This window comes from Nicotiana tabacum, chromosome 14 (assembly GCF_000715075.1).
Source record: "Nicotiana tabacum cultivar K326 chromosome 14, ASM71507v2, whole genome shotgun sequence".
NCBI classification, from domain to species: Eukaryota; Viridiplantae; Streptophyta; class Magnoliopsida; order Solanales; family Solanaceae; genus Nicotiana; species Nicotiana tabacum.
The window spans coordinates 28,033,701-28,105,568 of NC_134093.1; the positions used below are offsets into that span (position 1 = coordinate 28,033,701).

General features: G+C 36.3%; 4 protein-coding genes, 1 long non-coding RNA gene and 1 other non-coding gene across 8 annotated transcripts; 1 reads left to right on the top strand and 5 right to left on the bottom strand.

The window, feature by feature from the left end:
• Window positions 1–5,899: 5,899 nt before the first annotated feature.
• On the top strand, window positions 5,900–8,789 carry LOC107790410 (F-box protein CPR1). The gene is made up of 2 exons (XR_012698594.1): window positions 5,900–7,080; window positions 8,455–8,789. It is a non-coding gene; the product is annotated as an F-box protein CPR1 (transcript).
• An 848-nt stretch (window positions 8,790–9,637) lies between these two features.
• Window positions 9,638–11,462, bottom strand: LOC107790409 (uncharacterized). Of its 2 annotated transcripts, XM_016612333.2 has the most exons (3): window positions 11,306–11,462; window positions 11,148–11,232; window positions 9,638–11,038 (listed from the first exon to the last, which is right to left on the bottom strand). In XM_016612333.2, exons 1-3 carry the CDS (start codon window positions 11,321–11,323, stop codon window positions 10,098–10,100), a joined length of 1,044 nt encoding a protein of 347 aa, XP_016467819.1. In that variant the 5' UTR covers window positions 11,324–11,462; the 3' UTR covers window positions 9,638–10,097. The 2 variants fall into 2 exon arrangements, with proteins under 2 accessions (XP_016467819.1, XP_016467822.1); XM_016612336.2 differs by having other exon boundaries at window positions 11,144–11,412.
• Window positions 11,463–18,557: 7,095 nt separating this feature from the next.
• On the bottom strand, window positions 18,558–22,581 carry LOC107790411 (putative protein phosphatase 2C 34). The gene is made up of 6 exons (XM_016612339.2): window positions 22,390–22,581; window positions 20,852–21,111; window positions 20,466–20,762; window positions 19,854–19,971; window positions 19,525–19,757; window positions 18,558–19,005 (listed from the first exon to the last, which is right to left on the bottom strand). The coding sequence occupies exons 2-6, from the start codon at window positions 21,089–21,091 to the stop codon at window positions 18,778–18,780; spliced, it is 1,116 nt and encodes a 371-aa protein (XP_016467825.2). The 5' UTR covers window positions 21,092–21,111; window positions 22,390–22,581; the 3' UTR covers window positions 18,558–18,777.
• Window positions 22,582–27,281: 4,700 nt separating this feature from the next.
• LOC107790412 (uncharacterized) lies at window positions 27,282–30,517 on the bottom strand. The gene is made up of 2 exons (XR_012698595.1): window positions 29,286–30,517; window positions 27,282–27,580 (listed from the first exon to the last, which is right to left on the bottom strand). It is a non-coding gene; the product is annotated as an uncharacterized LOC107790412 (long non-coding RNA).
• A 1,068-nt stretch (window positions 30,518–31,585) lies between these two features.
• Window positions 31,586–34,289, bottom strand: LOC107790408 (CST complex subunit TEN1-like). Its single transcript, XM_016612332.2, has 4 exons — window positions 34,134–34,289; window positions 33,328–33,468; window positions 32,505–32,655; window positions 31,586–31,904 (listed from the first exon to the last, which is right to left on the bottom strand). Exons 2-4 carry the CDS (start codon window positions 33,423–33,425, stop codon window positions 31,794–31,796), a joined length of 360 nt encoding a protein of 119 aa, XP_016467818.1. The 5' UTR covers window positions 33,426–33,468; window positions 34,134–34,289; the 3' UTR covers window positions 31,586–31,793.
• A 2,464-nt stretch (window positions 34,290–36,753) lies between these two features.
• LOC107790413 (phospholipase D zeta 1) lies at window positions 36,754–53,230 on the bottom strand. Of its 2 annotated transcripts, none has more exons than XM_016612342.2 (20): window positions 52,783–53,230; window positions 51,877–51,978; window positions 51,619–51,734; window positions 51,374–51,531; window positions 49,735–49,905; window positions 48,522–48,695; window positions 48,083–48,325; window positions 47,847–47,963; window positions 47,077–47,216; window positions 46,824–46,973; window positions 45,000–45,156; window positions 44,399–44,920; window positions 42,057–42,167; window positions 40,669–40,815; window positions 40,394–40,591; window positions 38,818–38,919; window positions 38,167–38,298; window positions 38,020–38,085; window positions 37,766–37,827; window positions 36,754–37,679 (listed from the first exon to the last, which is right to left on the bottom strand). In XM_016612342.2, the coding sequence occupies exons 3-20, from the start codon at window positions 51,677–51,679 to the stop codon at window positions 37,430–37,432; spliced, it is 2,961 nt and encodes a 986-aa protein (XP_016467828.1). In that variant the 5' UTR covers window positions 51,680–51,734; window positions 51,877–51,978; window positions 52,783–53,230; the 3' UTR covers window positions 36,754–37,429. The 2 variants fall into 2 exon arrangements, with proteins under 2 accessions (XP_016467828.1, XP_016467827.1); XM_016612341.2 differs by having other exon boundaries at window positions 51,374–51,515; window positions 52,783–53,196.
• Window positions 53,231–71,868: the final 18,638 nt, after the last annotated feature.

Sequence of the window (71,868 nt, forward strand, 5' to 3'; positions counted from 1 at the left end):
ATTTCAAGCCTAATTCCTCTACGGACCTCCAAAAAAATTTTCGGACACGCTCCTAAGCCCAAAATTATCATACAGAGCTATTAGAATCATAAAATTTCAGATTCGATGTCGTTTACACCTAAGTCCACATCCGGGCAACTTTTCTATCTTAAAATTTTTAATTATGAGACTAAGTGTCTCATTTCACTCCGAATTCTTTCCGAACCCGAACCAACTAACCCGATAAGTCATAAATTAATTGTAAGGCATAAATTAAGCAGTAAATAGGGGAACGAGGTTATAATATTCAAAACGACCGGTCGGGTCGTTACAATATCTTATGTTACATATATTTGTTTATATTTTGTGCTATGAATTGTTTTATATATTAACCGCGCGAAGCGCGGATAAATTAGCTAGTAATGTAAGTAAATTATGTCACTTAAATCCTGTTCGTATGGCTGTTTTAATCGCCATAATTTTAAATTAAAAAAATTGTATATTACGGCAGTTATGACATTCGTCGGCATTCAAACATGATATATATATATATATATATATATATATATATATATATATAAAGTTGGGAATGGGAAAGATGATGTGGCATCTTGCTATGACCAGCATTGGTGTTTATCTTTTTTGTTAGATTTTTAGCCTTTTATTTTATTTTGATCTTAAAAATTTGTTGAAAAATAAAGTCACTCCCGTTAAAAAGTTTACTGTATGATTCATTGCTCAATTAAATGAGAAAGACGCTAAAGAAAGTGTAGTCTTTCCGTTTTCAGAACCTTTAATTGTCCAATAATGGTTCATTTTCCATAGCTCCGCCCTTTCATTTACCCCTGTACTAAATGAACAAACGGGGTGGTCCTCTTGAATTTCGGCTTTAAATATCGTCAATCCAGACCACTTCTTACTCGAGCATGATGAGTCTGATGGCAAAGAACAATCATTTCGGGTTTCATCTCTACACCTATTTGCATTTAATGGGGGTCTTCATTTTAAATTGAAGAGCTATCATCCTAATGTTTTCGGTCCAAATAAAATTTGTCTGCCATTGTAACTAAATTCTCAGAGTTCCCCTGCCGCCATTTTTGTTCTGCCACTTCTTTAAAGTAAGAAAAGAAAATTTGAAGAGGAACAGAGAGAGAAAGAGAGAGGAGAGAGAGAGGAGAGAGAGCATTAGCAAGAACAATGAGTGCAACTCACAACTTTTTAGTTGCGCCAAATAATTGAGAATGAGATCGTCAGAGTACAAAGTGTAGAGGACCAAGTCTATTTTGAATCAATTTGATATGTATTGTCTTTAGACAAGATTCAAGAGTCCATCCATTTTTTCCTTTTAAATTTTGCATCGCACTTCATTTCCATACCTATTTTCCCCGATAAAAATTTTGTACTTTTTTTTCGTTAAGTTGTATATATTTTTTTATGTTTAGTGAATTTAGTTTGTTAACTTCACCTATAATACAATTTTGGAAGATGTATTAGGGTGATAGTGATAATTTTCAAAAGATAAACCCAACGTTTATGAGTTTATTATTATTATTATTATTATTATTATTATTATTATTATTATTAGTAGTAGTATTATTATTATTATCGTCCAATTATAATTTATTGTCTCGTATTGAGAAAAGTATGTTTGGGAGTGAGGTATATTTGTTGTTGCTCTTGCATTGAGCAAGACATATTTGCTAGAAGGAACTTCCTATTATTTAGCATTGCCATCTCGGATTCTTTTTTTTGGTTTATGTTTCATGGAAATGAGCTTGTGCCTTCAAATAAAGCTTCAACAGATGGGCAATGAAACCTCAAGATTATTATAAAAAGACGATTATGGGTAGAGGCGGACCCAGAATTTGAGCATGACGGGGGCATCACATATGTACTAATCACTAGCGATAAAATTCGGCTTGCAGCTTTTTGAAAACTTAATGATTATAATGACTTATCATCCACGTATAAACAAAAGAAGTTCTAAAGAAAAGAAAGCACCAAACAAAGAGAGATTTCTTCGCAAAATGGGTGCTATGGGAAGGGAAAATGTTTGATTAAGCATGTTTCGCATTTAAAAAATTCTATTTTTAAAAAAAATAAAATAAAGGGGCAGTGATCAAAAGGGCGTTCAAACTTTAAAGAAATCAAGATTAAGGGTATGTTAATAGTAAAAAAAAATTAAAGAAGAGTCTTAAACTCTTAGTTTCCACTGCCGAGTCAGAGTCAAAGTGATTGATGAAGAAGGTTGTGGCTTAAGAATTTGTATTTTTCTATTTCTGGAGTGATAAGTTGTAATTTGAAACTTTTAATTTTAAAGGATAAATTTTTAATTAAGTTGACTATTATGTATTAGAAGTTAGAACTAAACTATAATTGAATTCAAAAGAAAAAAACTAAAGAAAAAAATAAAATAATTTGTTATTAAGTATGTTGTATTCAATTAACTAAAAAATATAAAGATGGGATTCGAACCCGGATCATCCAGCAAACAAAGGAATTGAAGCACCCAACATAACTACTTCTTCCGTCCGCCTTTTAGTTTATGGGGGCACAACTAAAATATTTAAGGGGTCCTATATATATGTACAGATATATATAACGTATATATAGAAGGTTTTGTCCGAGACTAACGGGGTCCCGTGACCCCTCTACATGCAACGTAGGTCCGCCTCTGATTATGGGAGTTATCTTGGTCTTTTTTTTGTTTATTCTTCCCATATTTTTTATAGATTAGTTTTTGTATACATACGCATAAATTTGTATTTCCCTCTATTTCAATTATATTTAAAAATATATCATTTCTATATCTTTTATATGACCGCGCGAACTAGTTTGGTATATTACAGAAAGAAAAAACAATCATATACATACTTTACTTGAAAATAACGACGGCAAAATCATTGTATATTTGTATTAAACTTGTTGCGAACTAGACTACGATGGGATCTGAGAAACGCCGTTGAAGCATATTACAGCAGTTCAAAACCGTCGGTTAAAGCAAAAAAATATAGATAACTCGACAAATATACTTCACTCTCGAAGTTTATACCTTTAACTGCACAGTTGTGGGGTGGTTTGGGCAGTTTTAGTAACTTTTTTTTTTTTTTTGTAATAAACTGTGAACATATTACTATTAACTAGAGGTGTACATAGGTCGGGTCACTCGGATTGATTCGAATTTTTTAATTATCAAACCAAATCAATGGTGTCGGGTTTTTTAAATTCGATCAGGCGAGGCAGAAATTATTTAGTTCGGATTTTTCTGTTAAAAAAGAAGATAGGATTCTGTGCTACAATGGCCGGGACAAAGGGTCGGAACAAGTTGATAGGACCCCCTTTTTTACGTCCCCATGTTCCCCCGTGTGGCGACATGGGGGCGAAAAAAGGAAAGAGAGGGATGGGGTTTCTCTCGCTTTTGGCATAGCGGGCCCCCAGTGGGAGGCTCGCACGACGGGCTATTAGCTCAGTGGACCAAACCAACAAAGTCGGATTTTTCTCGGGTTTTTCGATTTTTTTCGGATTTTCCCCTGGTAAAGTTTATAGCACAAAATATGTAACTTGTGCTCCAAATATTTCTTTAATTCTAGTAAGATATAACTATATAATGTACAAGAAAATAACATAATAATATGAGATAAGTTGCATTATACTAAAATAAATAACAAAGATAATAAATTACATAAAGCAAATATTGCTAATTAATAAGCCATAATGAAAATTAACATAATCTAAAAATACTATATAGGTCATTCTAAAATAAGTATAGCTAATAAGTATTATTAATTACACAACTAAGCACTAAAGAAAAAGATAAACTAAGTTATGTATTTTTATTATAAACCAATGTAAAACTAAAAAGTCCAACACTATTGTCATTCCTAGTGTCGAATTGAATTTCTTTTATTAGCATTAGTATCGATTTGAACTTTGTTTGAGTTACTACATTTATGGGTTATAAAATTTATTTACCATTCAAAAATATTAAGTCCAAACTTGAAATAATATGTTAAAAGATAAACCTATGAAAAAATTTAAGACATATTTATAAATTACGTACATTACAATAAATGTTTATATGTATAAAATATTTTTAAAAATTGTATAAATATATTATCGGGTTGGTTTTGTTTCGTTTTGACTTTTTTTAGTTAAAATCAAACCAAACCAATTATGGTCGGGTTTTGTTTTCCAATATCAAATTAACTCAAACCAACCCATAATCGGATTCCCCGATTTAACTCGGATTATCGATTTGATGCGATTTGTCAGTTTTCTTTGTACACTTCTATTAATAACACCAAAAATAATACACTTAAAAGAGCACTTAAAACATGTAAGCACCTTCTAGGAAGGGTGTTAACATCTTTCATCAAGCTTCCAACAGATCATACAAGTTACTATAAAATTTCTGAATAAAAAAACTACTCCTTCGAGCTTTCTTTGAACATTTCAAGTGTTCTATCCTTTCCTTGATTTCTTGTTGAATCTGTGCTACGACTAACTCTTTATTTACAGTTTCTCCCTTAAATTGCTTCCACTTCCTTGCTTTTCATGTGTGCTATATTATTGCTACCCATATTGCAGTATGTATTATTTTGATACCATTCTGCCATTGTTATCTTGATAGAGTTCAATTTCCTCCAATACCAGCTGCAGTTTTGGTAATCTTGTGTACATATAAATATCAATTGTTTTTTGGTTAAGCAACAAAACTAAACAAGTCTAAAGATTACCTACTATAGTTAATTAAATGGCTTCACAAGGATCTCAAAAATGGCACTTACCATATCACTATTTGCAGACTACAACCGGTAATCATGGAGAAATTAAGCTAGCGTTTGGCCATAGATTCCCAAATTTATTCTGAAAAATCTGATTTGGGTGAAATTTGGTTTGAAGATGAAAACGTGTTTCGACATCTGTTTTGGGTGAAGTTTGGTTTGGAAAAACATGAAACATGACTTATACCCACAAGTTCTAAAAATTATCACAAATAGCCAACAATACCATTATCAATAACATTCATTATATTATCGCAAACCATAATCATGAATATAAATAAATTTGATACAAAATTATCATTTTTATAATGAACTACATGATACACTATCAGATGACCGAGAAGACGAAGCAACATCGTTACAAAATAATAAATGGTGGGCTCTTTTATAAAATTCAAAAGTTTAGGACAATTTTTAAAAAATATAATAGTGATATTTTGGCCCAATAGTTTGGAATTTGGGATTTGGGACTTGGGATTTGGCCAAAATATAGGCAAAATCTATGACCAAACATGAGTTTGCCAAATAAAACTCAAGTTTATTTTGACAAAATCTATGGCCAAACGGGTCCTTAACAATTCGGAAGATTACATCGTTATGGATTCTTTGGCAGATTTTAGAAGTGAAAAATGTTTAGATTATTCAATAGAACGATGAAAAGGATATTTGATTAACTACGACATATCATTTTTTTTGTTGTCACTTTTCTTAAATTCTTTTGCCTTCAAGAAAGTATCGAAAGTTAACTTATGATAAAACTTTATATTATCTTTACTATTGAATACACATTGATATTACTTTTTTATGAAAGGTTGCTTCCACTGAGTTAGTTATAATAATGAAGCTATGTTTTGTTACTAAATTATATTAAAACTATATTAGCTATAATCAAATTCTATAAAAAAAATCGTGTAAAACTTTTGCAGAGGTTCTAACGGTAAATACTTTTACTCTTACTCGATGTTTACTTAAATCAAGCAATTTAATCTTATCCGTTATAAATTAAAGTGTGAAAATAAATTATTTAAGCACGATTAAGTGACAAATATGTGTCTAGAAGATACATATTTTGCATTGATAGATTTAGTAAATGTTGGAATGAATAAAGTTTTTACCCATTATTCTACACCCCCAAATAGTCACTTAAGTATAAATGTATTAGACATTAGGAAATATTTTCAGAAACTATTTGAGTACGCAAAAGTGGGTCACTTATTAGGAAATTTTTCAGAAAACAGCTCCAACAGCTCAAATTGTGCAGTCCTTATGGAATCTGAGGGAGAAGAAGCCTCCCATCTTCGGCCAAAGCGGAGCAAACACACTAATCCTGCTCAATTTTCTTCCATTTCAATGGAATCTGAGGGAGATAAATCAAGCTTTAAAATCCCTACTTTGCCACCAGAGCTCATCACTGAAATACTCTTAAAGCTACCAGTGAAATGCATCTTGCAAATGAGGTGTGTTTCAAAGTCTTGGCTTGATTTAATCTCTAGCCCTGAATTTGTCAACACCCATCTCTCTCTATTTGCTAATAACAAGGAATACACCCACCATAGGCTTATGTTGAGTTCTGATCAAGCTAAGTACAGTATTAAGCAATGTTACCTTAGTTCTTTAATTTATGAATTTGTTACTAGGGTATGTGACTTGGATAATCCTATGAAAAAACCTCGTAAAACTGTTGAGATTGTGGGTTCTGTCAATGGTTTGATATGTCTTATCATTGGGCAACAAGACTTGTTTCTCTGGAATCCATCAATTAGGAAATTCAAGAAATTGCCTGATTCTAGAGCTACATTGATGTGTGGTTACTATTTAATGTTTGGTTTTGGATATGACGAGCTTCATGATGATTATAAGGTTGTGGCTATTTTTCGTAATATGTTTGTTGATAGTTTATATTGTACTGAGGTCAATATCTATAGTCTAAAGAGTGATTCTTGGACAAGTATCCATGTTTCTAGGAGTCGGGTGCTACCCATTAGGTGTGGTAAGTTTGTGAATGGCAAGCTTCATTGGATTACTTAGACTGCTCATGGTAGGGACATCATTTTTATTGATTTGGCTGATGGGAAATGGGGAAAAGTTGAGCAACCCTGCTGTGGAGAAGGAAAACTTAATTTTAGGCAGTCGCTGGGAGTTTTGGGAGGTGATCTTTCTTTGTTTTGTTATTATCAGAGAATGACAACTCACGTAGATTTGTGGATTATGAAGAAGTATGGGGTTAAAGAATCTTGGACAAAGATGTTTAACATCAATCATCCTGCTGATCTTGTGCAGTTTCTGTTTTATCCTCCTTTTTGTATGTCAAATGAAGGTGACTTTGTGTTTCAGTTTGGATCAACTTCATGGTTTAATGGTTCTTGTATCATTAATTTTTCCAATGCAACAAACACATCTCTATTTGATATGTTATCCTTTTAGCTTTTTTCATTTTTATTATTCTTTTTTTGCTGAAAGTAGCATAACAAATTAAAATCCTACCGGAAAAAAATATTTTAAAGTGTTCTTTTTCCTTTATTCTCAAAAAGGAAAAAAATTCATTTTCAAGCTAGCCCCATTTAGGATATAACTAACATGGACGTATATAGGAAATTCGACAGTGCAACTCGTTTAGATTTAGGGTTAAATTTTATTTTTTACTATTTCCTTTGAGTAACTTCTTAAATTTGGCCCACGGGCCAACCTCGGCCCGGCCTCGATCTAGCCTATAGGGCCGGCTGACTGATTCTAAATGGGTTAAAAAATTCTTAACCCAACCCTGCTCAAGAATGGGTTGGGTTGAGGTTGACGACACTATTGTTTGATCTGGTGGGCTTCTTCAATAATCTTCTTTAGGTGAAAACTTAATAGGAAAAGGAGGAAACACATGAATTATGGAACAACGGTTAAGGTCTTGTGTATAGTATCTAGTTGTGGTACTTTCCTTGCTGCTAGTAGCTAACCATATATTTTCTTTAGGACTATCTTCATTCTTCTCATTGTTATATTGAATTGGTCAATGATATATTGAATCATCTTTCACTTTGGATGTAGTTTGGCAGTAAGGTTGAGATAAGCAATAGTACATTGTAACGATAGAGCATTTTAGGAAACGAATTTAGTTGTTTTCATCACGAGAGTAGGGTGGAGAACCAAAGGACAAGGGAACATAGGAGAAAAAGATATTGGGGTGAGCTTCATTTAAGGGGGCCTGGTCTATCCTAAAATAAAGAAAATACAAACTTTTGTCATCTTTGTTATTCGAGCAACAACTTTTCCTCAAACAGTTACTTCTTTTATTATGTGTAGATGTATGCATTTGAGCTTTCAAAAAAAGATCTAACTAAATTTTAGAACCTATCTATTGACAGAAGTAGTATTCATCCAGGTTCAGAAGAAAATTTCCCTTTCTTCACACGAATTTTGAAATTTTGCAATCCATTTTCATCATTCTTCTATGTGGCTATAACTTGTCTAGGCAAATTTATATCCTCAGTCAAGAATGAATTCAACTTCTTGTGCTCCCCCGAATTTGCAAGTTGGTCAGTCACAAAGTTACCCTCCCTGTAACAATGATTAAAAGACAAAATTGCCTTGCATGCTCATTTGGGCCTTGATGTTTTCTTGTATCTGCCATGAAGTTTTAGTTTCCTTCCTGATCATTTGTTTGATCAGAAGTGTATCTGATTCCACTGTTACCCTGTGATAGATATGATGAAGACACCATTGTAGTCCACGTGCAGACGTTAGGAACAACTAATCTATCTCCTGCTGACTGTATGGAGCGCAATGATGAAGTATGGTTTTCCCTGTTTTTACTGTTCATTTTAAATGTACTAATGTTATTTCCATGTGCATATAGCAAGACTTAGCCTCTCTGTCCCATCGGGTTAGGGGTAGGGGTAAGGTCTGCGTACACACTACCCTCCCCAGACCCCACTTGTGGAATTTTACTGGTTTGTTGTTGTTGTTGTTGTTGTTGTTGTATATAGCAAGACTTATCTACATTCAGTAATTGCATATTACATTTGTTGGTATTTTGAAGTCAAGTTCATTGTGGCAAACAGGTTGAACATGCTTCTCCTTCACTTAAATGCCTGTTATACGTATTATCAGGTTGATCTAAACCAGAAATTGACTGCCCTCGGCTACTTATGCTTGTGATCTCTTAGTCTTGGTTTGCTCTAGTTGAAAGATATCTTATCAACGAAAAGGAAAGACAAAGCGCAAAAAGTTATCCAAAGGAAAAGTAAAAAAGGCTCATATAGTAATACATTTGTTACTGTTACCGTGTTCAAAAAAAGTAATACATTTGTTAGTAACTTTCTGATCTTGGTTGGAGAAAATTTCTGTGAAACAAACTCCCTTTTGCTCGAAACAACAATTTAATAGCTATTCAATGTTCATCCTTTTTCAGTAAAAGTTAAAGTTGAAATTGAACAAAATGAGTCATTATCCAAATTATGCTGTGTAATGTTTGAATCTTGACATGTAAGATTTTGATCGGTGTTCGAAGAATCTATAATCTCATCAGTGCAATTGAATCTATGTGGTCATCATTGGTGCAAGCGGTGTTGTCAGTTGTCACATTTATGTGTTATTTGAATGTTCGTTAATTTGAGATATCTTGTGAGGAATTCTAGCTACTTTATTTCTATCAGAATTAGTGAGTAAATGGTAAAAGTCCTGCTTTTCTGGCTAGTTTTCTAGTACATCTTTCCTTGCGTCTGGCTGTAATTTTGGATCGTCATGGGTAAGCTTTAGATGTTTTGGATGATCAACTTATCCTTTTCTGAGAATTGTTATCTGGCAATTGCTATCTGCATTTCCTTGCATAAAGATATAAGTTCAGCAAGAAATGTAATCCCAGATTTTGCAAAGCCGATAATAGGTTGAGCCATTCAAATGGAATTAATTTACAAAACTTGTTCTTGCACAGATTACAAAAGAGATTACCAAATTCCTTTCTCCATCTCATTGTCAAGTTCAACTTTCTGTATTTTGGCAGAAAAGAATGAAACTTTCAAGCATTAAAGGATGGCTAAATTTTTAAATGTAAAGCTGAGGAATAAATTCCAAGAATAAAGGAGATTTATTAGTATTCTTCTTCAGGAAATGAATGCCAGGTGGTCAGAATTAGCCTCGTAGAGGTGGAATGGAGGATATATTCCCTTTTGCTTTTGAAGTCAAGAATCTCATTTCTCTCAACATTTGCACATGTTTGCTTTATTTTTGTTTGTTGAGGAGTTACTTTACGAATCATCTGGACTTAGTTAGGCATCTTTCTCTCTTACAGGTGAAACAAAAAATAAAATTACTTGCTTCCCTTGCAAACCATTTCGGTCACCCTCCTTAAGCTATTGTGCATGCATTTGGATTTTCATCACTGAAAACTGAGCTGATTGTTCCGTTGCCATTGTTTCCATAGTGATAGTCCTCAGAGTAATGCTCTGGCCTAGTATATTGTGTGTATCTTGGTGGTGACCTGATGTGCTCATATCCAGTCACATAGGGTGATGGTTGGTAGCTATTGTAGCTGTGAGTCACATAAACCGGTGGTTGACCTGGTGGTGGCGCCTCAGGTCTGAATTCTGGACCGATAGGACGAGCATGATTATTTCTGTAGCCAGGATTTCCTGGAGGAGGCTCATGGATCATGCTCCGACCGTAGTTAGGTGGCTCATAGCTCATGCTCTGGCCATAGTTGTATCTGTTGTAACCATGGTCCCTGGTTGGCTCTTGGCTCATACTCGGGCCGTAGTTGTATCTGTTGTAACGAGGGTCCCGGGGTGGCTCATGGATCATGGTCTGACCATAGTTGTATCTGTATCCATGATCCCGAGGTGGCTCGTGACTGCTCATACCCTGGCGAAAGTTGTGTCTGTAACTGTAGTCTGGTGGATAGTGGTATATTACATGAACTTCTTCAACGTCTCTTGATTTGGAGATTTGGTCCGGTTTGCTGTTGGTATTGTCAGCACCTTCATCATGTGTTTGTTTCTCCTCTGCTGGTTGATTTTCTTGTGTTGGTGGTTCTTTTGGCGGTTCTTTGGGCGGCTCTTCAGCTGGTTGATTTTCTTGTGTTGGAGGATTGCTAGACTCAGGGGGCGGTGCTTCACTCTCGGCTGGTGCAGGTTCCTCTGGCTCTGTTGGAGTTTCTGCTTGTTCTATATGGGAACAAACAATAGCACTCTTTCTTGTCTTCCTTAGTGCTTTTACTATTTTTTCAGGATCTGCTGATCCTATTATAGTAATCTTTTGCTGAGGAAAATCTATATAAAGATCATAAATACCTGTCGAAACACCGAACATACATAGAACATTATAAGATCTTATAGGAGAGATCAAGAAAGAATTAGTACTTAAGAGAAAGAATTAGTACTTCAAGCATCACTTACTCACCATGGATGCCATGTAAAGCTTTCTTGATTTTTTGCACACATCCATTACAGTCCATTCTCACCTGTATCTCTGTGACCCTAGGTTTCTGCATAAAAAGATGTGAGTGTAAACTACATGAATGTGATTCTTGATTTGTTCAAAGAGAGAGCAAAACTTACCTCCATCTGTTGAGCCATTTTTGGGTAGAGAGAAATGAGAGGAACAAAAAGAGATGCTTGTATGGAGAGATTAAATTTTTGAGAATGGAGGGAATCAATTTATGGCATCATTGTGTACATGGACATGGAATATTTAAAAGCCAATGAAGTTGTGGGACAGGTAAAGAATCTCCTTTTTAAGGGAGAGTTTTTGCTTCTTGGTGAACTTTAACAAGTCAATATCATCTAGCTAATAGGAAGAAAAAAAATGAAACCCACCTTGAATTTTGCTTATTTTTGAGCCAAAGGGAATTTTTTGCTTTTAAGTACTAAATAGATGGCTATCTACAATTGCCAATTTTTTTTTCCAAGTGCAGGGATGATTATCTAAAGCCGACCATGGAAAGTAGGATTAAAAAGTGAGAAAGATATATCATCGCATAGAGTTGGGGCGTATGCAGTATTTTTGGTAAGCGGTGTGAACAATCAAAGAAAATGAACAAATGAATAAAACACTATAATGACAAGCAATGCCATTTTTTTATATTTATACTCAATATTTTTATTTTGTATATTATCTATATATATACTTTTTTTTTTAAAAAAAATCGACGAAGCGCGGTGTCACGTGACACCGCACGGGTTAAATATTTGATGGTCAACAAATGAAAGTAACTTTAGAGGTGAAAGAGGGATATCCACACTTGAGTAATCCTTTTGTTACAAGTAAAGAAAACCCTCCAAAAATAATAGCAGTCCCAAAAAATGTCTTTTCTGTTTGTATTGAGTTGCTTATTTTTGTTCCTGAAAGCATAATCCATCGTCATATTGTGTAAACTGATTGAGACAAACCTCAAAAGATGCTTCAAAAACTTATGCTCGCCAACAAATGGTTGATAAAATCTGATTTTCACACTGCTAATTTCTTCAAAATTCTTTGAAATTACACTCAAATTTCAATTAAAAAAAGGATTTCACCTAGCAAGCACGAGGAAGGTGTAGTAATCGATGATGTTTCAGGGAGTTAAAAAGAATTGGCATAGATACGGAGATTCCACGCCTATAATTGACACAAAACATCACTAATTTATTATGGTTAAGTGATAAATTAAGGCGATAATATACATTACTCAACCATTATTGAGTGATAGAACTGTATATAAGAGACGCATTTTCTCTATTCATTGGTGTGATTAAGTTTTATTACAATGTTAATTGCTAGGTACAAATCAAGAATTTGCAATGGTAGATATTTTTCCATCGTTTGCTTGAGTCCTCTGGGAAAGAATCTTATTGCCAATTTAGATGCATCTTTGATTAGCTATAAATGATAAAGTTTGTTAGAATCACAGATCAGCTTTGCTCTTTACAATTTTCGTCTTCTCTGTTCCTTGTACCGCCCTAATTCCTCTACTTTTTTCCAGCTTTACGTGTATTCCTTTTTCTTTTTTCTTAATGAATAATTGACCATAATTTACAAAATGATTTAGAAGTAAAATTCCGAAAGTGTATAACTTATCTTAGTTTGATTACATTTACATGGATAACACACAATTATAAGCAATTGTTTATAATTATCTTAATTTGATTACATTTACTGATAGTGTTAATAAAAGTTTACATCATTAGTGTATTTTAACGTGCTATAGCAAAAAATATTCTATAATTGTAGCAGCCTAGCAGGTTATCTACGTTATTTTATTAATAATCAAATTAAGGTTACTAGACCATTATTCTCTCTGTTCCAATTTATGTGGCGACGCTCCAATTTCGAGAATCATACTTATTAATTTTGACCGTAAATTAAAACATAGAATCTTTAAGTTTTTTCAAACAAATTTATATATCTAGAAATTATGAAAGTACTATAAGTCATAGTAATAATTAACAATTCAAAATATCTCAAAGGTATATAAAAAAATTATGGTTAAAAAATAACTAGTTTGACTCTCGAAATCCAAACTCCGCCACATATTATTTCTCACAGCCAGAGTCGGATCCAGCGTGAGAGTTATGGGTTCAATTGAACCCATAACTTTTGACGCGGAGTAAAAATTTATGTGTAAAAATTCATTCAAATTACAAAAATAATAGGTTTGAACCTATAACTTTAAATATATAATGGGTTCAATGTTAAAAATGTTAAAAATTGAACCCATAAAATTTAAATCCTGGATCCGCCTGTCCTCACAGCCTCTTTAAGAACAACAACAATTAGTATAATAGTAATGAGTGATGATATTATTGTGGTGGGAGTTTAAAGGTCCATACCAGAAACAAAAAAGAAAAATATCGTACAAGGGACAGAAAGGTTCTTTTCAAACTGCCTAAAATGTTAATAAGCAAGAAGAAAGTGGACATTGACGGTGGATTGAAATATATAAAGAAGGGAAGATCTTAGTCACCATTTTTCTTTTCCATTTTAAAGTTTGCATACATATTATTGAGAAGATATTGTTCTACTTTGCTGGAAAACATAAATAAACATATTCTTTAACTTTGAATTTTGATTGACAAAAGTACTGGAACATAACTTTTGAAGCTAATTTTCAACATTCTCTATTTCATTGCCTGATTGAAATATAGCAAACATGAGCCTATGTATGTTTGAACTTATGTACAAACCATTACAAGAAAAAAATAGAAAAAAGCAGCAACTGCAAGAACAGGCAAAGCCAGAATTTATAGTTTATGGATTCTGAATTTGTCAACCTGAACCTACATTTAATGGATTTCCTAACACAAATACAGAGTTTAAGTACCAGCTACTGGGTTCGTCCGAACCCGTAGCTAATGATCTGGCTCCGCCCTTGACTGCAAGTTAGCTAGTAGTTTATGTAAGCTTCTTCTCAAACTTTAAACAATCTTCTTGTTTAGAAGGAGGAATGATGTGAAAGAAGAGGCAAATTGCTGAGATATCATCCTTGGGAATGCCCCTTCTTTTGTTAGAAAAAATAATTTTAATATCTCAAAAAGAAATATACAAATTGATGTATTGGTCCATTTTTTTAATATTATCTTAATGAATCTTTATTAGACCAACCAATTGAATATATTTTAATATCTATAACTGAAAATTTGAATAAATTTGAATATAATATTTTTACTAACCTTGAATGATTATCATTATGGCTATTAAAATCAGTTTGATTTTTATATGATAATGAATTTGCTATTTGAAACGTTTTTGGCTTTATTGCTTTAAAGTTATGTAACGTCTCTTATTGGAAATGTTTATTAACTTTGATAACATTACTTTAATATGCTACGTTACATTCTTGAAAATCAGATGTCCAATTTGGAATATATATAAGTATATGTTTGTATTCATTTTAAAAAGTGAACAAAGTAAAAACTTTCTACTATTGTGGTGGGTTGTTTTTGTTAATTTTTGTTGTTTTTGCTCCTAATTTATACTAGAAAAGCTTGTTGAATTCTGAGGAATACGCCTAATTTATTTATCCCGGTGTGAGCGAAATATCCTTAAAGACTGTATCCTTGACACGCCTCAAGCTAAACCTTTTATTCTCCATAATCATCCAATAATTTTTCCAACATCTTTTGCATTTCCATGCACAAATTGCACTTTCCACTAACCTCTTAGCTGCTTCTTCCCTTTGTGGTATTGAAGAAACTATCTCCGCTGCTTCTTGGTTTGAGAGGACATCCCAAACCTAATCAATATGAACAATGAGTTATTGTCAATTCCAATACTTATAAATACTCACTCCATTCATTTTATATAACCGCGTTGAAGAAAGACTGACTCGTGGCACATACCAAAAGTACCCTTAGAACATGTGGTTTTAAACATGCCTGACATTTTTATGGCTAAAAAAGCATGTCATTAAGGTTAAAAAGGAGCTTTCAAGTTAAAGAATTCCAAAACTTTGAAATGTGTCATTTTTATGAAATCGACTAAAGAGCAAAGAGTATCAGATAAATTGAGACAGAGGGAATACATAATTAAGTGTTGCTCCCAAGGCCCTGGATTCGAGGCAATCAATTTGCATGAATCCAGAAGCGGGGTTGAGGAAAATTATTCAAAAGGTCATTAAAATGATAACAACTTCTTGTTGTCCACTCCCTCTACTCGACAACTCCCTCTACTCAAGAAGTTAAAGACAGTGTCTTCTCTATTGATCCTGACAGTGCACCTGGTCCTGATGGCCTTCGTGGAAGATTCTATCAAACTGCTTGGTCTGTGGTTGGAAATGATGTTCATAGAGCCGTTGTAGCTTTCTTCCATGGGGTTGTCTTACCTAGATTCTTCTCTCATACTTGCCTGGTGAAGCTTCCAAAAATTGATTCTCCCTAAAACTTCTTAGATATTAGACCAATTAGTATATGCAATGTTACTAGAAAAATCATTGCCAAGGTAATCAATGCTAGACTTAGTTCCCTCTTGCCTAAAAGCATCTCTAATAACCAAAGTGGCTTTGTGAAAGGTGGAGCCATCACTGAAAATATTCTACTGGCTCAGGAAATTATTTATGATATTAAGAAGCCTATGAAAGGTGGCAATGTTGTTATTAAACTTGACATGGCTAAAGCATATGATAGAGTTTCCTGGCCATATCTATGCTTCATGTTAAGACATATGGGTTTTGCTGAGGAATGGATTAATCTTATCTACAGATTCATTTCTAATAATTGGTACTCTCTGATTGTCAATGGTAGTAGGCATGGCTTCTTTAAATCCAGTAGAGGACTTAGACAAGGTGACCCTCTTTCTCCCTCCATTTTTGCCCTCAGTGCTGAATTGCTTTCTCATGCACTTCAGAACAATAGGAGATTTCATGGTTTCTACATGAAGAGACAAGGCCCTCAAGTCAACCATCTGGCCTTTGCTGATGATACTATCCTCTTTACTAGTGGAGAAAAGTACTCCCTCCAGCTTATTCTTAATACTCTCAATACGTATGAATTTGTTTCTGGCCAATTGATGAACAAGAACAAAAGTTGTTACTCTATGACTTAGAATACCCCTTAGAGCAATATCGGAAGGTGGAAAGGATTCTTGGTATGAGATTTGATAAACTTCCCATGAGGTATCTAGGTTGTCCTATCTACTATGAAAGAAAGAAGATTTCTATATTTGTTGATATGGTTACCAAAACTATCAACAAAATTAGAGGTTGGCATCTAAATTTTTTGTCTAGTGGGGGCAGGGTTGTCCTCATTAGACATGTTCTACTAGCCATCAATATTCATACGTTAGTAGTTGTTCATCCTCCTGTGATGGATGTAGTCATTTCAAGTTTTAATCTGGCAATACATGAAAAACTTGATATGGAAAATCATTGAAGGATTTAAATTGTTTTGAAAAATATTAAGGTTTCTAAGAAATTTATTAAATAAAGTTTCAAAAGTTCTTATACGGATTGAAACAATCAGGGCGCATGTGGTATAATCGCCTTAGTGAGTACCTGTTAAAAGAAGGGTACAATAATGATTCAATTTGTCCCTGTGTCTTTATAAAAAGATGTGAATCTGAATTTGTTAGAATCGCCGTGTATGTTGATTTAAATATCATTGGAACTCCTGGGGAGCTTCCTAAAGCAGTAGACTGTTTAAAGAAAGAATTTGAAATAAAAGATCTTGGAAAGACAAAATTTTGTCTTGGTCTACAAATTGAGTATATGAAAGATGGAATTTTTGTCCATCTATCAGCATACACTGAAAAGATTTTAAAGCGATTCTATATAGATAAAGCACATCCATTGAGTACCCTGATGGTTGTGAGATCACGCGATATAAATAAAGATCAATTTCGACCTCATGAAAATAATGAAGAGCTTCTTGGTCTTGAAGTACCTTATCTTAGTGCAATTGGTGCACTAATGTATCTTGCTAATACTACAAGGCCTGACATAACTTTTTCAGTTAATGTCTTAGCAAGATAGATCTCTGCTCCTACAAGGAGACATTGAAATGGAATCAAATACATATTGCGGTATCTAAAAGGGACTATCGGTATGGGCTTATTTTATGGCAATGATTGCAATCCCGATCTTGTTGGTTATGCCGATGCTGGGTATTTATCTGACCCACACAAGGCTCGATCTCAAACAGGCTATGTGTTTACATGTGGAGGCACTGTCATATATTGGAGATCGACTAAGCTATTAATCGTGGCTACTTCATCTAATCATGCTGAGATAATTGCTATTCATGAAGTAAGACGAGAATGTGTATGGTTGAGGTCTATAATACATCTTATTAGAGATAAATGTGGTTTGAAGTGTGACAAACTACCCACAATTTTGTATGAAGACAATGCAACATGCATAGCCCAATTGAAGGGAGGATTCATAAAAAGAGATAGGACAAAGCACATTTCACCAAAGTTATTTTTCACACATGATCTTCAAAAGAATGGTGATATCAATGTGCAACAGATTCGTTCAAGTGATAATATGGCTGATTTGTTCACCAAATCTCTACCGACGTCAACCTTCAAGAAACTAGTGTACAAGATTGGGATGCGAAGGCTCAAGGATGTGAATTGATGCTCTCATCAGGGGGAGTTAATACGCGTTGTACTCTTTTTTCCTTACAAGGTTTTGTCCCACTGGGTTTTCCTTGCAAGGTTTTTAACGAGGCAACCAAAAGGCGTATTTATAAACATGTGTACTCTTTTTCCTTCACTAGGATTTTTTTTAGAGGGTTTTTCCTAATAAGGTTTTAACGAGGCACATTATCTATGGACATCCAAGGGGAGTGTTATAAGAAAAATTAAATTATGGTGTATGTCTACTCTTCCTCCATGATCTTCATCTCAAATGCTTAATGACATATTTTTCTTCACTTTTCATGCCTATATAAAGGTCTTATAATAGATAGGAAAATACACACAATTGAAAAAAAAAAATATCTTCCTTCTCTCTATCTCCATTTCTTGTTCATGTTTTACTAAATTGCTTTTATTTTATAACATTATTGTTGTGGAATTTTAAAGGTCCATGCCCAAAAAAACAAAAACGTAGGTGGGACAGAAAGGTTCTTTTCAAACTGCTTCACAGTTGAAAAAGCAAGAAGAAAGTGGACGTTGACGGTGGATTGAAATATATAAAGAACTGAAGTTCTTAGTCACGATTTCTCTTTTTTCATTTTAAAGTTTGAATACATAATATTGAGAAGATATTGTTCTACTCTGCTGGAAAACAGAAATAAACATATTCTTTAACTTTAAATTTTGATTGACAAAAGTACTAGAACATAACTTTTGAAGTTAATTTTCAAGATTTTTTATTTCACTGCCTGAATGGAATATAGCAAACATGAGCTTATGTATGTATGAACTTATGTACAAACCAGTACAGGAAAAGAAAATAGAAAAATGCAGCAACTTCAAGCAGAAGCCGAGCCAAAATTTAAAGTTTACGGATTCTAAATTTGTCAAACTGAACCTACATTAAATGGATTTCCAGCAACATCGAACCCATAGCTAATGATCTGGCTCCGCCCCTGACTGCAAGTCAGCTGGTAGTTTATTTAAGCTTCTTCTCGAACTTTTCTTTTAAACAATCTTCTTGTTTGGAAGGAGGAATGCTGTGAAAGTAGAGGCAAATTGCTGAGATATCATCCATGGGAATGCCCCTTCTTTTGCGTTTCCATGCACAAATTGCACTCTCCACCAACCTCTTAGCTGCTTCTTCCCTTTCTGGTGTTGAAGAAACTATTTCCACTGCTTCTTGGTTTGAGAGGACATCCCAAACCTAATCAATATGAACAATGAGTTATTGTCAATTTCATTACTTATAAATACTCACTCCATTCATTTTATATATCGGCGTTGAAGAAAAACACATGCCTGACATTTTTATGGCTAAAAAAGCAGGTTAAAAAGGAACTTTCAAGTTAAAGAATTCCAAACCTTAGAAATGTGTCATTTAATGGAATCGACTAAAGAGGAAAGAGCATCAGATAAATTGAGACAGAGGGAATACAAATTAAGTGTTGCTCCCAAGGCCCTGGATTCGAGGCAATCAATTTGCATGAATCCAGGAGCGGGGTTGGGGGAAATTAGCACCTCGGAGCATCACTTTAATTTGATAAAAGGTCTACAAGTATCTCATGTAAGATGCAATTTGAACATCTTGGTAAAGATCTAGTTAATTCATTATGTGACTTACATGTTAAGTTTAGTTATTTCATAGTTAAACCAGTCATTATGCAGTAATTCCAGGACTAAGGAACAGGTTCATTGGCACCATTATAAGGAGAGTAATACATACCCCATCTGTTGCCAAAATGGCAAACTGATCTCTTTGGGTTATGCTTCTGGATGTCAATTCAGGTTCAGAAATAAGGCCAAAGTCCTTTAAGTAGTAATCACCAAAGGCTCTTGAAATTGCTAATCCAGGTCCTTCTATTGTTCCTCTGTTGGGCATCCAGACTCTGTACACCCCTGGTTCATCGTCGCATGATAAAACCCTGCCTCTTGACTGCATTATTCGCTCGCTTTCCCCTGTAATCATTAAAGACGTTTTAGTCTTTTGGAAAATGCTTAAATTACATATGGTAATGAAAACACAATATTATGTGAACATGGAAAAGAGCTTACGAGGTAAGTTGGGTTTGAGGTCAACGGTTAGCTGAACTGGTCCCAATCTACCATCATCATCTGTTGTTGCCAATACAGCTCGAGAATCTCCAACGTTTGCTACTACCAGTAGATCACCCTGAAGTAGGTCACATATAGAAGTTTTCAGACAGGAGACAAGTAGTTGGCAGCTAAATATACTATTATAAAACTGAAGAAAGAAAAAAAGGAAAACTAGATCCAATTTTCTTCACCAGAATCAATTTACTGAAGGAAAAGGGGAACATCTTCAAGCATTACAAGTTTCAAACTTATATTGTGAGAATGTAAACATGGATTGGGATTATCAAGTCAATAGGGCAACTCGGTGCACAACGCATCCCGCGTTCACGCAGGGTCCGGGGAAGGGCCGCACCCCAAAGGGTGTGATGTAGACAGTCTACCCTAATGCAAGCATTAGTGGTTGCTTCCACGGCTCGAACTCATGACTTATAGGTCACACGGGGACAACTTTACCATTGCTCCGAGGCTCCGGGATTATCAAATCAATACATAAAGTAAACATTTTTAGTAAATTATAGCCACTGTTACAGGCACCATATATTTGACCTATCTTGGAAGCAAACTACTTGCCTGTCTAACGAGTGTTAGAGCTGTTGTACCACTGTAGAAAGAGTCAGCATAGTGCTCGAGTTCTTGATCGATGGTGGAACAAGTCTCAAAGTAAGATTGCTTCCAAATGTCAAACTGGAAACAGCTTCTATCTATTCCAATTCCATCACCATCTATGTAGTTGACAACTCTTTTCTGCCAATTATGAAGTAAAGCTGGTGGCATCAATTTTCTGACTCTTTTAGCAACAAGATGACCCCAAGGACCATGCCCATCAAACACTCCACAGAAGATCATGTCATCTTGGCATCCAAAATCCTAAAATACATAACATATAAACCTCATAATATTCTTGTTTTTATATCCATATGTTGAGAAGTTACAACGAATATTGCTAAAGATCATACCTCCCATACTATAAATCTATCTTGATTGATACCCTTCTTCCCTCCTTTGGAGAAAAAAGAAACCGAATTCTTAGAGCCACATGCTACACAGCCAGATGAAGTTAACATCAGCTCATTCTTTTTGGCTTCCTTAGCCAGTGTATTCGCAACTTCCCTTCCGAAATCATGTCCACTCTTCCTTCCATTTTTGATTGCTAGACTTTTCTTGAAACCATTAAAAATAGAAGAGAACTGCACCATTTCTTTGTTCTTGACTAGTCCTGCAGATAAAATCAAATATACAGTTATGAAGACATTGGATTTCCTGTGACTCCAATGAAGAAAATAACCAAACAAATAAGTAAGAGAACACCTTAACATGTTATAGAAAATGAAGTTTTGGTCGTCGAATTAGAACTTAAAACAAATTTTAATCCATTGTATTTCTTGTGTTCAACTTATTTATCCTTCATTCTATAAGACACAAGTGATTTATCCCCTATGAAAAAAGTGTCAACCAAATTGTGCAAACTTTTTCCACCCTCTAGACCAAGGGGCGGATCTATAGTATTAGGTATGAGTTCACGTAATCCAGTACTTCTGTATTTATATTAAGAAATTCATTAAATGTATAAGCATATTTAGCTTGAAACCCACATGCTCAAATCCTGGATTAAACCGCTTCCATTACTTCGTCCCAGAAACCCCCCCCCCCCCCAACACACACACACACACAAAACAATCTCTTTATGCAAGAACAAGATGTATCTATTAATTGTCCTTCTAAGGCATACTTGCTATATTTTGGCTAAAAAGAGAGAGAGATACTAGTTCAAGATTGAAGAGAATACTTCTAAATTATAAGGAGAACTTAAAATTCTATCAAATATTTCAAACTGCTCAACAACAAAAACATATGGAGTACTACACTAGAGTAATAAATAATCTCCAACCCAAACTTCCATTAGTTCATTTCCTCTCTGTCTCGACAGTTTAAAAAGAAAAAAACGAATTACTCGATCAAGACTTAGGAGCAAACACAACAAAGGAGTAAGTTACTACGTACTATCTTGTTTCTTTTGGCAGCACTTATCAAAGTAATAAATGTGATTAGCTTTAAAACACCTTTAAAACTTTAGCTTTAGAGGCCATAATTTTCCTTAAAATACAATATCTAGTATTCCACTGAAATAAACCCAAATATAACAGGACGAACATATAGAATTCATATATAAAGCCAACCCAATTAGTTCGATCAAGACTAAAAAGCCAAGTTCACGTATACTCTTTATAGCTAAACGTGTCATACTGTCATAATGAATAACAAACATCAATAACCAAATTTTCTAAACAAAATCCAAAAATGTTAGTCTTTTCGTTGTGACATAGTCAGTTCGGAATACGAAGGTCAAACTAACTAATTTTTAATTTGAATTTGGACCTATGCAAAGTTGTTAAAATAAAATTTACACGTTTGCATAAACACAATATATCAAAGAATAACTTTTTTGATTCTCCAAATAGTAATTGTATCCTGTAAAGTGGAACAGAGGGAGTACCTTTCTTTGGCCAAGCAATTATTTTCTCTTCTTGGTCGGTATATGTATTCAGATTACGAAATCCTGGCAAGCCTTAGGAAGCACACAGGTCTCCGGCAGAGCTCCGGCGAAACTCCGGCGACAAAAACTGATCGGCGATGAAGAAGAAGACGGAGAAGCTTTAAGCAACTTCTGCTCCATTCTTGACTCTTCATTTATCAAGAGTTGCAGTCTCATATATATATATATATGGCGCCTTCGATGCATGCCAATTTTTTTTTAATCGAAGCACTAAATTACTAAAACACCCTTTGCAAAATCACTAAACTAAGATCGTGGAAGGGGTATTTACGTCATTTTATCACTTTGACCTTTGAATTTTTCCTTTTTCTTGTTTATTTATATCGTTGGGGTCAGTAAATTTTGCAGGAGCATATAGTTTAAGATATCAAATTAATACTGGCCATGCATTGTTATTACTTGTTTAACAACTAACCAAAAATAATAATATTAAATTAATGAATATAAAATTTGACAATGGCGTACAATGAAATTGATTAATTAATAGGCTTGGTAATTAGATATAGTATCTTTATGGTTCTAAATAGATGAAAATTTAGTACGTTATTGCATAGTAGTTGATCAGAATAATTTATTCCTTAGAATAATAAACATTATCGTTCTACTTAAAAGAAATGAAAATGTTCTTATTAAATAAACGTAGGTACTATTTGACATTCTCCATATAATTGGTTCGGCGGTTCATTAACGTTAAACTATGTTCATTGTTGATGATTATCTCATTTATGTCTTTGTTTCTTTGTCGTACTATACTAGAATGACAAATTAAAAAACAGGTGGCGTTTGGTTTAAAAATAAGTGAATTTTTATTGGACTTCCTTTTTTTTTTTTGGAAATTTTTTTTTCCGTAGTGTGCCTTTATTTTCTAACCCTACCTAAATTCTCAAGCTCGTCTTTTATCAAGTTGCTTATCTGAAATTTAGTTCAACATAAAAATCTCATAATTAAAAGGAGTAAATGAATAAAAAAATCGAGTCAACCTCCAAAATTGACTACTCGTTGCAAATATACTTTTGTTGGGAGGGAGAGTAAGGAGAGCAGAGCCAACGTGGACTCATTTGAACCTATAACTTTTAATCTATATCTGAATTTATTTATGTAAAACCTACTGGAATTGTTGAAAAAATTGAATTATAAACACATAACTTAAACAAGATGGTGAGTTTAGTTGTTGGAACCTGAGTTATGAATCCATAAAATTAATCAGTCCGGGCAGTACGGTGTACAAGGTATTTCGTGTTCACGGAGGGTTCGGGGAAGGGGCGCACCCCAAGGGATGTAATGTAAACAGTCTAACCTGATGCAAGTATTAACACGGTGCTTCCACGCACGGCTCGAACCTGTGACTTATAGGTCACACAAAGACAACTTTACCGTTGTTTGAAGGCTCCTTCCAGAGAGATCAATCAGCAACTTGGAAAAATGCATATGCCATGTTTAACAAGTGGAATTGAGTGAGGATACAACAGTCTTGAGGTTGAGGGACCAAAAGTAGTAGTAATTGCTACATTATAAAGATAGAAATGGACAGCAAAACATGAAAAGATGTATCAATTGGGGAAGCCAAGAGCCAGTTGAGCATGTTGTATATCACAATCTAATCAGAATAGGGCAGTAATGTCATGTAATTGCACCTTTATTATTTAGAAGATACCCTACAATACAAGGCATTTATTTGGAATTATGTCCCTCTCAAATATGATGTCACAAGGTGCATTTATTTCATGTACCATACCATAAGAATGTTCTTAAAACAATGATATAATGTTAAGAGTTGTCATGTTCTTAGAGCGTTTGAGCATTTTCCAGTAAAAGTTTAGGCGTACTCGGTGTAATATCAAATAATACTAGTAATTTATTATTGTTAAGTCATAATTAAGGTGAGAATGTATATTAATTAATTATAAAAGGGAACCTTGGAGAAACGGTAAAGTTGTTTTCATTCGACCTATAGGCTAAGGGTTCGAGCCGTAAAAGCAGACAATGGATTGTTGCATTAAGGTAGGTTGTCTACATTACACCCTTGGGGGTGCGACCCTTCCCAGAATTCTTAGTGAATACGGGATACATTGTGCACCAAGCTGCCCTTGTATGATTTAATGATAAAAGTGTATATGAAAACATATGTCATATATTTATTAGTTTAGTATAAACGGCAGAATGCACGCAAGTTTTTACCCCCATTTTCCTATATAAAAATCAAAGTACTAATTCAAGGTCAATGTGTTGCTAAAAGTAAATAAACTGCCTTCTTATACATACTTTTTCTGTATCCTGGACTGTTTCAAGAATCTACTGAATCTATTCAACTCTTCAAATGGATTTGGCTTTGCCAAGACATTTACCAGCTTCCCTTGTATATACTATGATAATGAGAAAGAAACTATTTTCAAAATAAATTCACTTACATTAGGCCTAACATTTGGAGGACGTTTCGAATTTGAAAGCGGTTCGATTTTGCTTTAATTTTAGAATAAATTTTGCTTTAACAAGCCATTGTAGTGTTTGGATTAAGATTGGGAAGAACAGTACTGGTTTGATTTAGAAGAAATTGATGCATGGTTCGTCTCGGAAAAGAAAAAGGGAATTGGGCCAAATATACCCCTGTATTTTTGAAAAATATTTAAATATACATTATACTATGAGTCCAAATATACTCATGTCGCTATACTTTGGGTTAAAATATACCTCATTTAAATGGAGTGACACGTGTCATCGTCTTATTGGTCAATTCTAAATATCTCCTAATTAATTAAAAAGACTCATACCCATAACCATACAATTACCCATACCCGAAAAGTAATTTTCTAAAGTAATTTTTTTTGTAAAATTTGAAAAAACTGAAATTGTTTTTACTAAAAACTGAAAAAAACGAAAATATTTTTTTTTTCAGTTTTTACAAAAAAATTGCTTTAAAAAAACTGAAAAAACTGAAAATTATTTTCTAAAGCAATTTTTTTTGTAAAAATTGAAAAAAAAACTAAAATTATTTTTACTAAAAACTGAAAAAAATGAAAATATTTTTTTTTTCAATTTTTACAAAAATAATTATTTTAAAAAAACTGAAAAATATTTTCTAAAGTAATTTTTTTGTAAAAACTAAAAAAACTGAAATTATTTTTACTAAAAAATGAAATAAAGGAAAATATTTTTTTTTCAGTTTTTTTTTTTAAAAAAATAAAATTTAAGTTTTTTTCAGTTTTGAAAACGAGCTTATCCCTTGTGTGAAGTTCCTCGAATCAATTTCTTCTGCGGCCTGGTTAGTTGTAGCATAGCAGCTTGTAGGCTAAATACTTGAGCTGCTTCTTGCTGGATCTTCCTAGAAAATTCTGAATATTTAGTAAAAACAAATTTAATTTTTTTTCAGTTTTTTGCAAAAATATTTCTTTAGAAAATATTTTTCAGTTTTTTTTAAAGCAATATTTTATGTAAAAACTGAAAAAAAAAAATATTTTTGTTTCTTTCAGTTTTTAGTAAAATAAAAATTAATTTTTTTTCAGTTTTTACAAAAAAAAAAAAAATTGCTTTAGAAAATTACTTTTCGGGTATGGGTAATGGGTATGGTTACGAGTATGAATCTTTTTAATTAATTAGGAGATATTTAGAATTGGCCAATAGAACGATGACACGTATCACTCCGTTTAAATGAGGGGTATATTTGAACCCAAAGTATAATGGCAGGAGTATATTTGAACTCATAGTATAACGAAGGATATATTTAAATATTTTTTGAAAGTACAGGGGTATATTTGACCTTTTTCCCAAAGAAAAATCATAATATATGGTACTAAACTTTGATGCAAGTAAAATTAACAGTTTAAATCTTGAATCCTTTTAGCGAAATTCCTAGCTATGTCACGGTAGCCAACCAATACTTTGCAGCAACTTGAAGCATAAATAAACCAGCTATTGCCTAACTGCTGATGAAGCTAATTTTGCAGCTAAGAAATTAACAACAATATTGAATTTGGAAACCAAGCATATGACGTGTTCTCTTAATTTAGATAGAAGATGTAAATTCTTAGATAACCTTTGACACAAAAGAAAGTAGAAATAACAAGCAGATTAAGGGACCCTTGGCTTATGAATACTGTATTAATTTAAGGATAATGAGTTGATATAGATCGTAATTCTCTGCTTAATGCTAAAAGCCTTAAACAGAAAGAAATAGCATCATATAAAGAAAAAAGGCACAATATTTATTAAAAAAATAACATGGTAATAGCATGATAGGCTAAAATAGTCAGAATGGTTGAATCTGAAGACAATACGCACAATATTATTGGAAAAACTCAATAATAGCATTTTGCTAACAGTCATTGCATTAATATGTTGTTTTTCTCAAACAATACAAAGCATAAGCAAGAGAAAATATGTCTCAGGGCGATCTTTTTAAGTAATTGACAAAAACCAAAGGTTCATATTCAGAATTGCAGGTATAGGTTTCAGATCTTTTTTTCCTTTTCTTCTTTTCCACCTTATCTTAAGCCGAAGGTCTATCGGAAACAGTCTCTCTACCTCTCCGGGTAGGGGTAAGGTCTGCGTACACACTACCCTCCCCAAACCCCAGTTGTGGGATTATACTGGGTATGTTGTTGTAGGTTTCAGATATAAGTACTACCTACTGATAAATTGATCTTTAGAGTCGTTGTAGTCATAGATGGACAAATTATACAATAGAGTAGGAAGACAGCATAAACATTTTCCTGTATTTACTTATTGACCTCATTCTCCATTAATCACCTACAGGAAAGGCTTGAATCTTGAATTTATCGACAATTAGAGGTGTTGGTTATGATAAGCAGAGCTATAATCTGATAAGCTAAAACATAGCAAAGCTGGAAAATTTGATACTGTAACAAAAAGGACAATCTTACTGTTTTAAAATGATAGTTAAACCTTAATGTAAACCCCTCCCTCGTCAAATCAGTATGCAAATAGTTACTCAGATCATCTACTCATCTAATGTTCAGAAACTCAACTGAGATATACAGTCAACAAAATAAATCTCAAATATCAGGATCTGCTCAAGAAAAATATATAGAGAGAGACAGAGATTCAGGCCTCTGCACAAACACAAGATACCGTTCAATAGAAGCACCACAACATGTCCACGGAAGCAGATGAATTCCTGTGCAAGCATCAGAACAATGTCAGTTTGGTATTATGAGGCACTATAAGAAATTGATGCAAAGCCAGAAACTGATGTCTTGTGCCATTTACAATTAATTCTATAATTAACTAAACCAAATTTTGTTTTCTGTGTGTGTGGAGAGGCGGGTGCATCATTGATACTACTGCGGATGATCCATTCCTACTGTATCAAGAGTTCAGTAAGCATCCGCTTCGTCTATAGTTACCTTCGTAAGCGATAAGTACTGATAAATCTCGATTTTAGGAGTCTCTGTAGTCATAATCAAGGAGATAGATGACATAAACTCTTTTCCAGAATTAGAGCAGCTTTACCTTCACATTGCTTTAAAATGTAAAGCATAGAAGAAGAACCAACAATAATACTAGATGAGTTCACACTGAAATTAGCTCATGATTCAGAGAAGATGGACACATATAAAACTTTGTTTTGAAGACTGCATATGCCCAAAGTTAACTATTCTTCTTCCTTAAAGCACCACCATCTTATAATGTTGAATTGACATAAATCCAAGTATGATATGTACGAGTAACTCCTTTTTACGTAATACAGTTTACCACGGTATATTTTCTGATGAAGTAATCACTGTATATTTCTCCAGGAAGGAAGAATATTTTTTAAAGGATTTCCTCAGGAAGGAAGAATTACCATTCACAAGACTGTACGGATCAGTGGCATTCATCTTATTGAATCAAATATGGGGACCAAATTAAAAAATCACTTTGAAAAATATATAAAAATGAACAAGAAAACCCGGGAATATTCTTGGAATATTTGTATACAGCATTATCTCAAGCATTATGCAATATATTAACCCTCACCTCCCTTGCCAAAGGAAGGAGAGACAAGACTATTCATGAAGGTTTGAGCCTCATACATATAGGAGTTATATCAACCATCAAATCCCTCGGTGTTATATCAACCATCAAATCCCTCGGATTGCTTAAAAACATCATGCACAGAAGTGGTCTGCTTTACTTGAGTTGACTGTGAGATTAACTCACGAATTTTTTTTTAACTCATGATTCAAAGAAGAGAGTAAACATCTAAAGCTATTCCTTTCAAGACTGCATATACTCACAACTTGAACTGTTCTTTTTTCCTCAAAGCACCGTCATTCTGTAATGCTGGGCAATTCGCTAATCCAAGTTTTTCCTTATCATGTAATACAGTTAGGGGTCTTTTGGTTACAGGAATTAGAAAACAATCATGGTCTAAAATTCGAGATTATTTTATCCAGCGTTTGGTTGGATTTTTGTTCCAGTATAAGCAATACCAGGATTATGTTGTACTCAATTCTGGTATTATTTCAGACTATATTCAACATGGGTTTCGAATACGAGGATTAGAAATCTTTGGATAAAACACCTGAAAGAGTAAAATATCCTTGATTACCTCTTTCTTTTTTTATTATTTACTTTAAAGATTAGGGTAAATTATAAAGAAAACTTTATCCAACTTAACACCAAATGCATGCTTTTCATCATACACCATGTATCCCATTTTCAATGCAATAAACCAAACATTCATCACCCCTTAATCACTGTTATCTTTTCTTCAGGAAAAATTACCATCACTAAACTCTATGACACAAAAGTATTCCTATTTACAAAACTCTATGGGGTCAATACCATTCAAATAATTAAAAATCAATAACAAATCGCAAAAAAAGTTCATGTAGTACCTGTATATAGCATCATCTCAGAAGGTGGGAGGAACAAGACTCTCCCTGAAGGTTCTAGTTCCAGCTCTATACGAGATAGTAGGAGTTCTATCATCCGTTATATCCCTCCACTGATCCTCTCTCCTATTGTAGACAATCAAACTTGCACATACATCTAGTACAACATCATCCTCACTCATTAAACACAATGGTATCAACTCAGCGAGATCCGGTCCTTTAACTTCATACCTGGTCCAAGACTCCTCAATCCCATAGCCTTTCATCGTCCAAATAGTATTCTTTATTGTCCAAATAGTATCTGTTTCTTCTGTTTCAGACAAAATACAAAGACACCCTCTGAGAGCCACAAGCTTACTGACCACATGTGTACCCTTGTCTATAGTAGTAGGTCCTGGCACCTCAAAAAATTTCTCTTCAAGTATATCAAAAGCAACAATTACAGGTGAATAGTCAGAACCTTCACTAGCCAACCAATGCAAAGCCCCATTTACCAAAACCCCATTTTCCCAAATCCCTCTTACGAAAACCCCATTTGCCACGTCAGGGGACCGGCCCTTTTAACCGAAACCCCAGAAGCACGGTCAGGAACTGCACAATCATTAGAATAGAGTCTCCCCCAAAGACTCTCTTTGCTCTGTAGTAGTCTCCTCCAAAGACCCTTTCTCACAGAGTACACAGCCACAGAAGTATTAAAAATATCAGGTGTATTATCAATACCAGTAGCATAATAAGAAAGTGCAACTACCTTATAATCATCACTACGAACATCATACCCTAGACCATACATTCTAAAGCCACGATGCCCAATTGAAGCATTAGCAGAATCTGGAATTCTATGGAACTCTAAGGTCGTGGGGTTAATTAAAAATGCAATTTGTTTGTCATTTACAGCCAAGACCAAGCCATTACAGGAGCCACCAACAGTAACCCAGTTGTCTGAAAGCTGCTGCTGAAAGTCAAGCTTTCTTGAAACGACACCATTTCCATTTTGGTTAAAGGTTAAAGCGTGAAGAGACTGAGAACGACAGACGGTAATGAGTTTTTCTTCTTCATATTTGTGGGAATGAAAAGTGAGGTGAGCTTTAATGAGTTTTGGAGCTGAGAGAATAGAGCACCACTGCTTTGATACGCACCTGGATTGGCCGATTAACTTCGCCGGCAGACGGGAGAGTATCTCAACTATGATTTCTTCAGGTAGTTTTTCAAATTTGGTCATCGCCATTGTTGGATTCGGAGGAGATTGGAATCAAAAAAACAATACCTAAATTAGGGAACCAAACGAAATGGGCTAAGCTGTTCGTAATTGGGCTTAGCCCATATTTATAGGTATGTTTACATAAATAGCCATCCGGATTCAATGTTGGCCAGTATATATAGATTATATATTAATTATACATGATTAAATACATATTATATATCCACCAGCTTTTCTAGTTTAAGTTGTTGGTTGGACGGTTATTTAAGTTAATTCTTCGCATTTCTTTATATCTACGTGACTTGTAATAGTTTGTAGAGATTTTATGCCACATGATAGATTTAGAATTGAATAAATAGAGGCTTTGTAGAGAACCAAAGCAAAATTAAAGTATTATAAAATCAATTTTCTACTTGCTCTTCACACTACTTAAAACATCAATATACGGATTGATAGTTTTTAAGTATCAGGACCCTAAAATTTAAGAAAATTAAATCAAGAAAAAGACAAGTAAAAGAAGAAAAGCTTTAGCACCTACAATATGCATGGTCTTGGATTCGACCATTTTTTGCTAAAAACTTATTTGCATCCGATGTATGGGGTCAAATTGTTATGAAATAAATGAGATAGATGAGAAGAAAGTAGGAAAACCTAAGAATATGTGGCTTAACTATATTAAAAAATGTGTTTAGTATCAGGAAAATATTTTTCCAATAATTTTTTATTTTTTTTTTGAAAATTTTCAGTTGTTTAGAATATATTTTCAGTTAATTTCCTCACATTTGGGCAAAGATCATTTCCTTCACAATATTTCAACTCCTTATTTTATATCGTTCTTTCAACCAATAGCACATAGACATTATTATTAAATTAGTACTCGCGCGATGCGCGATTGATATTAAAATAAATTTATCATAATAAATTTTATATATTAAAGTAACAAATATGTAAAAACTATCATTATTGAGTTTTAAAGCTCAAGTATTTGTCAGCTTGCAATGTGTTCAATTACTCCAGTTTCTCATATCAAAATTTTATTACTTAAGTTAAAAACATATTAATTAACTTTACCACTATAGAATATTAATTATATGAAAACACAAAATAAAAATATATAATTTGAATTGATCAATTAATAATCATTATGCAGTTTGCTAACAATATGATCAACCTCTAAATATTGTTTAATTACAAAAAATCAGTGAAATAAAAACAAACATGAAATGAAATGAAGGAAAATAAAGGTGTAAGAGTCATTCTCCACATTCTGAAGCCTTACTTTTGGAAGATTATTATCAATAATAATAAATCCTTCAGCTATTCAACTGCCCAGCTTGAAAGTCTCTCAAAAGCTGCAGAGACTGACGATAGAGATTGAGATCCATTCCATCTACATTTCGTCCAACTCGTGCCTTTAGAATGGCCTGAAATCAGAAATCAATGTGCTGAAATTCCGATATCTGATGCTCTTCTAACGGTTTGAAGGCAACCTTCAGAGACAAGAGGGGTTGCTCTGATGGTAAGCAACCTTCACCTCCAACCAAGAGGTTGTGAGTTCGAGTCACCCCAAGAGCAAGGTGGGGAGTTCTTGGAGGGAAGGATGCCGAGGGTCTATTGGAAACAACCTCTCTACCTCATGGTAGGAGTAAGGTCTGCGTACACACTACCCTCCCCAGACCCCACTAGTGGGATTATACTAGGTTGTTGTTGTTGTTGTTGTTCTAACGGTTTGAAGGCAAAGATAACAAAATAATCAGCTTATGCAAATAGACACTACTAGAACAAGCAGTGACATAGAGATCTAATTGTCATGTCTCATTCTATAATTTCGGCTTAACAGAACCAGTGTTTTCTCAGAGCTTCACAAAGATGAGTCACCATTTACCTCACATTTTGTGTTCTTTTTCCTGGGATAGGAAGTGGGTAATAACTAGATATTAGAATGGGAGTAATATTAAGATAAAAGAGACTGTAAGAAACTTAAAGCCGCTTGTGCCACGAAATGAATATTCAGGTTTTCATACCTCATGACCGGGTTCAAGATGCAGTTCTCCAATAAATTGGAAGATGGAACCAACGCGAAGATTGAGATTCAAGTGCCGTGTGTCAATTTCTAATGACGCATTCCTATCAACAATCACAGCAACAGCAGTCCCCACATTATAGTCTTGTAGCCTAGAAGGAAAATAAAGAATAGCAAGCCTTGAGTATCAATTAACTTCCTTATGTTAGAAAAGTAAGTTCCTGAATAACTCACAAAAACCGCACTATGATGCTTCACCTCCTTGGTATAGGTAAGAACAATTTTAAGGGATAAGTGAAGCTGGGACGGGGTTAAATTACATATTAGTTCGCTGAGCTTGTTATTGACAAGCAGCACCCTAGATGGACGAACTAAAGGCGACCCTTTTGATCCCACAAGGACCTACTGGAACTTTTCACTGGACTACTGTAGAAAGGATACAACAACTACACCTCAATACCAAGCAAGTTGGGGTCAACTATATGAATCCTCACGGACTATGTCACTCCATTTAAGCTAGATAAAGCAGCAAATATTCAATTAACAGGAAAATAGAAGGTAAGATTCTCTCCAGACTGACTAAACCAATGGGGCTAAATTGAGCAGAAGCTACTCAAAAGAGCTTCACTCGTGTTTGACAAAATTGTCACTCACTCATAATGTTTAGGGGAGAATTAGATATAATTTCAGCAAAAAGATAGATTGGCAGATCAATTAAAGACTATAGCAGGTAAAAATCAGAAATTTCAGGAAAGGCAAGGTAGATAAATAAGTGCTAGAAATGAGATAAGTATCATCATTGATATCGAAGACTGATTACCCACTTTCCAGTAACGCGAAGAGAGACCCCGTGTTTAAAGTATGGCGAAGATGGAACCAGCTCTTCCAAAGTAACCAAAGCACCAGAAGCTACTGTCGCCATTAAAAGCAACCGGAAGAAAGGATATTCAAGCTCCTGTTCGTTCCTACAAATTGCATCATGTATGATGAACATATAAGAACGATTTCATCTTTGAACTACCCCATTTTCGTTTTCCTATAGGCACATTTCTCCCTTCGTCAGAAAGTTATACTGCGTATGACATTTTTGACTTTTCTGAATCCCCTACTCAGAATTATTGGCTCCGCGACTGACACTGAGTAGGTATAATCATATAACTCTAGGTAGTCAACCCTCAATAATATCATACTAAAATCATCATAAACTAATATTCTCATCAAAATCACAGTCCGTAAAACAATAAGAATAACGATGACATAATAGCAAAATGGTTATCAATCATAAACTAGTTTATGCCTCAATGTAACTCTAATAGCATATTTCAATTAAGCAATGTGACTGAGGGCCAATTCTAAGTATCCAAAGCATTTGGTAAGCCATTCTTTTTCATCCCAAATCGCTGTTTCAACGCATTATCAGGAGAAGTAGGAGCAATAAAGTTCACCGAGATAGCAAAAAATTTAAAAATAAAATAAACAAAAACTAAAAAAAGACTCTAACAAGATAAAACAAAATGGGGTTAGATGGGAATCAATTTTGCAATTATATTTCACTTCCAAAAAGGCTGGAAAATGCAATCTTGACAACTATTTTCGAAAGTAAAGAAGAGTTGGTATAAAAATGGCTAACCTCACTCTGTGTGTGTGTGTGTGTGTCGACTGCAGAGATGTAAAAAGATGGTAGCTTCGGCGTCGGGCAACCTTCGATACGGGTTTTGTTTCGTCTTCTACTTATAGAAAAACGTGTGTTTACAATTCTCCCCCAATAGTTTTCTTCACTGTTGGAAGTCACCCATGCATTTTATGCATTGTTCATTTCCTTGTTTAGTCGCTCATGAAATACGTATAAGCCATCTCTTAAACCCCTATCAGCGTGAAACAACAACAACAAAACATACTCAGTATTATCCCACGCTGTGAGGTCTGGGGAGGGTAGTGTGTACGCAGACCTTACCCATATCTTGTGAGGATACAAATGTTGTTTCCAATAGACCATCGGCTCAGGAAAGCATAAGCATCACATTAATAAAAATATAGACACGAAAGGACAGTACCAAAAAGCCATATAAAAGCAGAATAAAAATAACAAGATAGTAAGGTAATCAACAATAAAAGAAAACAACGGTTAGTCATAAAAACCTATACTACCAACAACAGAAAGCGAGACTGTGTATCAATACTACTTTTATGAACACTCTAGACTACCTACTCTACTACCCTAATCCTCGACATCCATACCTTCCTATCAACCTCGGTCAGCTGAAGTTGCGCCATGTCTTGCCTAATCACCTCTCCCCACCTCTTCTTTGGCCTACCTCTACCTCTCTGTAGGCCCTCCAATGTCAACCTCTCACACCTCCTCACCGAGGCGTTTGTGCTCCTCCTCCTCACATGACCAAACCACTTAAAACCGCGCTTCCCGCATCTTATCCTCAATAGAGGCCACACCCACCTTATCGTGAATAGCCTCATTTCTAATCATATCTAACCTGGTGTGCCTGCACATCCATCTCAACATCCTCATCTCTGCTACCTTCATCTTCTGGACATGAGCGATCTTGACTGGCCAACACTCAGCTCCATACAACATCGTTGGTCTGACCACCACTCTGTAGAACTTACCCTTAAGTTTCGGTGGTACCTTCTTGTCACACAAAACACCGGAAGCGAGTCTCCATTTCATCCATCCCGCCCCAATACGATGTGTGACATCTTCATCAATATCTCCATTCCCCTGAATAATAGACTCAAGGTACTTAAAACTACCTCTCCTAGCGTTAAACTGGATGCATAAAAAGGATTCACAATGTCATCCATTAGATTAGCGTTATGTGATAGTCTATGTCTCGTGATTTTAGTTAAAGTTATAATCGATTAAAATATTTTTTCATCCCAAAAAAGGAATAATCAATGTACATATTAAAAATTGTATAAATGATTTCTAGTGTACAAATTCATTTAATTTCTAGTTTTAATTAAACGTTAACTTTTATTTTTAATCATACAAACACTGAAAACGTTTGACTATATTGTAGTTAACAATAATGGTGTCGCTAAGTAGTCTGTACCTAAATGTTCAAAGTTTGAGAAGTGGCTTGACATAAACGTCAAGTGTACAATTCAATTAACAATTATTCAATTAATGTCAGTTATTTAAATCTTAACACCTATTTATTCATGTCTACTTCATACCCATGCAATATATAATTTGTCTTTCGAAGAAATTAAGATTTCGAGTTCTAATACTTAAGCACATTGGTAATAAGTGTAATCATAATAAGGTTGTTTATTGCTGTTGTTAACAGTATAATGATGATTTAAACTATCAAACCTCATTTTCCCTCTTACTAGCATGTGCTATTTTCATTAAGCTATGATGTTGAGCATATGGAAGTGCAGCACCTCAGGCAGTAATATCTCTACTTATCTCTTTAATGAGTAACTTGTACACCTATAACAAACTTTACTACCACTTACAGCCTGGGATATTAAGGATTGCTTACACGCTAAGGGTCGTTTGGTAGGAGGTATTAGAAAAAATAATGCAAGCATTAGCTTTGTGCATTACTAATACCTTGTTTGGTACATTTTTTTAACCTATGTATAACTAATACTTGCATTAGTTATACATAATACTTGGTATTAGCCTATGTTTAAGTAATGCATAGAAAACCATGACATTAGTAATACCAAGGCTATTAATGCAATGCATTAGTATAGTTAAAGACAAAATTGTCCTTAAAATCCCTTAAAGCTAGAGAATATGGAGGGCATTTTTGTAAACAACTATTTTTCTTAAAAATTATGCAATGCATTATAATTTTTAATACACTACACCAAACAGTTTATAAGAAATAATATCTGCATAACTAATGCTTGCATTATTAATCTCTGCATTACTAATCTCTGCATTACTAATACACTGTATTCTGTACTATTCTTATAGACCCTACCAAACGACCCCTAAATGCACTTATAAACTGATAATTATAGTGTTAGACACTTAGTAATAGTAAGAAAGATGATGCAACTATGGCGTTATATCAAAATCAGTCAAGGTTCTATTCAAAACGAAGATATGAATACCACACAACCATGACCCTTACAATTAAAAGAGCTAAGAATAGTAATAGTCATTTAATTCTTGACACGAATCGATTATACTACCTCTACCTAAACTCGGGACTCATAAATAGAAATTGATCAGAGAAGAGTAATGCAGAGTCCGCATTATCTCTCTACACTGCATGAATATAAGTTTATTTATACAATTAAAGAGCAAGAATAGTAATAGTTCATTTAATTCTGGATCCTAATAATCGATTATACAACCTATAAGTGCTTCCCAAAACAAAACTGGGACTCATAAATAGAAATTGCTCATAGAAGAGTAATGCAGAGTCTGCATTATATCTGTAAATTACATGAATATAAGTGAACAGAAGCCAGTTGCTGTAGTGTCCAATCACGACGCGCAGTGTGGAGAATGTATCGAAGAAACTGTTCACAGAAGAGGCAATAGAGATCTTATCTATCCTAAATGCCGGTCAAAACTGAAACAATTGGCTACTACATGGAACAGATCCAGTGGAGAAAGGGTGGCGCTAGTAACTCAAAGCACATGGCTATGAACCACGCATCACGGGTCCGATCCAACAGTCACATTGACATCTGAGCTTGTGAAGTGGGACCCTATCGGCCTAATGAACACAGTATCAACAATTCTATCCTTGTTAGCTAGATACATAAGCTTATCTTAGTATGTTTTGCACCTTCTCCAGAATTCACCAAATATCCTCTCAAGTGTATCCCAGCTTTTGTACAATGTTGCGATACAGAACACAGTACTATAATTTTCTGTAGGATGCATCGCCCATTGAAACACTTAATAATGATTCTCATTTTCATGGTCCGTAAGTTGAAGCTTCAATGAAAAACTTGAGCTGATGCATAGTACTCACTTTCATTAAACACAGGTCTTAAATCTTCTTTGCACATAAAATCCAAAGGGAAGGAAACAAGATGACCTTTCACAGACTTTAATCTCTCCATGGGATCTATACCCTCGATATCTCCATCCTGATAAGATTCTAGTTTGCTTGGAGCTATTCCTAAATCAATAGTCGTGTGACCAAGTTTTTCTTTCGAGAATGCCATGCATTGTCGGAGTGAAGCCCTGCATGACATTAGAGGAATATGAGATCAAAAAGGAAAGGAAAAAGAGAGTAAATGGGGTGAGAAAATGATGGCAGCTAGCTATACCTGGAATGTATCAGATCGTTGGGTATGCAAGAAAAAACATCCTGGTATATCATTGTATTTGTCTGACAATAACACATTGCTCAAGTATCAGAAAAGGTTGGCGTGTTAAAGCACACATGTAAAGTTTTCGAGTGTCAATAATTCGTTTTGCAAATAATAACTCCTTTGATTTTAAAACTAGGTAATTGTTTTAATTGCAAACAAAGACTCTTTTTTCAATCATGAAATTCAAAGAAGCATTTTACCACACATACCTTAGCGGTTGCAATCCAAATATCCTTGTACGTTGAGTCAATCACCGGGTCCTTAATTCGACCAACCTAGCAAGGCAATACAATTAATCAGCTGAAACTTCAAATAGCCTAGAACAAAAAGCTTCAGACTGGCCAACAGTTTAGCACCTCAACAGTACGAAGACCAAGGTGCTCAGACCATAGAGAAAGGCGAAGAGTTAATGCAAATTTCCCCGCCTTCCTAGGCTTGCCTCCCATGAATGAATTGACAAACTCTTTGTCCTCGATAAGTACACCAATCTGCAATAAAATCACAATCCTTACTGATCATTAAAGAAGACGTTGGGTAATAGCAGTCAATACAATGAGTACAACATAACTTGTCACCAGATACAACTTCAGAGAGCTAAGGCGACTTATAAATAATGTAGAGGTGAGAGCAGTAAGACTGTCAACGAGTGGGTAGAAGAACGAATAGCTATGGCTGTCTTCCACATGTATGATGCACAATAGAGTCTTTAAGAAGACTTCGAAGATTCTTTAGCAGATAAATGACAGTTTAAACGAAGATATAACAGCTCAAAGGAAACTTGAAAGATTAGGTAAAACTCAGACCGGGCATTAAGCAAACAAGAAAAGGAAAAAGTTTTCTTCAACCCATCGCGAAAATATACAGAGCAGGGGTATGCACAGCATATGCAAATTAACCACATTATGCAGGCAGTTTCAGTTAGACACTATGCTTTTATCAACTATTTAAGGCTCCAATCATTTAAAAGAGTTTCTCTTCTTTTAGGATCAATGACTGAGCAACAATACCTCAGAGTCTCTTGAACCAAGCAAGCTTCTGTCATTTATATTTCCAGATCCAATCAAGGCTGTATGGTCATCGACAATCATGATCTTGCTATGCACATATACCTGGAGAAACAGAGTGACATAAGTTCACCATCAACTGAACATTCCCACATAAGCTAAATGAAAAAGGGGAAACAATTAATCACTTTATATTCCGACTGACAAAATCACTAATGATCTTAAGTTCAGATCTTTGGTTTTAACATCACATAAGCTCTTCTTAAAGGCCAAGGAAACAACTGCAAACATGATTATGCACAAGAACTACATAATAACCAGTAAATGCAGCTAAGGTTGAGTAGACCAAGGCCTAGTGTGGAAGTATGGTGTGTTTGAGTTCTAACATTTTTGGAATGGCAATGCACTTTTTCCCAGGGTTCGTTGATCTTCTAGTTGTATCCGTAGAGATTTGGATTAAAAATAATCATTTTGACGGAAGCTGAAAGATACCGTTTCAAAAGACAGTTTGCCCACTATCAAAAGTAAAATATAAAACACTGTTTGAGGTAAGTTTTATTTTTTTTTTAGAAAATAGAAGTGCTTGAAAAAATTACTTTACTAAAAGCAAAAACACACCAAAGTTGTGATACAAAACTTGAGTAGTACTTTTCCAGAAAGCACCATTATGGAGATCACTACCTAAAGAAATCATGCTAAAAAGGGGGCCTAAAATGTAAAAGCATGATGCCATTTCAGGCAAAAAGATTTCTCCTGAACTGATCTCAGATCTGTTCAGCAAACAATATTGACTTTTGGTGAAGTGTCCTAAATAAAGTACCCTAAAGACCTATGCAGTGTTCTAGTCTTATAGACAAATTTTCTTGTTTAGCAGGTTGGAGGTACCTCTGCCAAAACATTGTCTCAAGCAGGACTCTTGGATTCGCCATCCCAGCCCCCCCCCCCCCGGGTTCCTTCCCTTCTCCATAACAAAGACAATCTTTTTACTAATAGTAAAACTATATGTCTTGAAGACTGTCATTCTTGATTTACCCACTGTAAAAGGCCTATCAAAGCTAAATGCTTGCTTAATCCTTTTTGTTGGACCAAGATGTCCCCAGTAATTAGTACTGGACACTTTTTGGACTTTGTTAGCTCTCTTATCCTAGACTGACACTTTGTATAGAGGCTTACTACTCTTTTTCATCTATTGTCTATTGTCCCCTGTAACTATACTCCTTGTATCTCTGCATCTCCTTGAAGCCTCTTTTAATGAAACACTTTACTCCACACAAAAAAAGGCCTAGCAAAGGAATAGATGCACATCGTACAAGCCTTAGCCCTAGAACACTAAGCAGCAGTTCTGATGCCTAGACACATGAGAATAGAGGTGTAACTCATACATAACCACCCAGTTGTACGATACGTTTTGACATTGCCGACAAAAACTTCACAACCATAGAAGATATAACTTACAAACCAGATGACATAACAGCCTAAACTCCTAGTAAGATGTCCTGTGACTATCAGGATATGGAAAGTGAAGTGTTCACGATTCATGGAGTGTGTTAAGAATCTAGGAGGATGGATGGAAGGATACCTGGCTAGATGCAATAGGACCACCATCGAAGAGTCTTCCATAAGCTCTGAGACCATAAAATGATATATAGTCATGCATTCTAGATCCCATGAGGTCATTAAGATTATGCAGTATCGAATTAGATCCCCTGCATATTGTTCGATATTGCCAATGCATAATAGCTCTAACTGAAGCAGCACCACTATCATCCAGACCACCCTGTTGTAATTTAATCCTTAGTAGAAAAATATAAACATCCACAAGGAAAATGTAGGTCAGTCATTTAGCACTGTTACCTGGAATCCAGGAAGAAGCGGTATCACAACGATAACCCTGAAGGACTTCTTTTCATTATAAGCTCGCATAATACGCCTGTACAGTGCTTCCAAAACACGATTTTTTATAATTTCATCCCCAGATAGACCAGAAATGAAAAATTGATTCTGAAACAAATTTATAATACAGTGTCAGATACACTGAATGGTTGCTCAAAAACAGTAAATAAAGAAAATAAGGTTGTTCACAGTTACCCGTAAATAAAAATTTATCATTAGGAGAAAGAAATAGAAAGCACAACTCTAAGGCAATTCATAGTTGGTCTAACAGCATATCTTATTCAAAATTCAGCATTACTACTATAGGAATATGATAGTTGAGTCATCTTCCACATACTCAAAGCATATTGTAACTCTCCAAGTTGAAGCATTAAGTAGTCAATAGACCTTTAAAGCTGATTATAAGGTATTTCAACCATCGAATGTGTCCACGGTACCAATTAACAGAATATAACGTGTTAAATCATACAGAAACATTTTCCAATCCTACATATATGGCTTGCTAAACAATGCTATGTCCTAATATGTACTTCTCCTGCAATCACAATCTGAAATTGATTATGATGACATCGGGCAAAGAACTGGAAAAAAAAGCACTACAACTAGATCACATAAGGACATGGGACGTAGTCACCAACTGATCCAGGAAAATTTTACTCAGATTAAGAGTCTAAAAGGCATAACAAGAGTCATGTCATAAAGATATTAGCATGTGAACTCAAGACTGTATCGTCCCTAAGGTGGATAAATATTATCGAAACAATCATTAAAAAAATTTAAGCTTTCAAGGTAAAATAACATGATTTGAACTTCCATCAGATAATTACAGATGTCAAACTTTAATGTTTCTCAATGAACAGATCCCAGGCTTGACTGCAGCAAGATATCGGAGGAATATGAGAAACCATCAACTGACTATAGCCTCCACCCACAGGCAAAAAAAAGAAAACTTAAAACCAAAAAAAAACAAGCAGAAAGAGAAGTTTGGATTCATGCATAGAGTCAATAATATAATAAATTTGCAGTGCATTAACTATTAAATCAATACAACTTTGAGAAGATTTCCAGCAAAGACACCAAATTCATGTTTGCATAATATCAGAACAGAAACAACTTATGTTGTTGGCTAGAGGAAAAGAATGTTCAAGCAAAACCACTCCTGCTACTTTATAACTAAAGACCAAGACAGTATCCTTCTTAAGAACAAGTTGGGAGGGAGAAGTGGCAGCAGTGCCAAACAACAATCTGCACGCAAGGAGTAGAGTATTCTAAGGAAAAAACAAACTGCACATCCTAATTCAGCCAATGGGCACCAGCTAATATGACGGTTTCATCAACGAGAACCATACCTCTATGTAAACAAAATGTTCAGCCTTTTCGATAAGGGAGCAGTAAGCATTGTGTATGCTTTCTTCAATTTGACTTGTTCCAGCTGACCATTGACTGACACTCCTTATAACCTGAAAGCAAATACCTTATTAACTGTATGACAAATCAAAGACCCCATCTAACATAAAACCATCACATGCAATTATAAAGGGATTCAAACCAACAACTGGATATTCGATATGCATTACTGAAGCGAACTACAATCCTTAAAAAAACCATCTGCTATGGCTCAATTATATTTTTAACCACAAAGACTTGGAGAGATTACTTATACAAAGAATAAAACATCACATCTAGAAGCGCATAAAGTGAACTTGCAGAAAATTTATTGTTTCAGTGAAGATGTTACAAAAATTCAAGAAAAGATTAAGGACAGAAGAAACTTAACTGTTACGGTATCTACATAGGCACGTTATTCTATATCAAGCAGTGTATAGTAGCCGCACATGACGGTATATGAGCACAGGCACCCATGAAAACTCTTTAACATGAGATGTTCCAATTTCATCTGCTTTTTAGCAACCAGAAAAGAGAAAGATGCTCAACAAGGATGCAGCTAGGTATGCAGATGGAGCTGCGGATAGAGATAGGTGACTCAAGCCTGTCACCACTCAGCTGGCATCATCACATCTTTTGTCGCTTATTTACTTTTTCACTAACCTTTTTAGGTTATGATTCCAGAGCACTTCACATTCTTATCACTGCACCATTTATTTGGTCAGAATGTCGTCAATTATTCTGTTACTTGCATAAGAATTTGATTTCGTCTAACCTTCTAATTCTATGTGTAACCCTGTATGGTTGTATAACTGTGTTCACACGGGAAAAGAAGAGAATAGATCTACCATCTCTACCGAATATCCTAATTTAAACCATGGAATGAAGCCTTTTCTCTAAGTCTAAAACAATGTTCATTCATTCATTTCTAATGACAATTAACATTGACCAAAATCTTTTTTGTATCTATACAATTAGATATTATAAGAAGTTGGACCTGGTAAAGTGGAGGAAATACCTATTCCATCTCCATCAATAGTCGACCCCCAGCATTTAATAGGCCAGTAATAGGTATTTTATGACATCAAAACTTCAACAATTCCATTACATCTTTTGCCTTTGATAACCGGCAGCGAGCCAGTAAAGCACTAGACCAAAGCCCATGACGTGCGTCTAACCCATATATCAAGCGTTGTGTTCTTACTTCTTACCCACTAGACCAAAGCCCCAGGGCCAACAGTTCCATTATATCTTTCTATAGGTCGACAAAACTTAGGTTCCGGAGACTAAACTTAGGCTCCGGAGATGTGTTTCTACCACTCAAAAGTCTCTCCCAAGAAGAATCCACACTTGGACTTTCCTACATTCTCAGTTGATATAAATCATCAGCAACTGAGTTACAAAAGACACTTCGGATTGTGTACTTGGGAAAGCTGAAAGGTGTAAACCCACTGGACTAGAAACCCATTGTTTTCACTTGACAATTACAAGAATCCTCTCAACCTCTCTTGTGTGTTTCCTGAAGCTAGAAAAAAGGAATAGAAAAGAAGGAAAGGTGTAAAAAATTTCCCTTTTAACTTGTTTGGTTTGAACAGATAATGAAGAAAGAAAATAAAGGGAAGACATCATTGTCCACTGGGACCAACAAATTTAAATTCATGAGAAAGAAAGGTGGAAGTTTTTTCCTCTCTTTTCTTGTTTTCCACCAAAACCAAACAAAGAAAAGAAAATAACTTATCTCCTTTTCTATCCTTTTAGTTTCCCTTCCTTTTTCCTAGTTCCTGAACAAAGGTTTAATAATAAAGCCTACCAACAGATGCACGCAATACTAGTAAGGACTCTAAAACAGCATTTCCTCAGTTTAAACAGTTTAAAGCTAGCAGGCATGCCAGCATGAAATTCTTAAAGTCAACTAAAAATATATGGAGAATTTTCTAAAACAGAAAATTCATGAGATTCCTTTTTTTTTTTTTAGAAAGGAAAATTCATGAGATTCCTCTTCCAGCATATTAAACAATCAATTTCCAAAACCAATTTTATTGGCAGTTTTAGAATTAGCTGATTAAACAGCAGACATACAGATGGTTCATTCAACAATAACTACACCTCAATCTCAAACATGTTGGGCTTGGCTGTATATATCCCCATTGACTATGTTCTCCATTTAAATTAATTTCACGCCAACACATACAGATGGTTCATTACACCAGAAAATATAGCAAAGACAAACAAAGAAGTAGAAGCTTGGAGAAACTGAAAAAATTGACATCCATAGATATGTAGGCATGGGCGGATTATAACTCACCTGGCAACGACATGAAACACGAGGACCAACTTGCCCACTTTCTTCAAGGGAAACAACTTGATCACCTCTCTCCTGTGTTTCCCACCAATCTTTGTCCGACTTCTTCATGCCAGGCTGCACCAAATTTGAAGATAGCTCCAGATTTTGGTCCAAATCATCCACAAATCCTTTCATTGGTAAATCTGGAACTAGAGGTTCTACTCGGGTCCTCCGGAAAGAGAAAGGGATTCTGCTAGACCTGCTCCGCTGATCATGAAAATCATTCCCTGTATGGAAGCCATTTATTTTTAGCTCTTCCTTAAAACTTTCACCCCCTTCAGCTTCCTGAGGCATAAGCAAAGGAATGTCTTGGGAAGATGACCCTGAAGAAAATGAATCATGTCTCTTGATTTTTTTACGAGGAAGAGCAACACCATTACTTCCATTGTCCATCTCATCGCTCATTCCCATGTAATGAGGAATAACCATGTGGTGCTGAGGCATAAGCAGTGGAATTGCTTGCTCACGTGGAGCTTTGTTCCTCTGAGGAATTGCAGGAAAAGTCTACATGATAATACAATCACAACCAAGAAAAAAAAATATGCTTACAACAAATATGAACCTTCGCATAATTCCAGCGCTGAACAAAGTGTCGAGCAACATCACGGCATGGCGGTCCCCAGAGGGCGCAATGGACATCATGCCATGGCATGCGTGGATATTTATTCCGATCCAATTCATCCTTCATGGTATCTTCCCAGGAATTTGGTTCAGATTCCCTGAATGTTGTATTACATGAGCAACTAGTGTTCAAGCAGAAGTAATTTCTTAGAGCAGGACTACAAAGATGATCAATTTTCACATTGGTTCTCAAAGGAAAAGGTGTGAAGAATGAATAAGAGGAACTCATGTACTAGCTTTTTGAAATGGGAAAAGCATTCATCTAAAAGAACCAACCAACCGCATGGCTTTCATCACCTATCATAGAGCAGTATAACTTGGGCCGGAAATGAATTAAGCAAACTTATGCCCAGTATATCCTTGATAGTAACTTCCCATTTATTTGTTTAGAGTGACTGAAGTTGTTATTTCAAATGCAGCTTCAAGCCTTTAAATAGAAGCTGTTAGAATATGAAGTGTTAGTGTCTTAAAATGTTAGAAAGTAGAGGTTAGTGTTAAGTTAGTCCCTCAAATTAATATAACGTGTGAACGTATCTCATACCTACTTGTAGGTGTATCTTGTATTCCAATCATGTTCTTTTTATTGTCCTCTCATTTTTGTCAAATGGTATTGGAACCTCCATGATCATATAGAGCTTTAAGTAACTTCAGCCGACTGGCAAGCGGCCTTATGTCACTTACCCGGCCAATATTCTCTCTCCTTTTATAGTTTTACTACTCTTGCCTCTTTCTTAACCTTTCTCACGGCATAATGCCTTATGCCTCTTCTCAAAGACCAGTCCAATGGATGCTGTGCATAAGATCATTGTTCCTACCAACTTTTCAAGAGAATTTCGGGTGATCAAAACTTTTTTTTCAGGCATTAAAGGACAAAATTAACGCAATCTTCCAATGAGTTTATTCTTCTTTCTTCTTGTTGAGTTCTTCAAAATAAGAAGACACAAGATGGTTTCCTTTCCCCAACTTAAGTTTATAGAGAGTGGTGTCAGAATATCAGGAAATTGGTGTGTTAGAGCTAGTGCCGAATCACTCCTCATTGAATGAATATAAGATGTGAAATCTATCTCACATTTATGTAGAGTTTCGTCTTGCATTCCTTTTTCATCAAGTTAGCTATTTATTCTCTTCCCTTCCCTTCTGTTATTTTCTCACATAACAATCTCTTTCTATTGTTGATAACACAGCTTTAAAAGTCACACCTCAGTTCTCTATGTCTAAAGCAAAAAAAGACAGCAGACTGACGGGTTATCTGCACGGAGGGAGTACCAAATGGATTATATTGTACTGCTGTCAGTAGTACAGAGTATTTCACCATTTTCCCTAAGCTGATACTTGAGCTACAAGTATGTTAGAATTTCTATACAATAATCTCTTAATTATGTGCACCTGAAAATAAACAAATATTCTCGAGAAAGTTTACCTCTATTTCAATTTATGTGAACCTATTTGACTGGGAAGAGAGAAGACTTTGGAACTTATGGTGTAAAATGAGGCACATATATTTTGTGTGGCTATAAATCATTGCATAAAGGTAAATTGTTTCCAAATAAGGAAAGGGGTCATTCTTTTTGGCACGGACTAAAAAGAAAATAGGTTCACATAAATTGAAACGGATGGAGTATACTTTTCCTTAAAAACTAAAATGGGATTTAGACATTGCTCGGAGTTCCGCATTTGACTATCTATGACATTTCAAAGCAGAGTGACTAGTTCCAAATAATATGCAAAAATGCACTTTTCTTGACAAGTTAGTGCGGAAGAACACCTTGGATTGTAATAGTCTTTTCCAGGCCATATAAGAGGTGGACAATCACCCACTTTGTGTTCAGATGAATCATAACGGCCAAAGCACAGGTCCAGTCCTCCGATAAAGCAAATCTGATTGTCAACAATGACAATTTTTTCATGATGGGACCTATATGTACCATACATAACCATTAGCTGTAAATAAAGATTAGCCAAAATTGCCAATAAGAATAACAAAAATAAGGCAATAAGTACGTTTAGGAAACACATACCATAGATACACACCACTTGAAAAATGATCTGGATAACGAAGCACCCTGACATTCTCATGGATGCCTAACAGCTTTCTCTTGCTATACACACTGTTGATTTTTAAAGCAATAGCAACCTCTTTGTATAGAAGGATGTAAATCTGCATCAGTAAATGAAGTAAAAGCGTTTTAGACTTCTATAATATGAAGAAAGAACGACATCACATGGAAAACAGACAAGAAAATAAGAAGTAACACCTAACTTTGGGAAAATACAGACCTCAATCAAGTGATATGCAACGACTACCACAAAATATTTGTGCTTAGAAATTCGAGCTGATGCAGGTTTGACAGACTATTTACCTAAACCTATGGAACTTGGAAATGAATCAACTGTTCTCCAACTCCCCCCCCCCCCCCCCCAAACCCCAAAAAAGGGGTTAGCAAAAGAACTGGTACATCATGAGGTACCAGCCATAAATAAATCATTCCAAAAGTTGAATTCTGGCAGGACTGATACATTAGCAGAATGAGATGCTAGTTATAATTAGTACATTCACACGGACACATCAATATTTTTATAACCGAAAAGAAAACTTTGATTTGCATGTTAAAATTTCTCATACTAGAGTGGTAGAACCTTTCTCGTTAAAAGCACGTCACCTTTATTATAGATTAAGAAAGATAAGTCAAAAGAGCAAAACCAAAGATAATAAATCCTCCCCATTTTCATATTACATACTAATAAATCAGAACCTAATGAATCATTTACACAAGCTTTCACCACCAACCTGAACTCCTTGTTTTGCTTTGGCTTCCAGTAAAGCATCAAGCCGGGAGGGTGCATTAGGGTGAAAGGGACGTCGCATATAAAGTTCTGGGCACAGCCACCAGCCACACATAAAGATCTGTCAAAACAAGGAATCACCCAAAGATCTGTCAAAACAAGGAATCACCCAAATCCTTTCTTACTTTGAACACTTAGATAAAAGTGACCTCTGTAACAAATTCAGACATAAACGCAGACCTCTGACTTTGCTTCTTCAATAGCCAACGCTATGGCTTCAAAAGCTGATTCACCATCAACAAACCACTGAGCCTGACTGCCATCCTCTGTCAAGCCCCTAGGAGGAGCATAAGAACCAAAACGGTGCGGATGACACCAACCCTCAGGTGGCCTAAGCCCTGCATCGTTAATTGCTACTACCCAGTCTTTAACCTTTGCATTGCTCTTAGTCCTCAGTTTGATACACCTTGTACCACAAGACACCTGAGAAAAACTTATGCTTTAATACACAAGGTGGCATCCCAAGCATCTTTAACTAGTAGAAGTTACTAAATACAAGATCTCAATGCCTCTAGAGGAATTGGCTGAATTGCCACCCTACAGAATTTAGAGTAGTATTCTTCAAAATATCAGTTTATTTTTATAAAAAAAAAACACCATAGTTTCAGAAGCTGCTTACCCTAAAATAGTGACGTAAAGGGTTTCCATCCTTTATTTCTTTTGCTAACGAAACGCGACCCTCTCCATTTCCATCGGAAGCTGGTAATACATCAAAAACTATTATATCTAACGGCTCGGGGTCAGACGGATCTTTGAGGAAAGCCAGGAATCCAGGTTTTAATACAGCCCACACCTGAAAAGAATCCAACCAAGAATCAAACAGGATATTTCCATCAAAGTTTAAGACATTTACTCCATGCCCTAGAGGACCTGAAAACATTACTAGAAGATAAGAATAAGGCCCAAATCCTAAGCCATACATAGAACTTGCCAGGATTCAGATATGACACAATGTCATATGTCATTTCGAAGCTCTATAAGGCATTGTAAAATGTTGGAAAAGAAAGATCCAGAAAAACACCCCCACTAACAGTAGAAATGCATACATAAAGCGTCACCAGCATAAGAAGAGAAAAATTCAGATCACACAAACAAGCAAAATACACGAGGCTGAAAGAGAGAGTATCGAACTGCACTAGTCTTTTTCCAGCTAATGGAAATTGCCCAAAACTAGATGTCAAAATCAATTACCTCAGCCCGTCCACCAGTCCCTTACATCATGCCCAGAGTTCAAAGATAACATGAGAGGGGCACAAACGAAAAGAATTGTGTCAATAATGACAGAACAAGAACTTCATTTATAGAGTAAACAAATATACTCTACTTGCAAAACCTCAGGCCTAAAGAAGGCAGCTAATTTCAGTGTTGTTTCAAAACCAAGCACAAAATCAAACTAGAGATTTCCTAAAAATTCCTCTTACAATTTTCAAGAAAGTTGCCTCATCAATGATTTTACAAATCGTGAGTCTCAGAACCATTACTCTAGAGAAAGTGAAGGCTACTATTGCGGAATCATCTCTATTTTAGTCATTAACGCTAACTGATATACAAATCAGTAGACAGCTCCAAAGAAATTTGAAGCTTTCATGCTCCACGACAAAATAGTGCTTCAGACACCCCTGCGATAAAAAAAAAGTAAAATCTAGAAAATATTTATTATTAAAAAATATATATATCAGAAAAATACGTGAACTCTCAATTTTCACTGTAGATTATAGTGCCTTCTAAGTTCTTTTTGCAAGTAGGAGATTAACCGACAAATTGACAGCTGTGAGGCTGAATAGATACGTGTAACCATCTTGCAACCAGTATGAACCAAAAAGTAAGGCTACCTTCTGCCAATTGTCTTTACAGCAGCCGAACCACTGACATGAACAACATTTCTGACTATCATCGTGTCTTTGAATTTTTGGTAAGTGCTTCACCATAATATAGTCTTCTTTCAGCTTAGGACCATACTCAGGAGAAAAGGATAATTTAGAAACTTCCAGAAACCTGCACACCTGCAATTTAACTCCAGTGAAATAAGGTATTGTCAAGTGTCTATACATGTAACTTTTTTCTATCACACTTGACATCAATATAATTTGGGGAAAGAGTGTGTGTAGCATAACACAATGACTAAAAATACAGCTGCTGAGGCATCTTCAAGTACAAAACCAAGGTAAATTAACAAGTATATGTTAGAATATATTTCAACATACAGGAAGAGATATAATGTTGAAATCCTGCAAGATGGTCAAAAGAGATGAGAATCTAGAAAACTAAGGCTATGACTCTTGATGTTGACACTGCCGAGAAATGTTATTTCAATTAGAATTATCCACAATTCCCTACTGCGACTGCCGGCTAATAGCACGAAAAGAGATATGTCATATATCACAAAGATGGCGAAGAGCATTTGGTTGATGTGACTTCTGATACTGCAATAATGACCAAGGAATTTGGTTATGACCCAACTGAATCCTCTAAAATCATTTTTAGTCACCACTTTATTTCTTTCTTTTTTCCATTGCGCTTAGATAAGAAGTCATTGATTCATTTATGTGGAGGGCATTCATCTGTTCATTGCATAGAGAAGGCAGATTTTTTTTTGGGTGCGTGGCGGTGGGGGGAGGAAAATAAGTGCATAGAGAGAATATAAGTGTTAAACTACCAGTTCAAAGATCCTAAGTTTGGGCTTTCCTTTTTAGTTATTACCCTTAGAAGAGTGAAAATATTCTCCCTAGAAGTGAAACTTCCAGATTGAATATCAACCACTAACCTTATCAGGTAGCTAAAACATTGGGAACTTGAAAATAAGATTCGTAATCTTTTACAGGCATACATGGCACTTCTTGATGGAGGAGCACACACGGAACCTCAACTAAAATATGTTAACTCTTATTTACTACAAATATACATGATGAACAACTTTTTTTGGTATTGTCCGACGCGAATGAGAATGCCGTTCCTATGGTCTTGAGGATTTGCGTCGCTTTACTGGAACCATCTAAATTCCAAACGGACTATACAAAAAGGACCGGAGCAACGAGGTTCTGTTAGACATTGGTTAGATGGTAATGTCAGTGAGGTTCTTTCTCATGCATTTTCACAAATAAAGGAAGCAAGTCCTTTAAATACATCTTGAAGATTATTTCATGGAAATCAATTATGTAAACAGAAAAACATCCTGTAAGCAGGGCAATACACTTACCACCTTGAAACATTAGAAATAAAAGAGTCTACTCAGGGAAAGACATCTTGAGAAGTAGAGGAAGGTCCAGCAAGATTAGACATCACGGAACTAGGCACTAAGGCTAAATGTCATTAACGGGAGACCTCAGTAGAGCGAGGCCGAGTAAAAGTTAGTACTAAGAAACATCCGGTGTCCTCTACTTATGATTAAGGCGGAGAAAAAAGATTTGAGGATTCTTCAAGTTAAAAAAAAACAAAGCAAAGGAAAGCAAGAGAAAAACCACTTAAGGATACCTCCTGGGAATTGACAATATCTATGTTTCCAAGAAAGTGATTCAAATAACCCTGCATAGCAGTTTTTGCTCGATCTGACATTGAGTGTTGCCTTCCCAGGGTTGGCCGAATTATTGGCAAAGCAGCACTTGATGGAACATCTCTGAACAAAAAACCACCTGTAAGAACGATAACTATTATAACAGGAACTGATGTACTTAATGCTCCCCTTTTATCATGAGAAGTGGTTTTAGATGAAGAATCACCTGTTTTTGAAACTTTCCTCAGCACGTAGAGGACTAGCCTCATCATCAGGTTCATCCTCATCTTGAATTGCAGTTGTATGATCTCCTATCCCCAAGTTTTGGAGCCATTCTTTGACCTTTAAAAGAATGTGTCAGTCAGAATGTCATGAAAAGTCCACCATAGCAACAGCTCTCAAATCAGAACTGCGCTGCTATCAGATCTACAAGCGACTATATAATGTGGAACCAACAATATTTCACTGAAAAAGACAAATATACCTGCTCTTGCTTCTCATGAATCTCCTCAATGAATGCACGCTTCTTTAATGCAAAATGTAAATAAAATACATGTGACGCTTTCTTCACCAATTGCCACTTGAACTACAGGAAGAAAAAAAAAACATAACACTGTTAGACGAAATGCCTCAACTGAAAGAGATAGAGGACAAATATTTCGGGGAATAAGGTCTCTCCGGAAGGATATCAAGGCCATTACAAAACAACTACTAAGTAAGAAATTGCTCTTTGAGCTCCAAATAACAAATGTTTTTAACAACCTTCTACTCTTCAATGTTAGACTTAGTGAGTTACTCCTTTCATGTCATTTATCACTCAGAATACATAATGTAAGGGAAATCAGATATCAAAATTATTTAGCTCCAACAATTTCTAGTAGCAAATGCAAACCCTTTTCACTGAGAACAACAACAAGGCCTCAAACCCGAACGAGTTGGAGTCAGCTATATGAGTACTCTATATCCATTCTATGTTTACTCATAATAAACTTTGGTATACAAAACTTTTGCCCTTCTGACCTCAAAGATACATCTTTTAGTTTAATCAAGACTAAAATTGATGTTTGACAGCCTAAATTAACACAGAAACGACCTGCCCAAATGATCACCTAACAAAAACTCAACGATTCATTAGATATCCGAAATTCTTTTCAGCTTCTTTCTTTAGCAAAAAATCCACATTTAATGTTATCGTCCAATTATAAGGTAATGTTATCGTCCAATTATGCGTCCAAAATAATGCTACTTATCCAAAAATAAACAGATTTCGGAATTGACTGCCTACAATTATTATCTAACAAATCTGAGGGAATTCTAACAAAATCGCGAATCAAAATGATTTGAAATTAAGCTAAGGCGAAGTAAAATCGAGTGAAGAATAGATTAGTGCCTGTTTGTAATGGACTTCAATGGTATAAGTGAGAAGCATGGGGCTGATGTCGCCGGCGTCAGGACGAGAGACCTGAATGATCGTAGCCGAAGGCAATTCATCGAAAATTCGAGTTGATTCATGGCTACTATCCTGATGAAACGAGTAAAACGACGATAATGTTGATGGCTCCGGCTCCGATTGCATCTGCACGTACCGCGGTCCTCCTCCTCCTCCGCCGCCGTCTCCCATCATCAACTGCTCCGTCGACGTCATTGATTAAATATCGCAATATATATGTATGATTGGGGATCTAGAGAGAGAATTTTGGAGAAGAAAGGAGAGTTGTTGAATTCTAGAGAGAGAGAAGATAGAAGCTGAGAAACGGCATTGGTTTTTGATTCATTCAAAGAAGTTGAAGAAGAAAAGCAACACAACAATGGGTCAATTTTTCTTTGTTTTTTAATTTATTTTTTCTTTTTGACTTTGGATAGTCCGAATTATATCCGGTCTGAGGAATTAATTTATTGGTTAATCTAGAAAATTGATGATTAGTCATCAACAATAATTAATTAGTTAATTAAGGTGTGCCAACTATTACGTACTGCCAAGTGCAAAGACAGCTTGGCATAGTGCTCTATTAATCCGCCAGATAGATTATACTCTTACAGTTGGTTCGGTAGGGTGTATAAGAATTGAATAAGGTGTATTGTAATGCAAAGATTCGTAATGCATGGATTATTAACGCAAGCATTAGTTATGAAGAGATTATTTCTTATTCACTGCTTGTTGTAGTATATTAAAGATTAAAATGTATTGCATAAGTAATTTTTAAGAAAATTAGTTGTTGACAAAAGTGCCCTTCATATTTTTTAGCTTCAATGGACTTTAAGGACAATTTGTCTTTAACCATGTTAACGCATGCAATAATAGCCTTGGTATTGCTAATACCATAATTTTTTTATCTATTAGTTATACATAGGATTGTTACCCGTAAAACGGTACAGTTGAGTTTATAGCGTGGTTTATATAGACAAGCGAATCGATTTGATCCCAAAATGATAAATAAATTAAATAAAATGTAATACTTAGCGTCGAAATCGAGATAAGATAGCAGACAACTTGGCTCCGGGAGCAAGGCTTCCGAATACAATAATAAGAATATTGATAGACAGAAAACAAAGTATTATTTAGCTTGAATAATGTGTAGCATAAGTTTGTCAGAAATTTCCTCCCTTACAATGGCTGTTGAATTCACTATTTATAGCTAAACTTAGGGAACAAGGTCCTAGGATCAAGCCCCTCTTAAAAGACAATAATGAGGGTCATTGATGAATATGTAACGGCAAGTTATGAATGCCAAAATTCTCTGTAATGAATTATATACATATTCTTCATTGAATGTCATCTAGTGGCAAATATTCGTTTTGCCTCGTTAACAATATTCCCTTCGGGGTCTGCCGGATGCCAACCGGAGCTGTTGTCGTCGGTCTTGGTTTCCACTCGCTTCGTCTTCCGTCTTCCGGTTTCCACTCGATAGTCCCCCTGCTTTCCGGTGGCACATCTTTGTGTCATCGGGAGGTTGGTAAGATTCCTTTCTTGGTGGAAAATTTTATGAACCCTTCTGAAAAGTTTCTAATGCTTGATTAGACGCATGTTTCTCCGCATTTAATACCCTGAACATGTGTTACTCCACGATTTAGCAATATTTTCGCCGGTTCTCGAGGTAATCACGGTGTAAGGCCCCGCTAAAATTTTCTAATGATTTAAGATTTTAAAGTGCACCAACGATATTTGGGAATAACGAGTTCGAGTATTAAAGGAGACCCATGGGATAGAACCACATTATTTTAAAATGAAAATATATGTTTAAGGTGTGTTGGAACATACTAAGGAGTTTTGTGAATGGCAAGAATTTGTGTGGAACAAGTTGGATACATTAAGTGGAAAGGATGTCTCAATACGCATAAGATCCTACTTCAAACGTATGCTGCTACTAAATTATAGCGACTTAGGAGGTGATCTACCTATCAAATTAAAGCTCTTTGAGTCTAGTTTTTAACGCTTTAAACCGTTTGTCATTTGGACACTCCTACAAGAAGTTATGACAAAATTCCCCAAGACTAGCAAAATGTGATTTAGCGGTCAATTCTGCGACCGCAAAATCATCATGCGAACCGCAAAAGTGGTCTGCGGACCGCAGAATGGTCGCAGACCTAACCAGTGCAGCCCAGTTCTGGGCATTAGTTTCGCGGTCCATTGTGTGAACCACATACATGTTATGTGGTCCATTGTGCGACCGCAGAGTTGAGATCGGAGGGTCCATTTTCTGATTTTTATAACCAGACCCCATTTTGATAAATAGCCTTTGGGGCTCATTTTGAAGGCAAAAACCTATATTTTTAGAGAGAAGTTAAAGTGTTCTAGAGAGAGGAAGTAGCTCAAGTACTTTGTTCATCAAGATCTTGTCCAAGCTTTGAAATCCAACAAGGAAATCTCACAAGATTTTCACTCAAAAGGTAAGGATCTAACCCTAGTCTTCAATTTCGAGTTTGAGGTAAATGATGGGTGACTGAGAGTATGATTCTTGGGTGTAATAGTATTATGTATACATGTAGATACCAATAAGGTTTGTGGGAAGATTGTTGAGCCCAAATGGGTAAAGATTGGGTTGTGAAGTGAAATAAATCTTGTGGAATGAAGAAAATCTTGTAGAAGAATCTTATTGTCAAATTTGCACACCTAGTGTTTGATTAAATGCTCAAATGAGCTGAAACCATGAATATCTTCCTAATTTGTGTTCAATTTTGTTATGTCTCAAAATAGATTGGGGTTGCTAGGATTTTTGGAACGTTGTAGTAATTTAAGAAAAGCTCAAAGATATGTTGGCTAAATTTCTCTCTTAGAATTGTATTCCATGATGTTCTTGTTAGTCCCGAATTATCCATTATAAAATTAACTATTCCGAATAAGCTTTGTGTTGAAAGGTATATGTTCAAAATGTATTCCGGATGCTCATATCATATGATGTTATCCTTCGGGAATGTGTTCAAAGCATGAATTGGGTATAAAAATATTATGACTCCAAGTAGTGTTTCAAGTAAAGGCTATTATGCCAAATTGTGTAAGAAGTCTCAATGTGCTTAAGACTCTTAATTGCTCATAGGTGTGCTAAAAGTCATGATTAGGAATTTTTTGTTGTCGATAATCTATAAAGATGCTTGAAAGTGAAAGTAGTGAGTTGGGGATATAAAGTGTGGATACCGTGCCAAAAAAAATAAAAGTTATACTTGTGGCCAATAGTGCCAATGAAATGAAATGATGTGTGAAGTATTATCAAATGAGACTTGATTCAGCTATTCCAAATTGACTCCGAAAATAGAATTATGGTGTAATACATCCACAACCCCTTAAAGTTATCCAAATTTTTCACTTACACACTTTATTTTAAGTTTACTTATTTAAACACTTTAAATAAGTCTTTTCTGTGTCATTTAGACACAAAATTAACAGGCAGTCAAACCCAATAGTTGCGTGTAATTCACACGCCATCTTGACGAACAAAATAGGGACACATGGAATTAAGAAAAACTTTTGAAAAAAGGAAAAGAAAAATATGAAGCTGAACACACACAAAATGGGAGTGGTGACCATAAGACGAATCAATGATTCGTGAACGACGAAGAAGCTTTTTCAAAGGCAATCGATAAAGGATTCACCGATTTGGACCTCAACAACGACGACGTTTTATCCCAATCTGAGCTTCACAAAGCATTCGAGTCTCTCCGCCACATAGAGGCTCATTTCGGAATCGAAGTTGCAGCCTTGCCGGAGGAACTCACCCACCTCTGCGATTCCATCTTTGAGACCTTCGATTGTGACCCCAACGGCACCATTGACGAAAGGAGTTTGGGAATGAGGAAAATTATGCTGGCCATCATTGATGACTTGGGTCGTTGCCGATTCAAATGGCTCTTGATGACAATGACTATAATTGATTAAACAAGATGCAGATATCGAAGCTTCTAAGCTTCCTGCCTAATAAATTATAACTGCTCTTCCTTTCTTTAGCAATAAAAAGTTGTTTTTTTGTTTTTCTCAACAAAAAAAGGTGGCCGCTAAGAAGCACCTGCCGATGTTGAATCTTCTGGCTAGAATTGCAGCAATCTTATCTAAAAACGAGAAGAAAAATGAGAAGTTTATGGTGGTGGCCAGATTTAAAGGTGTTGGTAGTAGTATACCCAGATCTGAAGGAGTACACGGTAATAATCGTGTGAACAATACTGAAAAATTAAAAGAGAAGTTCATCAGAAAATTTTTCGGCAAAAGCTATTTGTGTTTCCGACAAAAAATATGTACAATTTGTTTTCTGGGATGATTTCATGAGCTTGAAAAATATGAGAAACACATGCCTTGCCATGCCAGCGCATTGTATCTAAATGACACAGTAAAGACCTATTTAAAGTATTTAAATGGAACAGACTTAAGATAAAGTGTGTAAGTGAAAAGTGGGGACAACTTTAAGGGGCTGTCGATGTATTACATGTAGAATTATCCAAAGGCTTTTGTACTCAAGTCATGTCCAAATGTAGTTGTTCTAATTAATGTTATGCTTGGTAGGTATTTCCAATATATTTTGAGTTCTTACATATTTATGAGTTAAAATTGTGTATTTCCGTTTTGGAGAAAGGTATTTCAAGAGTATTCTATATGATGATGTTTATGATGATAATCCTTGAAAGTAAAGAAATGAAAGTGCGGAATATGATATACGGCCACAGTTCCATGAATGAAGAATAATATGTATGGCCAAGGGAGCCAATGAAATAATGATGTCGTAAGTAGTTGAAAGTAATTGTGAAGTGATATATGGTGTGAAAGGTTATGAGATAACGTATTTGTACTTATGTGTCCAATGTGTTATAAGCTCATACTCCCTTATGATGAGAGGTTATGGTGTTCCTAAATACTTTAAATGTTGTTGATGTCCTATGATCACCCATGGCAAGTATAAGAAAGTGATGGTATGAACATGAAATATGGTTGTTTGCCTAAATGAGGATTATGAGGTGTCGTATGTGCCAATGGTTTCAACTATAGTTGTATGCTTCTGAAATAATGTATGTAAATAACTTTGATGTTAAGTCCTCAAGAATCATGAACTTAGCTAATGACCTTAAGATGACAAGAGAGTATATAATGAAATGGAAGAGGGATGTCCTATGCTAAGTGACGATAAATCTTATGGAAAACGTATTTGGACCATGCTCCATTGAAATTGACTTATTGATTTACCATACGTGTTAACGTAATGAGTTGTATTCCTTCATGATGAGCATGAACATGAACATGAAGTGTTCCAATGATCCGGGAACTTATGACCTTAAAAGTAGTGCTAGTGATGTCGCTTTGGGTTTATATATATGGTCATGTGAATAATGATGTGTTATGATCCTGTGAACGGTCTATGAAATGCACAAGTGTATTGTGTAAGTAAACACAATGAACGGTCTATGAAACGCACAGGTGTATTGTGTAAGTAAACACTATGAACGGTCTATGAAACGCACAAGTGTATTGTGTAAGTAAACACTGTGAACGGTCTATAAAACGCACAAGTGTATTGTGTAAGTAAACAATGTGAGCGGTCTATGAAACGCACATGTGTATTATGTAAGTAAACACTATGAACGGTCTGTGAAACGCATATGTGTATTTGTTTTATGTAAGTAAACACTGTGAACGGTCTATAAAACGCATAGGTGTATTGTGTAAGTAAACACTGTGAACGGACTATGAAACACACAAGTGTATTGTATAGGTGATACTATGAACGGACTATGAAACGCACAAGTGTATTGTATAGGTGATACTGTGAACGGTCTATGAAATGCACATGCGTATTGTGTATGAAATCCTATGAACGGTCTATGAAATGCATAGGTGTATTGTGTATGAAATCCTATGAACGGTCTATGAAACGAATAGGTGTATAATATGATACGTGAACACAGTGGACGGTCTATAAGATGCATATGTGTATAATATGATATGTGAACACTAAGGACGGTCTATAAATATATAGGTGTAAAATAAGAGAGGGATATGGACAGTCTAGTGAGGTGCATTGTTAACGCAGACAATAGGTGCCACTTTCATTGGCCTTGTTTGTACATGTTGTTTCAATTACATTATATTATGTATTCCACGTATAGTTCATATAGATCAGTTGATCCTAAAAGAAGTTTAGAATGATGTAAGTATAATAAGACTTGAAATTTGATTCTATTGGATGTTTTATAGTTTCTTGATGTACTTTGCCTCTTATTTGAGTTACCGTATTCTCATATGTTATTTTGTCTGCCTTACATACGAGTACTATTCCACATGCACTCGTGTCCCTTTTTGCGGGGGGCGCTGCATCTTTCAATGGATGCAGGTATACTTCTACAGGATGATATGGATCTTTGATAGGGATCTTCTGTGCAGCAGATTATGGTGAGTCCACTACAATTCCAGTGGGTATTCGAGTCTAGTTGGTTTTATGTACTTAGGTATCTATTGCCATAGAAGCTCCATGCACATTATGGGTCATGTACTTAAGTTTTGAGTTTCGTCATGTATTTATGTTCACAGATATTTATGAAGCTATGTAACCATCATGAGAAAAACAAAATTCATGGGCCATTGAGCCAAATGTATTCAATATGAAAGTCAAGATCTAATTATGTTTTAATAAAGCATGCATGAGTTATGATGAAAGGTTGATGTAGCGTAGGCTTGCTCTACTGGGTTCACTCGGTTGAGCGTCGGTCATGCTCCTCAAGTTCGAGGCGTGACAAACTTGGTATCAGAGCACCATTTAAGAGTCCTAAGGTGTCATGGAGTTGTGTCAGTAGAGTCCCTCTTATCGGTGTGTTGCCGACCACACTTATAATAGGGAGGCTACAACGATATTTAGGAAAGATTTCTCTTCTTCTATCCTCAATCGTGTGTTAAGGTTCCGAGTTAGTCTCAGAGTTCCCTTATTAATATCAAGGAATGTTTGCACGTCGTGCTACGAAATGAGAAAAGCCTAAGGATTAAAGGAGTGATACACATAACAGGCATAATGTGTGATGTGCCCAATTGTCCTCGTAATGGAGGAAGGAAAAGTCAAGGATACGACCAAGGTAAGCAAGGTCATAGAGTTGGCCTCGAGAGTCATGGATGTTGTTTTCATGTATATGGTGCGATGTGGTGTTATCTATATGTTGTTTAGGATTGATTTTTGAGATTCTCTGGCAGGTGGATAGGCCCCAATTACAAGGGAAACTCTGGCAAAATTTCTAAAAATTTGGGGAGCTAGCCAAATTTTGGAGTTTTTGGTGTGTAGATAAAGATTTAAGTCACATTAGATGTCTATGGCAGACTCTAACTCTCATTCAAGGGCGAAGATTCTGTGAACATCGATGGAAAGAACTGGACCCCAAAATATATGTGGAAGGCCAAAAATCATGGTAAGTTGACTCGTGAAACTGATTGTGTCTTCATTTCATTTTTGTACATAAGAAAATTGGTTAACATCTTTTTTTGTTGAATTCAGGTCTCCCTCGGGGATCTGTTACCATCCCTAAGGAGGATGTTTTGGCTGATCCTGTGGAGGCTACAAGGTTGCTGAAGGAGGCTCTTACCCGAATAGGCACCACCGGATCTGCTTCTGGTGCAAGCGTTTCCTCTCGGAGTCCCCGGCCGGAGAACAAGCTACCAAAAAGGCGACGTTCTTCCTCGGCCGAGGGCAAGAACAAAAAGGTGAAGAGAGCCGCGCCCGAGCCAACCACAGTCACTGTGGTGATTGATGATGATGGGGAAGCCAGTGATTAAGGGGCTTCCCTACAAAGGAGACAACATCCTTCATCAGCTCAACATAATGCTCAATCTAAAGAGCTTACAAACCCAACCGAGTATGATTCCCAAGCGCTCTAGGGAGAATTTGATTTGGTGGAGAATGTCAACTCTCCCTTCCCGATCCCAGTTGCTGCTCCCGGTATTGTGAGGCCGAGTAATGGGCCTCTTCCATCTTTGGTTAGTGAGCAACCAACACAGCCTCCGCCGTAACTGCGTCTCATCCCACAACTTCATCAGCTTCATCTCCTTCTACGCCGACCATACTTTTTTCATCAACAGTTGTTACATCACCCCCACCGCCTGCAGACACCTGAGAGGAGGATGTCCCTCCTCCCTAGTCCCTAGTCCATGGGAATTTGGGGCACAACTAGTCACCCCCTTCTGCAGATCCCTATAGGAGGAGGAGTGTCTCCCTCTCGGTATCTACCGAGTGCCATCTGCTGTCCCGACCAGTGGAACTCGCCAATTACCTGAAGCCGCTGGCTTCAAAGAAAGATAAGAAGAAAATACACTCTCTTTCGGGGGAGTGTATGATAAATAATACCATGCACAACACAACAATAGTATTGTGCTTAGTCTTTTAACTGTCTGTTTCCTTATGACAGAGTTTCAAACTTGGGCTTTGCTTTGCATGCCAACTTCCTTGCTTCCGAGGGCCTTCAGAAGTTGATCCTCGATAAAGAAAAGCTTAAGTTCGAGCGGGATCCACTGTTGTCCGAGAGGGACCAAATTGTTGCTCGCCTCCCGGTCCTGGAAACAAAAGCTGCTGAAGTTGGAGAGTTAGAGGCTCGACTGTAGCAGAGTGAGCAAGAAGTGACGGCCCTTATCCAAGAAGCCTGTGAGTTAAATGTACAGTTTCAAGAAGCCAAGGCTAAATGGTCTGAGGTCCAAATGTTGTGCTTGCTGCTGCCGAGCGTGGGGCTGCCTCCACTGAGAGATTGAATAACTTGGAGGCATCCTTGAACTCCAAAGCTGAAGAGGTTGTTGTTGCTGAGGAGCAGCATGCCTAGATGGAGGATAAGTATAAGAGGATTATAGAATACAATAAGGTTCATATAATCACTATTTGTGACCTTGATCTCAGCCTTAGGGTCATGAGATCCGAGCGGGATAGCCTTTTGACCGAGGTTGATTGGCTCAAATCAGAACTTCAGCGCCGAGCGGATTCCCTCATCATCAAAAAAATACATTCTATGTATAGCATGAGGAGAAAAACCTTGGAAGAGCCAAAGCGAGTGCCATTGATATTGGCGATGAAATTGCTAAGGCCCTTAGAGCTGGAGTCAACCGCTCAAAGGCGCCTCCCAGCTCAGCCTGATACAGTTGACTCTTCTGGTTCCAGTTCCGAGTTCTCGGGAAACGAGGAGGAACTTGAAGAGGATAATGATGAAGGCCAAGATCTTGAGCCGATGGCAGATCCGCCTACTTCTCCTAGGGGCGCTAATGCCTCTCATTCCCGAGTTCTGGGGGTGCTGATGCTTCTCTTCCCCCGAGTTCTGGAGGTGATATAGTTTAGTTTTTTGCTTTCTTTTTCCTTTGTTGTTTACTTTTTGTATTTTTGTACTTGTGCTACTTGGCACGTTTGATAAATAAAAGTGCTTTTCGTTTAAGCATTACACAAAGTTTACTTTTTTGCGTCGAATTATGCAAGGCTTAGGAAGCATTTTCCCCGATAACATTTGGGTTCCGGGCATAAATGTTTCCGGAACCAACCCTTTACTGTGAGGGTTTCATAAGAGAGGGCCCTCTTATATTTACGGTGCTCTTGAAGAGGACGTCTCTTTTTTATTCCGACACTAGAATTTGAAGTACTTGATTAACTTTCAAATGATAAAATCAACTCATCATTTGCACAAGAAACAAGATAAAAATAATAGGACTTTATTTTATTCCTTCTATCTTCAAAAGTACATAAGCATTCATTTTTCTTGTTCGAAAAGAAATTGTCATTATATGGCTAATTCATACAACTTGTTTCTACGAGGCTGGTTGCGCAGTCCCTAGTCTCGATATGACACTTTTGTTCATGAATTTTGTAGTCCCAGTTTCTATGTCAATCAGGTTACCATATTCTCATATCATTTCCCCCTAGTGTTCGAATGCGAAGAATGTGAATTGGAACACTGGAAGTCTTGCTCCTTTGAGGATTCCACTAGTGAATAGTTGGATAATCTTTGGTCCGGTAGCAAGCTTCGTTTACTTTGATACCGAGCCAAAGATTATCTAACCACCCCCAGTGGCTTGTAAGTAAGGAGCACTCGTGAACGGTTGAATAGCCTTCTGTCTGATATCAAGCTTCGTTTCCCATTAAGAACTTTGCTATCGAGCCAAAGACTATCTAACCATCCCATAGTGGCTTGTCATTTTCATGCCTTGTCATTTAAAGGTCTTACTTCTGTCGATGGCGTTTCCTTCGTAGTATGCTTTCCTTTGCTGCCTCATTAAAAATCTTGCCAGAAAAACCTAATTGGAATAAAAACTAAAGTAAAGAAAAAGAGTGCAGCACATACTTTCAGTCTAAGCGGTGCTCATCAGCAATAATACCTTTTGAGGTGAGTCACATTCTAGTTAATTGGAAATTCTACTCCGTCTTGGTTTTTTCTAGTTCATATGATCCATTCCCGGTGACAACTGAAACCTGGTAGGGGCCTTTCCACATTAGACCCAGCTTCCCTGCTTTGAGCTCTCGGGTGTTTTGAGTCATTTTTCTTAAAACCAAGTCTCCCACTTTGAAATAGCGGAGATTTTCTCTTCGATTATAGTATCTTTCCATTCTTTGTTTATGGACCACCATCCTTATGTGCGCCAAGTCCCTGCGTTCGTCAAGTAGCTCCAATTTGATTAGCAATGCTTCATTGTTTGTTTCTTTGTCCGCTTGGAAGTACCTCAAGCTAGGTTCTCCTACTTCCACCGAGTTTAGAGCTTTTGCTTTGTATACGAGAGAGAGAGGTGTCTCTCCCATGCTTGACTTGCCCGTCGTTCGGTATGACCATAGCACTCCCGGTAGCTTTTCGGTCCATTTGCCTTTGGTCGCTTCCAGTCTCTTTTTAAGGTTTTGAATGATCACCTTATTTGTTGATTCCAATTGTCCATTGGCGCTCGGATGGTATGGCAAAGATGTGATTCTTTTGATTTTCAAGTCTTCAAGAAATTTTGTGACCTTTGCGCTTATGAATTGTGGCCCGTTATCGAAGGCAATCTTCTTCGGTATTTCGAACCGTCAAATTATGTTCTCCCACAGGAAATCGACCATTTTACGCTCGCCGATTTTTCGGTAAGGACCTGCCTCAACCCACTTAGAGAAGTAATCAGTTAAAATCAAAAGAAACCTTACCTTACCGGGAGCCAGTAGCAACAGATCGACTATCTTCATCCCCCATTTCATGAATGGACACAAGGATAATACCGAGTGCAGTAGCTCTGCTGGTTGGTGCACTAACGATGCATGGCGTCGACACATGTCGCTTTTCTGAACGAACGCCTTAGCATCTTGTTCCATCCGAGGATAGTAGTATCCTGCCCTAACTAATTTTAACACCCGAGAGGAGACTGTCTCTCCTCTCCAGTCCCCAGAACATGGGAATTTGGGGCACAACTATTCTCCCCTTTCTGCAGATCCTCATAGGAGGAGGAGTGTCTCCCTCTCGGTATCTATCAAGTGCCATTTGTTGTCCTAGCCGGTGGAGCTCGCCAATTACCTAAAGCCGTTGGCTTCAAAGAAAGATAAGAAGAAAATACACTCTCTTTCAGGGAGAGTGTATGACAAATAATGACATGCACAACGTATAAGTGATATTGTACTTGTTCTTTTTACTCGTTGTTTCTTCTTGACTTGCTATGATAGGATCTAACTTGGGTTTTTGCTTCGCAGGCCAACTTCCTTGCTTCTGAGTGCTTTCAGAAGTTGATCCTCGATTAAGAAAAGCTTAAGTTCGAGCGGGATCAACTGTTGGCTGAGAGGGACCAAGTTGCTGCTCGTCTCCCGGTGCTGGAAGCACAAGATGCTACAGCCGGTGAGTTGGAGCCTCGGTTGTAGCAGAGTGAGTAGGAAGTGATGGCCCTCAGCCAAGAAGCCTCCTAGTTAAATGTACAATTTTAAGAAGTTAAGGCTAAATGGTTTGAGGTTCAAAATGTGGTGCTTGCTACTCCCGAGCGCGAGGCTTCCTCCACTGAGCAAGTAAATAACTTGGAGGCAGCCTTGGATTCCAAGACTGCAGAAGCCGTTGTTGCTGAGGAGAAGCGTGCCCAGATGGAGGATAGGTATAAGAGGATCATGGAACATAATAAGGTTCATAAAACCACCATCTGTGATCTTGATCTTCGCCTTAGCGCCGTGAGATCCGAGCGGGATGTCCTTTCGACCGAGGTTAAGCAGCTTAAATCAGAACTCCAGCACCGAGCGGATGCCCTCATTATTGAAAAAACACATTCTATTTATAGCATGAGGAGACAAATCTTAGAAGATTCCAAAGCGTGCATCATTGATATTGATGCCGAAATCACAAGGGCCCTAGAGCTGGCATCAATCGCTCGAAGACGCCTCCCTGCTCAGCCCGATGCAACTGACTCTTATTGTTCCGGTTTCGAGTTCTCGAGACCGAGGAGGAACTTGAAGAGGACAATGATGAAGGATAAGATCCCGAGCTGACGGCAGATCCGCCTACTTCCCCTGAGGGCGCAGATGCTTCTTTCACCCACGTTCTGGGGGTGATATAGTTTAGTTTTTTTCCTTTCTTTTTCCTTTGTTCATTTCTTTTCGTATTTTTGTACTTGTGGTAGTTGGCACGTTTGATATATAAAAGTGATTTTCGTTTAAGCATTGTGCAAAGTTTACTTTTTGGCGTCGAATTATGCAAGGAGTGCATTTCCCCCCGATAGCATTTGGGTTTCGGGCATAAACTCTTACGGTGCTCTTGAAGAGGATGTCTCATGTTCATTCCGATACTAGCATTTGAAGTACTTGATTAACTTTCAAATGATAAAATCAATTCATTATTTGGATAAGAAATAATATAAAAATAAAAGGACTTTATTTTATTCCTTCTATCTTCAAAAGTACATAAACATTCAATTTGTTGAAAAAGAAATTGCCATTACTAGTGGCTAATATATACAACTTGTTTCTATAGGGCTGACTAGGCAGTCCCCGATCCCGATGCGACATTTCTGTTCCCGAATTTCATAGTCCCAGTTTCTGTGGCAATTAGGTTGTCGTATTCTCATATCATTCTTTCCTAGTGTTCGAATGTAAAGTGTAGCACCCCTGAAAATTTCAAAGTGCTTAAGTGCTATTAAGAAAGTTGATGCGTGCTAAATACATTATTTTATGTGCAGACGAGGACTATTAATATGATGGATATTAATTGGATATGATAATAAGTGTATGAGACATATTATAAGTGATGTGAGGTCTAAGGAGAGCCCTAAATCCAAGTCAAGTTGGAAATTATATGATAGACTAAAAGTTTCAAATGAGTACGCGTAAGACCTAACTTTGGATGAGTATATATAGATAAATGTAAGGAGTTATGTGGTGAACAACCCATAAAATGAAAGATATTTGAGTCTAGTTTCTAACCCTTTAAACCGTTCATCATTTGGGCATTCCTACAAGAAGTTATCATCAAATTACCAAAGGCGTGCAATGAATTACTGCCATAGCGTCCAGGTATGTATCCGGGCTTGGAGGAGGAGTGAACTGGGGAAGCAAAGCATCCTGGCCTGCATATGAACCCCATAAATTTGGGCCTATAAGTACAAAATCGGGGAAAAAGAGTATTTTGAGTTTTGGGGTTAGGGTTCTTGAGGTGAAGATGCGATTTTAAGCTCAAATCAAGTCCAACCAACTAAGGTAAGTTGTTAATGATATTTTGGGTTGATTCTTAGTCAATATACATGCGTTCTAATATCATTCTTGCATCCAAATACTGGATTTCATCATCAAATCCTCAAAAACACAAAAATCACCAAAGTTGTGATTTTTCAACATTGATCTACTAGAGGTAATTCTAATGCTTCAAATGAGTAGTTAGAAGTATTTGAAGCATTTGTTACAAGTTTTAATGGTTGAAAGATTGGATTATAAAACTCTAATTCATGGAATGAATAGTATTTTTGAGAAAATAAGAGATAAGATGAATAGTAATAGTGGCGTTGAAATTGATGAATACAATGAACCTATGAAATTATTTGTTAGCAAAAGTTGGAAGTGATCAACTAAGTAATCGCCCGAATTGTATATTTTGCAAGGATTGATTATGGAAGACGACGAGTAGTAACTTGGTGGCATTGGAAAATTGATGTAGTATCATTAATGACTTCAAATGGGTATTAAAATATAAGAATGAAGTTGAATGGACTAGCATGTGAATCTATTCGGCGATTTGAGTTTTTGGAGGCTTGTAGCCAACTTATGAGCCATAAATGGATATTGATCAATATTTTAGGTCATATTTTGATGTAATAAGGATACTGACTTGTTTGTGATGCTTGAACATTTTAATCAATATTGGAACGATGGAAGAAGATTGAAAGCTTGTGAACATTAATTAAGCGAAAGTGAGGTAAGTTGATTAAAACTTGCTCTTCTTGAGGGATTTTCTCTAAAAGCATGTTTCGAGTTAATACTTAAATTATTTGCAAATGTGCTTTTGTGCTTGTGGGGACAAACAAATACGGATGTCTCCATGTACTAAAATATTATGCTGCCTATGTAGTGTCATGTTGTTTTATAAAATTTTATTTTAAATCCTGTTGGCAAAATGACACTTAAGGTAAATGTTATAAGTTTTTGTCAAAACTTACGTATTGATAAAAGTATACCTATTTAAGTGCTAAAGATAAGTTTTCATGAAACGTATTTCTTTTGAACATTGATAAATAGAATAGAAGTTGTGGTATATTTTAAAGATTGATGTTAAATTGCTAAAGGCTTTAACATGTAAAAGGCTATTTATTTAATTTTTGTTCAAATGGTTTAGATTTTCTATTAATGCTATGATTTGATTAAAAAAATAGATCCTTTGAGGTTACTATGCTATGAATCTATTTTTGAAGTATCAAATATTTTGGGAGTTACTTGTATTCACTGAGATTGACTTCGGATATATTGTGTTCGTCTTCATGAAACTACACATGTCGGTGTAGGCGTAGATGGCCACTTTGTGGTATAGACTACGGCAGAGTGCTCTTCCTCGAGAGGGGTACTTGTACTATTATTAGCATGGCTGAGTCGATTCGTATGATACTATGATGAGACGACATGAGCAAGTAGAGTAAATGATATTTGACGCTAGGTACATAACCTAATTGTCCTTCTTGTGTCGGTGATGGTATAATACTCCCAGTGAAAGGTAAGGATGATTTTCTTATATTTAGGCCTAAGGAACCGAAAGTGATTTCAATGACTTGATGCGAACAGAGTGATTTTGTATGATTTTATTCAAAATCTTCGATTGATATAAATATTTTAAAAGCTTATATTGTGGGTTATATTTCACTTGTCTTTTATTTAAAATGATAAAGATCATGAATTGATAAAATTTCTTATCATTTTATATCAAATATTGGTGCATTATTTTTATAAAGTTTGTCCCAAGAACTTCGGTTAGAGAGAGTCTATGACACTTATTGAGTATCATCGTGGTGTACTCAGCCCTTAGGGCCCCCTCTCCAGGGTCCCATTTTCTTTACGTATTTCAGCATAAGGTACGACACTCGATGTGTGGACATGGACATGATGACTCTCTTTTCGAGGTATTATGAAGCACCACTTTTATTTCGTGGTAGCTATCATGTTATTTCTTATTTTCTTTTGTTGGAATTATTCCAAGTGTTGGTTCTATTCTTTGGTATAGACGCTCCATAAATAGTTGTGTTGGATTGTAAAAATAGGATTGTGGACGTCACGCATAAAGTAAATAATTATTTTATTTAATTATATCATTTTTATGAAAAGTTTCATGTATGATTTTGGAAATGAAAAATATGTTGTGACTTGACTTGAAAATGTAAAAGCTTTTCAATTGGCTTCCGAAATTATACTCGGTCTTGACATATGGGTTGGTTCGCTCGGGTTGGGTAGTGTGACGGGTGCTGGTCACGTGAATTTGGGTCGTGATACAAAGAATGCAAATGGGAACACTAAAAGTCTTGATCCTTTGAGGATTCCACTAGTGAATGGTTGGATAATCTTTGGTCCGGTAGCAAGCATAGTTTCCCGATCGGAACTTTGCCACCAAGCCAAAAATTATCTAACCACCCCCCTAGTGGCTTGTGGGGAAGGAGCACTCGTGAATGATTGGATAACCTTTGGTCCAATAGCAAGCTTTGTTTCCCATTAGGAACTTTTTTATCGAGCCAAAGACTATCTAACCATCCCGCAGTGGTTTGTTGTTTCCATGCCTTATCATTTAAATGTCTTATTTTTGCAGATGGTGTTTCCTTTGTAGTATGCTTTTTGTTGCTGCCTTGTTAAAAACCATACCAGAAAAACCCAATTGGGTCCAAAACTGGATGACGGAAAAAAGAGTGTAGCACATACTTTCTGTATAAGCGGTGTTCATCGGCAATAATACCTTTTGATGTGGGTCACATTCAAGTTGCTTGGCAACTTTACTCCGGCATGGTTTTCCAGTTCATATGATCCTTTCCCGGTGACAACTGAAACCCGGTAGGGGCCTTCCCACGTCGGACCCAGCTTCTCTTCGTTGAGCTCTCAGGTGTCTTGAGTCACTTTTTTTAAAACCAAGTTCCCTATTTTGAAATAACAGAGATTGGCTCTTCGATAATAATATCTTTCCATTTTTTATTTCTTGGCCACCATCCTTATGTGCGCCAAGTCCCTGCATTCTTCAAGCAACTCCAATTTGACTAGAGGTGCTTCATTGTTTGTTTCTTCGTCCACCCGAAAGTACCTCAAGGTAGGTTCTCCTACTTCCACCGGGATCAAAGTTTCTGCTCCGTATACGAGAGAGAAAAGTGTCTCTCCCATGCTTGACTTAGTCATTATCCGGTATTCACATAGCACTCCCGGTAACTCTTTGGCCACTTGCCTTTGGATGCTTCCAATCTCTTTTTGAGATTTTGAATAATCACCTTGTTCGTCGACTCCGCTTGGCCATTTGTGCTCGGATGGTATGGAGAAGATGTAATTCTTTTGATTTTCATGTACTCAAGAAATTTTGTGACCTTTGCGCCTATAAACTGCGGCCTGTTGTCGTAGGCTATCTTCTTTGGTATTTTGAACCGGCAAATTATGTTCTCCAATAGGAAATTGAGCAATTCGCGCTCGCCGATTTCTGGTAAGGACCTGCTTCAACCCACTTAGAGAAGTAATTAGTTAAAATCAAAAGAAACCTTACCTTATCAAGAGCTGAAGGCAGCGTACTGACTATGTTCATCCCCCATTTCATGAATGGCCATGGCGATAATATCGAGTGCAATAGCTCTGCCAGCTGGTGTACTAACGACGCATGGCGTTGACTCTTTTCGCATTTCTAAATGAACGCCTTAGCATCTTGTTCCATCCGAGGCCAGTAGTATCACGCCCTAACTAATTTTAACACCAACGAGTCCTCCCCGAATGATTTTCACAAATTCCTTCGTGAACATCCCTCATGACGTAATTAGCCTCGAAGGCTCCTAAGCATCGGGCCAACGGGCCTTGGAATGACCTTCTATATTATTGTCCTCCTCAGAAGTTGTAGAGGGTTGCTTTGGTGCGGAGTGCCCTGGATGCCTTCAGGTCCTCGGGCAGTTTGTCGTGCTCAAGGTAGTCGATGATTTCATTTCTCTAGTCCTAGACTAAGTTGGTTGCGTTTACTTCATAATAACCGTCCACATCCAATACCGAGTGCATGATCTGCATGACCGTACCAGAATCTGATCCCTTTATTTTTGTTGACAAGCCTAGATTGGCTAGTATGTCTGCTTTCGCGTTTTCTTCTCTTGGGATGTGGGTGATTGGCCATTCTCGGAACCTTTCAAGAAGAGTTTGAACTTTCATTACATACTGTTGCATGATTTCCTCTTTGGTGTCTAAGATTCCATACACCTGGTATACTACTAGTTGGGAATCACTTTTGAATTCAATGACCTCGAAGTCTAGTCCCCGGGACAATTCAAGTCCTGCAATCAAAGCCTCATACTAGGCTTCATTGTTAATCAAGGGAATATTTTTTATAGCCTGCCTCAGGGTTTCTCCTGAGGGCATAATTAAGACTACCTCGAGCCCGAGCATTTTCACATTGGAAGCTCTGTCCATGAACAGGGTCCAAACTCCTAATATCGTTTCCGACACCATCACCACTTCCTTGGTGGCCAAAGGCAGCAGCCCGAGACTTAAATCGGCCATGAAGTCGTAGGTTTATATTCGATGTCAAACTCGCAGTCCTAGGTTTATATTCGATGTCAAACTCTCTCATTTTTACTGCCTACTTGGCCAATCGACCTGACAATTTAGGTTTGTTAAGGACATTCCGCAGGGGAAAGGTTGTCACCACGACTATCGGGTGGCATTAAAAGTAAGGCCTAAGCTTTCGAGCGATGACTACGAGAGATAAAGCTAATTTTTTGAGGTGCGGATAATGAGTTTCCGCTCCCGTTAAATTTTTTATAACATAATAGATAGGAGATTGCGTACTTACGTCTTCCCGGACTAGAACGACACTTACCGCTACCTCCGAGACTACTAAGTACACTAGCAATTGTTCACCTTCCTCCGATTTTGATAGTAACGAAGGGCTTGATAAATACCGTTTCAGGTCTTTTAGAGCTTGTTGGCATTCCGGAGTCCATTCAAAGTTCTTCTTCTTCTTTAGAAGTGGGAATAAGTCATGGAATTTTTTTGAGGACCGAGAAATGAACTTGCTTAGAGCGGCCGGTCTTCTGGTTAGCCTTTGCACTTCTTTCACATTTGCCAGCTGGTCTGGAATGTCCTCGATGGATTTAATCTTGTCGAGATTGACTTCGATCCCCCTTTGTGACACCAGGAAGCCCAAAAATTTACCGGATCTAACTCTGAATGCAAACTTTTTGAGGTTAAGCTTCATGTTGTGCTTCCTTAGGATGTGAAAGGTTTCTTGAAGGTGTTTCAGATGGTCACCAGCATTCAAAGATTTAACCAACATATCATCTATATAAACTTCCATTGTTTTCCCTATTTTCTTTTCGAACATTTTGTTCATGAGCCTCTAATAAGTGGCTCCAGCGTTCTTAAGC

Excerpts from the sequence above, each read along its gene's own strand:
- LOC107790409 (XM_016612333.2), bottom strand. Across the intron at positions 11,039-11,147 it reads AGCTTTACATGGCATCCATG|GTATTTATGATCTTTATATA; the intron begins GTGAGTAAGTGA and ends GTGTTTCGACAG.
- LOC107790411 (XM_016612339.2), bottom strand. The coding sequence starts at position 21,091 with ATGGTGCAGTTCTCTTCTATTTTTAATGGTTTCAAGAAAAGTCTAGCA. Across the intron at positions 20,763-20,851 it reads ATAGATTTATAGTATGGGAG|GATTTTGGATGCCAAGATGA; the intron begins GTATGATCTTTA and ends TATGTATTTTAG. Across the intron at positions 19,972-20,465 it reads CTCTAACACTCGTTAGACAG|GGTGATCTACTGGTAGTAGC; the intron begins GCAAGTAGTTTG and ends GACCTACTTCAG.
- LOC107790408 (XM_016612332.2), bottom strand. The coding sequence starts at position 33,425 with ATGGCGACAGTAGCTTCTGGTGCTTTGGTTACTTTGGAAGAGCTGGTT. Across the intron at positions 32,656-33,327 it reads TCTCTTCGCGTTACTGGAAA|GCTACAAGACTATAATGTGG; the intron begins GTGGGTAATCAG and ends TTTTCCTTCTAG. Across the intron at positions 31,905-32,504 it reads ATCTTGAACCCGGTCATGAG|GCCATTCTAAAGGCACGAGT; the intron begins GTATGAAAACCT and ends TTCTGATTTCAG.
- LOC107790413 (XM_016612341.2), bottom strand. The coding sequence starts at position 53,037 with ATGACGTCGACGGAGCAGTTGATGATGGGAGACGGCGGCGGAGGAGGA. Across the intron at positions 44,921-44,999 it reads AGCGCTGGAATTATGCGAAG|AGGAACAAAGCTCCACGTGA; the intron begins GTTCATATTTGT and ends GCAATTCCTCAG. Across the intron at positions 38,299-38,817 it reads TTGGTTCAAGAGACTCTGAG|ATTGGTGTACTTATCGAGGA; the intron begins GTATTGTTGCTC and ends ATTTTATTGCAG.